Genomic DNA, 67,708 nt, shown 5'->3' with positions numbered 1-67,708 from the left:
CTTGTGCAGCAAATGTAGCAATACCTCAGGCTTACACATCTCAATGACTTACAAAAACAAAGGTTTATTTCTCACTCAAGCTCCACATCCATTGTGGGTTGGTATTATAATCACTCAGGGACCCAGGATGATGGAGCAAAGCCACCTCAAACATTTCCAGTTTCATACCAGAGGAGGAAGAAAGAGGGCTCTGTCGGATTTCATATCCATAATTAAATGCTCTGGACTGAAATGACACCTGTCACTTGCTCACAAACCACTGGCCAGCAACGGTTACATGGTACCACCAGTTCACCAATCCAACAAAGGAAATGGAAATCTACTATGCCCAGAAAACATTTAGTAGCAGGAAGTCAGTTTAGTAGCAAGAAGTCAGTTAAAACATTTAGTAGAAGGAAGTCAGATTACCACAGTTGATAGTGACCACAAGGAGTGTTCTTTTACACCAGAAAGTTAAAATCATTTGCAAAATCATCCCATCAGGTCTCCTAAGGTTCCATTAGCCAAGATTAGGTCCCATGTGCAGACCCAAACCAATCCCTGAGAGAAAAGAGAATTCCCGTGATTGGCTTAAGACAATCAGAATTTGTTTTCTAGGACTGGGGAAGTATAACCCTCTCTGACTACAGAAGTCATTGAAGACAAACAAAATCTGGGCGTTGTACACAGAAGAGACGTAGAAGAGAATGCTTATTTGGGGGGAGTAATTCTATACTATCTAGAAGATCGGAAGAATGCAGTGTAGCTAAAGTGGCAGTCACTCATATGACCTGGGAGAGGGGGAGGGCATTTGGTATTTTGTGGCTTGGACAATGTCCCTGTCATGTCTGTTCAGACATGATTATAGCGTGATCTTGTTCTTGTCTTGGTTCATCACAGTCACAGAGAGGCTTTGTGTGATACTAGTATTCTGTTAGATTGTTTATGTTCAATAGCATACCATGACTTAGCTGTGAGTTACAGGCCACCTCCTAGTGACACCAACACTGTGATTAGTGTCAGGTCAGCTACCAGCTATCAGGGGCTGCTTTTTCTCTTTCTTACAATTTAAGGAACTGCAGTGAAGTCTCTGCCTGCAATGGAGGCCTGATCAAATGGCTTTCTCTTTGTAAACCTGTTTCCTCATTTTCAAACAGGGATTTTAATGGTACTGGCAATAAAGGGCACTTATGAAGATTTGATGAGATGTTGTAAATAAAGTGCTCAGCCACTGCTGTTATTGGGGAATGTGCAACAAGGACTTTGCCCTCTCAATATCAAGGTTCTGTGTTCTGGCTGCAGATTACTGCTTCTGATCACAGAAGTGCAGACACAGAGGCAGGCCACCATTGTTTCGACCCCCGCTGGCTGAAGCAGCTTCCGGGAAATTTAAAAGGGCAGCCTCTGGGCTTTCTCCCCTTTTACCCCTTTGGGAAGCCAGACATTTATGGATTAGGACATTTGCAAGCAACCATACACACAGAATGTAGGGGAATTTAGAAAGTCCTTGCATAAGTCCAGGGGAAAATGCAAACTCAGAAAAGATCTGAGATGACCCTAAACTTACACATTGGGCTGATCCCCGCACAGAGATACCTTAAAACGACAACAACTACCAGCAAGCCCTGGGGAGAGGGGGATATATGATATCCAGAGTTACCACATTCTAAGATTCAAATGGACATTTGAAACAAAAAAAAAAAGTCATAAGGCATTAAAGAAACAGAAAAGTATAGCTTCAAAGAAAAAATTATCCCCAAGGAAGCCCAGGTGGCAGACTACTAGACAAAGACTTAAACAATAGGCTTAAAATGTTAAAAGAGCTGAAGAAGACATGGTGAAAAACAGGACAATGATGTATGAACAAAATGAGAATATCAATAGGGAGATCAAAAATATTAAAAATGGAAATTCTGGAGCAGAAGAATACAATTACTGAGATGAAAAATTCATTCGAGGAGTTCAAAACAGATGTGAGGAGGCAGAAGACAAAATCAGTGAACTTGAAGATAGGACAACTGCCAGTATTGAGTCTGAGGAATAGAAGGGAAGAAGATTGAAGAAGAGTGAAAAGAACCTCAGGGACCTATGAAACACCATCAGGCAGACCAACATACGTATTGTTGGAGTCCCAGAAGAAGACAGAGAGAAAGCTACTACAAAACTACATTTGAAGAAATATTGGCCAGAAACCTCCCAAGTTTTAAGAAAGACATGAATCTATAAGTCAAAGAAGCTCACCAAACTTCAACAGCATTAACCTCAAAAGAGGCACGCCAAGACACATTGTAACCAAACTGGCAAAAGCCAAAGAGAAAGAGACAATCTTGAAAGTAGCAAAAGAGAAGCAACTTGTTACATAAAGTGGTTCCCAGTAAGAGTTTCAGCTGATTTCTTGTCAGAAACCCTGCAGGCCAGAAGGCAATGGGTTGAAATATCCAAAGTTCTGAGAGAAAAGAATTTTTTTTCAACCAGGAATTCTATAAGTAGCAAAATCATCCTTCAACAATGAGACGAAAATTAAAGCATGCCCAGATAAGCAAAAGCTGAGAGATGTTGTTGCCATTAGATCTTCCCTGAAAGAAATGATAAAGGGAGTCCTCCTAATTGAAATGAAAGGATGCTGGACAGTAACCAGAAGCTATAGGAAGAAATAGAGCTCTGCAGCAGAGGTGAATACATGGGCAATTATTAAAGCTAATATTATTATATTAAAATCCACTTTTAATTGTCTACATGACTTAGAAGAAAATCCATAAAAATAATTCTTAATCTTTGCTATTGGGAAAACACTTTATGAAGATGTAATTTGAGACACCAATAACGGAAGGAGGTGATAGAGATGTACAGGAGCCCAGTTTTTATGTGATATTGAAGTTAATTAAGCTTGTATAAATTCAAACTGAAGTGTTATAACTTCAGGAGATTGTATATGTAATGTAATTCCCAGGGTTACCACAAAGAAAATTGCCATAAGATATATATATATATAATTGGAAATGAGAAGGGAGTCAAAACATTTTATTGTAAAAACATGAACTAAACACAGAATAAGGCAGTAATGGAGTAAATGAAAGGCACAAAGAGAAGGCTTTGAGGCATACAGAAAATGAATAGCAAAGTGGCAAAAGTAAGTCCCTCCTCATCAGTAATTACTTTAAGTCAAAAGATGGAGATTGGTGGAATAGATAAAGAAAACATGATCCAACCATAGGCTGTCTCCAAGAGACTCACTTTAGACTCAAAGACACAAACAGGATGAAAGTGAAAGGATAGAAAAGAATATTCCATGCAAATCATAACCAAAAGAGAGCTGGAATGGCTATGTTAATATCAGACAAATTGAAAGTAGGTTTCAAGAGACAAAAAAAGACAGCACCTATTAATAACAGTTTCAGCACAGCAAGAAACCATAACCTATACATTTATGTACCTTAAAATATGAAGCAGATGTGAACAGAACTGCACAGAGAAATGGACAGTTCTACAATAATTGTTGGAGGCTTCAATATTCTGCTTTCAATAATGGATAGAACAAACAAGTAGTAAGTAAGGAATAAAAGACTTGAACAACACAAGAAAACAACTAGCACTGACAGACATATACAGAACACTCTACCCAACAACAAATACAAGTATGCATGAGTCATTTTCCAGGATATACCATGTGTTAGGCCACCAACTAAATCTCAGCAGATTTAAAAAAAAAAAAAATAGGTATCATACAAACCATCTTCTCTGGTCACAGTGAGCTTAAGTAAGAAATCAATAACGGGCGCCTGGGTGGTGCCATCGGTTAAGCCTCCGACTTCAGCCCGGTCACGATCTCGCGGTCCGTGAGTTCGAGCCCCGCGTCGGGCTCTGGGCTGATGGCTCAGAGCCTGGAGCCTGTTTCCAATTCTGTGTCTCCCTCTCTCTCTGCCCCTCGCCCGTTCATGCTCTGTCTCTCTCTGTCCCAAAAATAAATAAACGTTGAAAAAAAAAAAAAAGAAATCAATAACAGAAAGAAAAACAGAAAATTTACAACTGTGGAAAATAAACACTCTAAAACAGTGAGTCAAAAGAAATCACAAGGGAAATTAGAAAATACTTAGAGATAAATTAAAATGCAATATACCAAAACTTAAACTAGTAGAAGGAAGGAAATGATGAAAAGTAGACCAGAATGAAAGAAAAAAGAGAAGTGGGGGGAAGAGAAACAATGAAACCAAAAGGTGTTTTTTTTTTAATATCAACAAAAATGACAAACCTTTGGCTAGACTGATAAAACAAAAGATAGAAGACACAAATAACTAAAATCAGAAATGAAAGTGAGGACACTACTACTGGCCCTACAGAAATAAAAAGAATTACAAGAGAATACTAGGAATAACTATCTGCCAAGAAATTAGATAACCTGGAAGAAACGGACAAATTCCTTGAAACATACATCTACCTAAAGTAACTCAAAAAGAAACAAAATCTCAACAGACCTATAATAAGTAAAGAGACTGAATCAGTGATCTAAAACCTCCCAGCAAAGAAAAGCCAGGGACAGATGATTTCACAGATTAACAAAACATTTAAAGAAGAATTAACATAAATCCTTCTCAAATTCTTCCAAAAAATTGAAGGGGGGGGGGGGACACTTCATAACTCATTCTATGTAGCCAACATTACCCTGATGCCAAAGCCAGACAAAGACATGACAAGAAAAGAAAATTACAGTTCATTGTCCCTTATGAATATAGGTGTAAAAATCACAAGAAAATATTAGCAATGCAAAACCAACAGCATATTAAAAGATACTAACTAGAATTTATCCAAGAATGTAAGGGGGTGGTTCAACATAAGAAAACTAATCAAAGTAATACATCACATTAATAGAATGAAAGGAAAAGAAACACATGATTATCTCGATGGAGAAAAGGCATTTGACAAAATCAAATAAACTCTATTGACAAAAAGCCTCTGAAAACTAAGAATAGAGGGAAAATTCTCAACCTGATAAAGAGCATTATGGAAATCCACAGCTACATCATACTCAACGGTGAAAGGTTGAATATTTTCCCTCTAAGGTCAAGAACAAGACAAGCATGCCTACTTTCACTGCCTCTATTCAATACTAGAAATCCTAACATAGCAATCAGACAAGAAAAAGAAGTAAAAAGCATTCAAATTGGAGAGAGATAAAATTACCCCTACTCACAAATGACATGATCCTGTATAGAAAAAGTCCAAGAGAATGCACAAGAAAGCCACCAGAGTTAATAAATAAATGAATTCAAGAAACTTTCAAGGTATAAGACTAACACAAAAGTCAGTTGTTTCAATACAACAGCATTAAACAACCAAAGAGGAAATAAAAAAACAATTCCATTTAATTTACAGTAGCATCTAAAAGAATTGAATACTTAAGATAAATCTAATCAAGGAAGTGAGAGGTACCTGGATGGCTTACTTAGTTGAGCGTCTGACTCTTGATTTCAGTTCAGGTCATGACCCCAGGGTCATGGGATCGAGCCCCATGTTGGGCTCTGCACCGAACATGGAGCCTGCTTAAGATCCTCTCTCTCTTCTCTCTCTGCTCCTCTCCTCCACTTGTGTGCAGCACACCTGTTCTCTCTATAAAATTAAAAAAACAAAACAAAACAAAAAAAACGAGGTGAAAGACTTGGAAGCTGAAACTATAAAAGACTGTTGAAAGAAGTTAAAGAATATCTAAAGAAATGGAAAGACATTCAGTGTTCATAGATGGGAAGACTTAACATGTCAATACTACCCAGAGTGATCTACAGATTCAATGCAATGCCTATCGAAGTTCCAACAGCCTATTTCAAAGAAATAGAAGCAAATCTTCAAATTCATATGGAATTGCCCTGAACCTGAATAGCCAAAACAACCTTGGGGAGAAAAAGAACAAAGTCAGAGGACTCACACTTCAAATCTTACTACAAAGCTACAGAAATTGAAACAGTATGGTACTGTCATAAGGGCAGATATAGAGACCAATGGAATAGAACAGAGAACCCAGAAATAAACCCTCATATATGTGGTCAATTGAGTTTTGACAAAGGTGCCCAAATCATTCAACGGTTAAAGGACAGTCTTTTCCACAAATGGTGCTGGGAAAACTGGATGACCACATGCAGAAGAATGAAGTTGGGACTCTCACCTTGTACCATGTACAAAAATTAATTCAAAATATATCAAAGATCTAACTTAAGAGCCGACACTATAAAACTCTTAGAAGAAAATATTGGGAAAAATATTCATGACCTTGGATTTGGCAACAATTTCATGGATATGACACCAAAAGCGTAGGCAACAAAAGAAAAAAAAAACAGATAAACAGAACTGCATCAAATTAAGAACCTTTGTTAAGAACTTAATAGTGTCAAAGACCACTGTTTAGAAAGTGAAAAGACAACCTACAGAATGGGGAAAATATTTGCAGATTATATATCTGATGAGGGATTGATATTTAGAATATAGAAAGAATTTCAACTCAACAACAACAACAACAACAACAACAAAACAACCCAATTCAAAAATGGGTAAATATTTGAACAGACATTTCTCCAAAGAAGATGTACAAATGGCCAATAAGTACACGAAAAGGTGCTCACCATCCCTAGTCATTAGGGAAATGGAAAGCAAAACTATGATGAGATGCTACTTCACACCAACTAGTATGGCTATAATCGGGAAGATGGGAAATAATAAATGTCAGTGAGGCCGTGGAGAGGTTGGAACCATCCTGGGTTAGTGGTGGGAATGTAAAAGGTGCAGTGATGTGATCTTGGCAGTTACTCAAGATTAGGAACTACCATATGACCTAGCAATCCTACTCCTGGATATATATCCTAATGAACTGAAAGCAGGTCTCTATACACCAATGTTCACAGCAGCATTAGGTACAATAATCAAAAGGTGGAAAAGAACACAAGGGTCTAACAATAGATAAGTGGACACACAAAATGTGGCATACATTGGATACTTTAAATGGAAGCCATAAAATGGAAGGAAATTTTCGGTGTGATATATCCTACGACATCGACAGACCTTGAAAACATTATGCTTAGTGAATAAGCCAGATATAGAAGGACAAATGTTGTATGATTCCACTTATATGAGTTACTCAGAATAGACGAGTTTGACAAAGAAAGTAGAGAAAAGGTTACCAGGGGTTGGGGGCAGGTAGGAATGGGGAGTTATGGTTGAATTGATAGAGTTTATTGGGGATGATGAAAAAAGGGTATAGATAGTGGCGATGAGAAGGTAACGCTATGAATGTAATTAATGCCACTGAACTGGACACTTACAAATAGGTTGGGGCACCTCGGTGGCTCTTGATTTTGGCTCAGGTCATGGGGTCTCTCCATTGGTGGGATCGAGACCTATGTCAGGCTCCTTGCTGACAGCAAAGGAGCCTGCTTGGGATTCTCTCCCTCTCTCTCTTTCTCAAAATAAACAACTAAACTTTAAAAAATAAATGCAAATGGCTAAAATGGTATGTATATTTTATCACAGATACACAAAAAATAAAGAGGCGAGGGAGGGTTGAAATTTTATAAGAAATGACCTTTCTGTAGAGCCGTAAAGGAGGCGGAAAGTCAAGTGGCCATCTGCAGGAAGGGGGTTCGGCCAGAGGGAGTAGTACAACAGGTCTGAGTGGGAGTGGGAGAGACACATTCCAGTATCGGGCGGGAGCCCGTGTGGCTGGAGTTGAGTGATCCTGGAGGAGAGTGGAAGGAGGGGAGGCCAGAGAGAGCTCAGGCCGCGGTAAGTATTTTGGTTTCTTCTGGGAAGGGGAGCCACAGCAAGTTTTTGAACAGCTGTACGTGATCCGACTTGAATTTTAACAGGATGCAGTGGAACAAAACATCCGAGGCCACTGCACCGGCCACCGGCCAGCCAGTGGCCAGTTCGCTACCTCCAGGGAGTCTGTCGAGTAAGCGCCTAGTGCTCCCCAGGAGGCGCTTCCCCGAGCCGCCTTCGGGGGGCAGAAGAGCCGCGCTGAACGCCTCGCGTTCGGGTGCCTCGACACACCCCACCCTCGGGCGCAGGTGGCCCAGACCCTGGGAATCCTTACGCCGAAACCTATCCGTAGTTGCGCGCTTCCGCTCGGCCCTTTAAGAGCGAGCGTGTCCGGAGGCCTAACCTGGGGCGATGGCTGCCCGGGGACTGAACCGCGACTTGGGAAGGGAGGCGGAGAAAACTTCCCAAAAAGAATTCCAACTTTTCCTGGGCCTGATTCCCCTCGGGCGTCCCTAAGAGCGCAGAGCTTCCTTTCCGGAATCTTCACTCGGTTCTTTCAATTATCTAAGTGGAGGGCACAACAGGCCTGCAACGCCTCCGTTCTCCCTGGACGGGAGCCTCCCCCAGCCCAAAGCTCGCTAAGACTCGCCCCTCCCCGCAGGGTGTACCTAGGCGGGTCCATCGCCAGCCGGGCAGAGGGGTGTGGGCAGAGAGGGAACAGGTGCAGGGAGGGACCCGCCCCCCTCAACAGGTGAATCACCCCAGTTAAGCGTCGGTTCTCGTGAGTTACACTCTGCGCGGCTTCGCCAGGGCAGGAGAGGGCCGGACAGGACCCCCAGTCCGCAGGCGCCCTCCCGGCGGGCTGGTCACTTGGTTCCGACCCTCGGGGCCGGAGCGTACCTGGGTCAGCCCACTTCCGGGGAGGGAGGTGGAGGAGCCCCTCCCCACCGCCCACCCCCTGGCCCAGCCCTCTGCTCTCACCCAGTGTACCTGGGCTGATCCATTCCCCAGAGCGCGCAGGGGGTGGAGTGGCTCGGGGAGCCACAGTGGGTCCGGCGAGTTTCTCCCCGAAAGCTGAAGCGTGCTCCTCATCCACGTTATTTCCGCTAATTAAAGTCCTGGAACAGGGCAGGTTGGGCTTGGAATAGGGACAAGGAACGGAAGCGGGAAGGGGAGGAGCAAGCACCCCTCCCAGGCTTGGTGCGCGCCGCGCCCCCTACCCTCTCGGTACCAAGTAGGGGACGCGCGGGCCAGACGCGCCCAGACGGCGGCGATGGCGCCAGTGGCTCGCGGGCTCTCCTGGGGGATGGGCCCTCACCTAGCCTTTCGGGGCTGGGGCGCGGTCGTCTTCGTGTGGCTTTTTCTCAGCACCTTGGGCACAGGTATGGAGAGCGGGGCCTCTGGTCGGCGGAGCGGCGGGACGGCGCTGTAGAAGGGGGGATGGATGGAGTTCTACACAGCCGAGCGGGCTGGAGAGCTGGGGGAGGGGGAGCGCCGAGACTAGGATCTCTGGATCTCCAGGGTCTCGGGAAATCTGGGTGCCAGGGTGAAGGGAATTCCCCATTCGAGCCAAGGAACGCTCCCCCGCCCTAGTTCAGAGATAGCAGGAAGTGAAACTCCCCGGACCGCGAATCCTGGAGCGGCAAGGAGAAGGGGACCTTTTGTGATGTCGGGGTGAAGGACCACCCGATCACTGGCAAAGGCCGGGATGGGGATTTGGGCGCACCCCAAGATTTCTAAGACTTGGGGTAACGGAGAGCGGACACTCGAGGGCTGGATCAGACGCCGCCTGGAGAAAGAGTTCAAGAAACAGAGCCCAGGCTTTGGGTGGATGTAGGACTAGGGACTCCCCAGGCCCCAGCCCCATCCATGTTGCGAAGTATCTGCTTAAGGGTCTGGTGGGATGGACTCACGGACTTGGTGTGAAACCATCTTCTGCTGGCAAGCTTTCACCTGGATCAGATGTTTGGGTGGGGATGTGGAGGGGACTTTATCTTTACCCAAGCGCTTTTGGTGTGTTCGTTTGAGATGGATTAGGGTCGGGTGAGGTGGGAGGCTGATGGAGACACTATGGGGGCTTTAGCTACTCCATGGCAAAAGAGTTCAGTGAAACAACTCCAAAATTCCACTCCCCTCCCTCGCCCCCCAGTCACAAGACCCCATGGGACTTGGAACCTTTAGTGGTTGTTTTTGCAGTAGGGCCTTGAGTGCAGTGGCCTTGGGGTGGTCTTTGCGCCTTCCTGCTTAGGCCACAGAGAGAGTTCCTTCCCATGAGAGAATGGCTAAGGGAAGAGGGAGCCAAGGCCACACTCTAGGAAGAGGGATGGACAGGACGTTCCAAGAAATCTGGCTGTGTGACCTTGCACTTGCCACTTTAGCCCCACGGGTCTAGGAAATGGGCATGATTATCTGAGCAGCCTCTCCGGTCCCAGGGATTAAGGAACAATGTGTGCTAGGGATTCTGTAAAACCATTACACTTGCAAGTGTCCCACTGGTGACCAGTGATGTTGCTCAGTCCTGAGGCACTTCCCTGAGCTCACAGAAGCCCTTGCTGACTCTCCTCTTGCCCTCAGCTCCTGCCAGCGCCATCCAGGTGACTGTGTCGGACCCCTACCACGTGGTGATCCTCTTCCAGCCCGTGACCCTGCCCTGCACCTACCAAGCCACCACGACTCCCACGGCACCCATTGTGATCTGGAAGTACAAGTCTTTCTGCCGGGACCGCATCGCCGATGCCTTCTCCCCAGCCAGTGTGGACAACCAGCTCAATGCCCAACTGGCAGCCGGTAACCCAGGCTACAATCCCTACGTGGAGTGCCAGGACAGCATGCGCACTGTCAGGGTTGTAGCCACCAAGCAGGGCAATGCCGTGACCCTGGGAGACTACTACCAGGGCCGAAGGATCACCATCACAGGAAGTATGTTGGGCTGGGCAAGGCAGGGGACAGGGCGGGGCTTGCTTGGGTGGCGGTGTTGGCTCCCTTGTGCCCAACCTGGTGTCGCCCCCCCTGGAAGCTCTTGAGCACCAGTGTCTAAAAGGCTTGATGAAGGGAGGGATCCTTCCTTCCATCCATCCATTCATCCGTCTGTGCTTTATTTAACAACAAAGATTTATTGAGCACCTAACGTATACAGGTGCCGTTTGATGCTGGAGGTTCATCAAATCCTTTCCCTTGTGGAGACCACATTCCAGTGAGGGAGACCAATGAGATAACATGTAGTGTCAAGTGCTTGGAACATAAAATTGGGTAATGAAGAGAAGCAGCGGTTCTAGAATGATACTAATACCAGCAACAATATGTAAAAATGTATGTAAACATGTGCCAAGGCCCTCATCTGGGTTTGTATGGATTAACTCATTTAGACCACACAGTAATTGTGTGAGATTCTATTGTCATTGTATAGAGGTCCAGAGAGGTAAAGCAGCTTACACGGGGTCACAGAGCTGCGATTCTAAGGCGGCCACTTTGGGTCTCATCTCCAAGCTTGTAATCCCTTTATTTGCCCAGGGTGGTCAGCAAAGGGCTCACCAAGGTGGTAACATGAGTAAGCTGACGGGGTGAGAGATTTTCATGGATAAAGCCTATGACTTGCCAGGCACCTTACATACTTTCTCCTATGCAGTCCTCGTGACCACATTTTACACTCTTGGCTTTGAGGCTCGGAGAGGTTAGAGTGGCTGTCTAGACACACAGCTAAGAAGGAGTGGGAGCTGGGATTTGAACCCAGGCAGACTTCAGAAGCCTGGTCTTTAACCATAATGCTGCCAGCTAATAGGAAATGCCTTTTGGGACTAAGTAAGGAGCAGGTAGGAAGTCATCCATTCATTCTTTCGGTATTTATCGAGCATCTGCTAAATGTTAGGTGCTGATGTAGGTGCTGTGGATGTAAGTGGCGATCAGGACAGCCAAGGTCTCTGTGCTCAAGGAGGTGACATTCTAGTGGGGTGAGACTGGCAGTAAACAAGCAGAGAAAGAGAATTTCAGGGAGTACTAAGTGCTACAGAGCAAGCCAGCTAGGGCCACCTACTATATGGAATGAGTCAGGGGCGCACCCCTTAAGACGTTTAGTGAGTGTGATTTTCGAAGGACCAGACCCTAGGGGTGCCTGGGTGGCTCAGTCGGTTAAGCGTCCCACTTGGCCAGGTCATGATCTCACAGCTTGTGAGTTGGAGCCCCCCGCGTCAGGCTCTGTGCTGACAGCTTAGAGCCTGGAGCCTGCTTCGCATTCTGTCTCCCTCTCTCTCTGCCCCTCCCCGGCTCGCACTCTGTCTCTGTCTCTCTCTCTCAAAAATAAATAAACATTAAAATAAGAGATAGAAGGACCAGACCCTAAAGAATCTAGGGGAAGGTGATGGGGCTGTAGTGGGCGAGGGATGAATGCTCAACCCATGTAATGGATTTACCCTTTCACTGTCTTAAATAAGGATTAGAGGTTTAATCTTGGGCATGGGGACAGAGCAGGGAAGGGAGCGTCCCTTTGCAGACCCCGAGAGACCAGGCAGGTCGTGGAGTACACTCCCTCGCTCTGTCTAGACCATGGACAGAAGGCAGGGTTCCAGAGACCCAGTCTGTCAGTCGTGCTTGGGGGAGGGACCCGAACAGCTTGCCCTGACTTTTCATGAGCAGCTCACCCCAAAGCATCCTGCTGTTCTTGAGGTCAGAGAGCTTCTTGGGGGTTCAACCTGTACAGGCCCCTCCCCTATAACCCAGGGCCGTCTCTGGCCTGGACCAGGCGTGACTACCCAGCAGCCCTGTCCGGATACCGCCAAACTGAGAGTGTCCTTGAAGGCTGGCTGGAATCACGCCTCCTCTGCTGAGGCTAAAACTCCAGAGTGACCCTCAGGCTCTCCTGGGGTAGACTCTTCTTGTTCCAGAGGCCTAAGGTGCCTTGACGCGGGCGTTTCAAGCTGCCTTGACGCGCTCTGTGTCGTGTTTGATACAGGCAGTAATGTGTAAATATCCATTGTGTGTATGTCCTCTCAGGAAATCTGGGAGCCGCGGGAGCTTCCTCCATTTCAGCTTTGAGGATGGAGAAAAGCAGACCCCCTTTTGGTGTTCCTAGGGCCACCAGCTGTCCAGGTTTTAACTGGAAGTTGTCCTTGGCAAACCATAATGGTGTGTCCCTCAGCTCAGGGTGCCTCTGGCTACCCCTCCATTCCTCCTTGCTTTGGGTGACATGGAGCGCCGGGATGGGAGCCTTGTTTCTACCTCGCCAGGCTGCCTGGGCACGTGTGCCCCCCCCACCCCCACACACACCCAGTAGCACTAGAAAGCCCATGGGACCCCTGGGGTGAGGGCTGCTTCTGCCTGATGCAGATAAGGAACCAGAGGCCCAGAGATGTGGAGGAGGCCCTGCTCTGTTCTCAACTGGAGACCCAGCACCTCCTCCTGGCACCTAAAACAATGAGGGCAATGCCCAGCCCGAGTGATGTCAGGACCACACATAGACCGGGAACAGGGTGCGCCCTGCAGGAAGGAGGTGGGCCCGGGCCTTAGAATTGATCAAAAGCAGCTGGAAAGCCATATCTTGTGTGGGTTTTGAAAACGTTATACAGCCTCAAAGAAAACATTGAGCCTGGGATCCGGCCCAGAGGAGCCAGGGGATTTCAACTCCTGGCCTGTGAACTTTTGCTGTAGCCGGGGGTTCCCATCCATCTCTGCAGCACAGGGTAGGGACCCGCCCCTCAGCTCTGGTTTTGGAGACTTGGTTGGAGTCTGATTTAAGGACACAGGTGGGAAAATGATGGGCCGAGAGGGTGTTCCGGAGAATCAGGAAGATTTGGGAGCACGTAGTTCAGCGTTTTATGAGGATTCAGTGAGAATACATGGAAAGAGGGACCCAGCACAGAGGAAGAGCTCAATAATCAGTGGCTAGATGTGTGATTGTGGAGGGGAGTCGTGTCCTCTACTCACTCACAGCTGCTCGGAAGGTCACCTTACGTGTAAGGCTTCCCTGGCCACCCCTTAAATTTACACAACTCCCACCTCTGGCACTTTCCGTCTGCCTTCTCTGGTCGGGTTTCTCCATACTCCTTATCACCATCTGATACGTGGTAGATTTAAGTTTATTTGTCTTTCTTTCCCAGTTAGGATCTGAGCTCCGTCAGAGCGGGGATTTATATCTGCTGTAGGTAGCAGTGGTTCTCAAACTTGTCGGTTGTAGGGCCTCTCCACTCTTAAATACTTCAGAGAACTTTGTTTTTATGACTAGCAAACAGAGGAGTTTAAAAAATATTTAAAGGGGCGCCTGGGTGGCGCAGTCGGTTAAGCGTCCGACTTCAGCCAGGTCACGATCTCGCGGTCCGTGAGTTCGAGCCCCGCGTCGGGCTCTGGGCTGATGGCTCGGAGCCTGGAGCCTGTTTCCGATTCTGTGTCTCCCTCTCTCTCTGCCCCTCCCCCGTTCATGCTCTGTCTCTCTCTGTCCCAAAAATAAATTAAAAAACGTTGAAAAAAAAAAAGTTTAAAAAAAAATATTTAAAATGACAATAACCAATTTGTTACAGGTTAATATAAATAACGTGCTTTTTTATGGAAAAAGAACCATATTTTCCAAACCCAAGCAAAAAGCTTTAACGAAGAGTATGGCATTGTTTTAGTTTTATATTTTTGCACATCTCCTGCAAGTCTGCCCGAGCAGGAGAAGCTGGCTTCTCAGAGCTGCTGCTGCATTCAGTATACTGTGACAGCACAGGCTTTATAGCCTCTGGAAAACTTCCTGGCAACGCACGAGAGATTGAGTGAGAAAGGCAGATAACACCTTAGTATTATTATGATGATAACTTTGACCTCAAGGACACCTCTGAAAAGATCTGGGGGAACCCCGGGGTCTGTAGATCACACTTGGAGGACTGCCTTTCTAGCACGCCAGTCGCCTCAGGTATGTCCGGAACATAGGGTGCATTTGGTGATTATGTGTTGAATATTGAATGAGTGTATCAAGTGCCTATTTGAATACAGCCATGTGCCCAGAATGCTGGAACAGACAGCAGGTGCTAAGGAAGGTGGACATGAAGAGGGAAGGGGTTCATTTCCCGGTCCTGGCCAAGGCCCCGTGCCAAGCGCTGGGGACTCAGTAGTGGCCGAGACAGGCCGGGTTCTGCCTGCATGGAGCCCACATTCCCTCGGGCATGGGGTCACGGAGGGTCAGCCCCTGAGCTGGCTGATAGAATTCAGCAGTCAGGTGGAGGTTACGCTTGCAGGATGGACCCGGCCCTGTGAGCGTCTGGGAACCCCGTGCCAGGCAGGTATGGGCCCAGCATCTTGGGGGACGGTGAGGAGGCCAGTGTGTCTAGAGTCTAGTGAGCAAAGGAGGACAGTGGGTTTGAGGCTGGTGCGGTAACCAGTGGCCAGATCTTGCCAAGGGCCTTGTGGGCTGGGGGTAAGGTGCTTGGAGGGGCGTAGGAGGACCTCGGCAGGAGGGTTTCCTATAGGCGCGAGGCCTTTTGAAAAAGGAAGAGGGATCAGCTCTTTCATTACTTCATCAGTGGACTGATGCCCTGCTGGGTCCCAGGTGGTGCCGACTGGGGCACACACTTCGTGCCCTCAGGGCCCACATGGGGAAGGGTGTTGGGTGTGCGGGTCAGGGAGGTAGGTAGGTCAGCAGGAGCCAGAGAGCCAGAGCGGCTGCGGAGAAAGCGGCCTGGACTCCTGGGGTGGGAGAGGGAGGTGCTCATTTCTGGCCTGTTCCTGTCTCCCATCCTCCAAGGGCCTCCTGGGGAGTCGCCCGGGGTCCCACCCCATCCCACGTGGGTGAATGGCCGAAGGGGTTTAACTAATTAGGGCCCGAGGAGTAGGGAGGAAACCGGATGTGCTGAAAGACTTTCATTACCACTGTAATTGACAGGCTCCTGGCCGGTGTGAGCGTCCCAAGCCCTGGGCCTGACCTGGAATGTGGGGCTGGTGACTCGGGAACTGGGGGCGGCCCTAGTGTCTCTCACAGCCACTCTTTCCCAGGCCTGGGCGGCTCCCAATTCCTGGAACCTGGCCTATTTCTCTGCCTCGCCACCCCAGCCTCCTGCCCCTGGGTCTATCCCAGGCACTATGGTGGTTCTTGTCGGGGGAGTCCCCTTTGCTGTGAGAGGTGGTAAGACAATGGCTATAAATCTGCTGCAGCCCAGGCTCTGGAGTCAGACCATCCAGCTCCACCGCTGACGACTCTTATGACCTGGGTCAGATTAGGAGATCTCGCCAGACCTCTTTTCTCATCTACCGAACAGGAAAGGTAACAGGACCCACCTCACAGACTAGTTGAAATACCCCGTGTTAAGTAGTTACTACGGAGCCTAAAAAGTAGCACACCCTTGGTACGAGTCATTTACTGTTCCCGTGGTCCGTGTGTAGGCCTGCTCTCTTACCCTCTTCCTGACATGCTCTCGGGGAGGCCCCGATGCCCTCCCGAGGCTCCCTCACCTGTCTCCTGTTGCAGATGCTGACCTGACCTTTGACCAGACGGGTTGGGGGGACAGCGGTGTATATTACTGCTCCGTGGTCTCAGCGCAGGACCTCCAGGGGAACAACGAGGCCTATGCAGAGCTCATCGTTCTGGGTGAGTGGGCTTGGGCCCTGCGGGCCCGGGAAGGGGGTGGGAACCGGGACCGGGGCCCCTTCTTCAGCCACTTGTGTATGTCTGCCGTCTGCCCTCCGCCCTCCAGCTCGCTCTCTGGACTCTGTCGCCTGCTTCGCTCTCCCCTCATGGCACCACCAGTCACTGGGGCTTCTCTTTGCCCTGCACCCCAGGCAGGGACCCCTCCCCCCAACAATTCAGATAAGCCAGAGCCACACTGAGAGTGGAGAGCGCTGGGGATTCTACCTCTTCCTGGTCTCCGTTTTTAAAAATCTCGAAATTCTCAGAGTTAATTGGCAGTGAGTGAGGAGGGAAGGCGGTGTGTCTAACTGAGGGAAGGCTGGATCCTGCTGCCATGCGTGGAAGGGACGCTGCCATTAGCCAGATGCTCTGTTACCGGCCAACACATATAGTCATGTGTGGCGCGTGCTATATGTGAGGCGTGTGCTGTACGTGTGGCGCTGCTGGGCTGGACGTTGCCATCATCACACGTGTGATGCAAGGAAACGCATGTGTGAATGAGCACACACATGATGGGGGACGTGCTCCAGGGTGTTCAGATCACAGCAGAGCTCATGTGTGGGTGACCCAGAGAACGCTGGCCTTTGGTCAAATGCACATTCTACATCAGCATTTCCCAAAATGTAGTGTTAGGACCTGCTTAACGCATTAAACAACTATCGAGGCTCGCAAAGAGTTTTTTGTGGACGGTTTTGTGGAATATTACAAATTGAAAGCAGGAGGTTTTTTTAAGCACGAGGCACGTGGGCACCCGATCCATTATCCTCAAAGCGATGAGGTCATCGCCCGGCACGGAGCCTCTGGAAAACCCCTGCGCACCTGCGGGAGATGGGGTGCAAAAAAGGTGAATGATGGCGTGGTGTCATTCTGAGAGTTGTAGCCTCGTGGGCAGGACCACACTTTGGGAACCGCTGGCTTGCGTGCTAGAACCTCCTCGTCGGGGCAGGTGGCACGGAGTATGTGAGGTCTGTTGGGGAGAGCTTTGTTGACACAGAGCTGGTGTGTGGGTGCCCCGGCGGTACGATGCTAGTGGGACACAGAGCAACCGGTGGCACCAGCTGGGCCATGGAATGTGCGTATGGGACAGAGTGTGAAATGAGATGGAACTCAGGGCCACGCTATGATTTTGATGGCCTGTTGGTACTTTTGCCTTCATGGGCCTCTTCCTTCGTATTTAAAATATGTGTTTTATGATTGCATTGCTGTAAATTCATTATTACATATTCAGTGTTACTATATTTTTTTCTTCAGATTTTAAAATAAAATTAAAACATTTTCATGGGCCCTCAGGCACTGTGCCTCTTCTGCCTGATGGAACAGGACTGTCCCTGTCACATGACATGGAGCCCTTTGGGGCGATAGGACCCGTGTATGTGGAAAAGATGGAGTGCCCACACGGAGGTTGAACCTTCAGAACCACGGGACCCTTTGGGGCAAGAGAATTCCCCATGGCATGAGAGAGTGGGTAAATTATGTGGTGGAAGCCTTCTGGAAAATAGCACTCAACTGGTGGGGGGCGCGTGGCAGGAACTGTGTGCCAGGACCCTCCTGGGCTACCAGCCCGTCTGCTTCAGGACACCTTCACCCTGATGAGCCTGGAGCTTGGCTTCAGGGTAGGGGCGGGCTGGGCTGGCCCCTGCCAGCATAATCTGTCTTTCTTTTGTCCCTCCAGGCAGGACCTCGGGGGTGGCAGAGCTCTTACCTGGTTTTCAGGCGGGGCCCATGGAAGGTACGGGGTGGCGCGCCCCCCCCCCCGCCCCCGACACCACTTACCACTGCTAAGTATTCTCCCCCACCCTAAACACTGCTCTCTGTGGACCCCCACTAACCTCACCTGACTCCAGCTCCGTGGCATCAGGTGACCTGGCCCTGGGATTTGGGGTGGGCTGGGCTGGCTGAGCAGGGGCCTGGGGTGTAGGCAGGGGGCTCCTCTTGACTGGTGCCTGCCTTACTCTTCTAGAGACGAGGATCTGGGCAGCTGGCTCTCTGTCCCTTCTCTGAGGCTCCATCCTGTTCTTGCTCCAGCCAGGTCACCCCTCATTCTCTGCCTTCCCTGATGAGCCCAGTGCAACCTCCCTAAATTCAGGACTGGCCTGGGTCGTAGAGGGCGGGCATCCCTCTGCTGCTGCGCCCGGCGTCTGGCATGGAGAATCCAGCAGGGGGCTGCAATGTCCCCAGCAAGTTTCACAAACAGCTTCGCCCCACCTGTGACTCTGCACTGCCCCGCTGTGCCTGTGTCCGCGTGTCCCCGTGTCCTCCCAGGCCTCCCGCTCACGGCCTTTTCTCCTCCCTCCGCAGACTGGCTATTTGTGGTCGTGGTCTGCTTGGCTGCCTTCCTCGTCTTCCTCCTCCTGGGCATCTGCTGGTGTCAGTGCTGCCCCCACACGTGCTGCTGTTATGTCAGGTGTCCCTGCTGCCCGGAGAAGTGCTGCTGTCCGGAGGCCTGTAAGTGCCCCTCACACGCCCACCCCTGCAGGCCTCTCTCCTGGCTTCCAGGGGAGGAGGTAGCCCTCTGCCCGCTTCCCAGGACACTGTCACTGTTCTGGAGGGTTTGAGCAATCTGGGACAAAGTGGGCCAAGGAGGATCTGCTGTCTTCAATGCTCATTTAGATTTTCACTTATTTGGAGTTGTTTGTTTTGAAAGCATAATTTATGCACATGGTTAAAAAAAAAAAAGGATTCAAATAGTGCAAAATGCCATTCACTGGGAAGAAAAGCTGCCTTGAAAAACAAAATCTGCAATGAAAAAGTAAGACACCAGACAAGGTTTACAGCACTGTATAATTTACAAAATTTTAAAAGCCCACGTCCACAAAAGCACTCTGGGATTGACGCGGATGCCGTGTTTAAGGCCATCTCTAGCACATCAGAGTAGGTATGGCTGGGGACGGAAGGGGAAAGAGCAAACAAAACGGGAAGGGGGAAGCAAAGAGAGGGAGTCTCCCTCTTGCCACTGGCCCAGCTCCTCTCCTCAGAGAAGTGAGCGCTATCAGTTCCTTCTAGAGCGTCCAGGTACGGCGGTGCCCCTCCGCACTTCACGGTGAAGTGGCAGGCGGCTGTTGTGGGCTTAGGCAGGTGGAGATGTAAGGCCTGGCTGGACAGGTCACCCGCTTGGAAGCCTAATGAGCCACCTCCCCATGTGTGTCCGGTACTTAGCGCGGGGCTCAGCCTACAGAAAACGTTCCTCACCCACTAGCTGTCAGACATGTTGCTGTCAGCACTGGTAATGACTAAGGGCCAGGAAGCACCTTGGAGCCCTGGCAGTGACACTGTGTGACCTCACACAAGCAGCACCCACTCTCCCGGATGGTTTCCTTCTTTGCCAGGTCCCTGCAGAAGGTGTTTGAACATGAAGGGAAGAGTGCGTGTGAGCACCCAGCAGAGGGCTGCGCCTCAATCCACACTGGCTAATTTTATGGCATTGAACTCGGCAGTGAGCAGCCCGGTTCCTCAAAGTATTGCTGCCCTGAGGAAAATCCGCTGCTCTCTGGAGGCTGCTGGCCATCCTGTTTCTCTTGTCGTTTTTAGTTGAGAGCTTCGTATGCAGGCAGGGGGTGTTAGCCCACATCACAGGTGATGAGAGATGCCCCCAACCCCCCCTGCCGGGGCCGCATCCAGGTTTGCAATTACCCCACTAACTAAGGCTGGGGCCACAATGGCAAATGCCTGTCCCCAGGCCATGTTCTTTCCATCCTGAGACCCTGATACTCAGAGAACCCATGAAATCACTGCCAGGGGCCCCATTCCTTTGGTCCACAACTCCCAGCTAGTAAGAAGTCGGTCCAGTTCCCACGGTTAGTTAGGGAACTGCCAGATCACCTGAGCTACTGAGGGGCTTCTCCTGGGGGTGCTGAGTGCTGAGTTTTCTGTTTCCAAACTGAATCAGAGGAGGGGGCTTTCTGTGCCTCCCATTTCCCTGTCCCAATCCTAGGGAGGAAGCAGCCTCCTGGGGCCCAGTGACTCTGACACAAGAGCAGCCACCAGAACTCAGCCTCTTGCCTGGGGAGGAAGGCAGCAAAGAGGATGTGCCCTTGAGCTGTCCAGCCTAGAACCAGGCGGGGGTAGGGTGGGAGTGGATGTGGCCCTCGGCCACTGGAGGAGGTACTTGGTTCGCTGCTTGGCTGAGGCAAGTGAACGCTGAGGCTCCCACGCTCTTGCCTCAGACTGATTCCCATTGCATGTGAGCCTGGAGGACCCAGCAGCCATGCGAGGGGAGTGGGCATGGGATTCCTCCCCAGATGATGCATTTTCTGGAATGGTCAAGGGAATACTTGAATCCAGCTAGAGAATCTAGCACATGGGCTTTACCTACAGGGGCTCCTTTGCGCCCTACTGCTCTGTAAGGACACAGGCCCAGGGTGGCCACATCTCCTGACAAGGTGGTTAGAGAGCTGGGATTTTATGTAAAACCTTGTCAAATGTTGGCAAACCATCATACAAACATGGTGGCTTGCTAGATGGGGGCCCCCCCATCTGGTAGCACCTGCTACCAGTGCACACCCCCTGCCCAAAACCTGTGTGAAGAAACACAAAGGTGGTGTGGATTCAACGATGATGTCCTGAGTCTCAGGGACGCTGCAGAAACCAATCCAAGTGCCTAGGGAAGCCCCATGGCTGGGGGATCGGGAAGAAGGTCCAGGCATATGTTCCTCCGGACCCTCTAACACAGCAAAAAGCAGCATGGCTCCTGGCCACCTTCTCATCTTGTGTGTCCTTCCCAGTGTATGCTGCTGGCAAAGCCGCCACCTCAGGCGTCCCAAGCATCTACGCCCCAAGCACCTATGCTCACCTCTCCCCTGCCAAGACCCCGCCCCCACCAGCCATGATTCCCATGGGCCCCATCTACAATGGGTACCCTGGAGACTTCGACAGGAATAGCTCAGGTGAGGCCTGGGGGAGCCAGGGCAAGGGGTAGGCTGGACATTTGGGTCCTAAGGGGTCTGGGGCTGGAAGAAAGAGGGGATTGGAGGCAGGGGAGAGGAGGCTGGGTATGGGTTGCTCCAGGTAGACAGCCACTGACAGTCATCTCCCTCAGTTGGTGGCCACAGCTCCCAGGTACCCCTGCTTCGTGACACAGACAGCAGTGTGACCTCTGGTAAGAACCAACTGTTAAAAGATCGGACATGCCTTTAGGGGAGGGAGCTGGGTCTACATCTGCTCTTCTAAACTGATCACCTCCATCTCCTGCCCTTAGAAGTCCGCAGTGGCTACAGAATTCAGGCCAGCCAGCAGGACGACTCCATGAGGGTCCTGTACTACATGGAAAAAGAGCTGGCCAACTTTGACCCGTCTCGACCTGGTGCCCCCAATGGCCGCGTAGAGCGGGGTGAGTGGGAGCCTTGGGGTTTGAGGGGTTCCTGAGTGGGGAGGGAGAACCAAGTCTCCCTGACACCTGCCCTGTGTATGCTTGTGGCAAATCCTGGGCACAGTCCCTCCTTCCCTGCCACAGCCACAGCCACAGCGAGAAGTGTACGGGACCCTGCATGTCAATACTTAAAAAGATGAGAAGTTTAGGGTCTTCTAGAAAGTGTATGAGCCAAGTGGGTGACGCTGCTGGGCCCTGGAGTTCCTGACCTCCCAGCAGTCAGTGACACACCCCCACCTCCCCTTCCCTACAGCCATGAGTGAAGTCACCTCCCTCCATGAGGACGACTGGAGATCCCGGCCATCCCGGGGTCCTGCCCTTACCCCAATCCGAGATGAAGAATGGAGTCACCACTCCCCTCAGAGTCCCAGGCGGTGGGAGCAAGAGGCCCCCACAGAGCGGCCAGGGAGTGGCTGGGGGGCCGGGCGGCCCCGTGCACGATCTGTGGATGCTCTGGATGACCTTACCCGGCCAAGCTCTGCTGAATCTGGGAGGAGGTCTCCCCCAAGTAGGGGGAGGAGAGGCCAAGCGTATGGACCTCCCAGAAGCCGAAGCCGGGATGATCTCTATGACCAAGATGACCCAAGGGAATTTCCACACTCCCGGGATCCCCACTATGATGACTTCAGGTCTAGAGACCGCCCTTATGCTGACCCTAGGTCCCGCTACCACCGCTCCCGGGACCCTCGGGAAGATAGCTCCAGGTCTGGGGACCCCCAATATGATGGAAGGCTATTGGAAGAGGCCTTGAGGAAAAAGGGGCCAGCTGAGAGGAGGAGACCTTACAGGGAGGAAGATGAGGAGGCCTACTACCCTCCAGCGCCTCCCCCTTACTCTGAGACCGACTCCCAGGCTTCAAGGGAGAGGAGGCTTAAGAAGGTGAGTGAACAGCCCTCCCTGGCTTTAAGACCCTTCCTGGACTTTCCTCCAGAGTCCCCAGCTCACACCCTCTTTTTTTCTCCCTTGCAGAACTTGGCCCTGAGTCGAGAAAGTTTAGTCGTCTGATCTCACGTTTTGTATGTACCTTTTGTACTGTTTTTTTTTTTGTTTTTTGTTTTTTAATTTGAGGGACTATTGATTATCTTGCCCTCCTAAGTCTAATAAAACTTATCATTACAAGGCGTGTGTCTAGAGGGAAGTGTTTGTTTTGCTGCACGAAGTGGGTAGCCGGGGAGCTGCTGCGTCTGTGTGTGCGTGCCTGCGAGTGTGCAAAAGGCCATGTGTCCGGTTTTCTCTCAAGACTTGCCTCCTGGGCCGGGAGGAAAGAACCGGGTCTGCCTTCCTCCCCAGGCCGGGAGTACGTGCCCCACGCAGGCTCCGCCTGGCCTTGCGTGCGCGCCCCGGCCCCGCCCAGACGTGCGCATGCGCCCCAGTCCTCCGCCTTCGCGCACCTCCGCCCGGCCGCCGGGAGCGCGCGCGCGCGCTCCTCTCCCCTTCAACCCCGTTCACCTCCCCGCCCCCCCCGACCTACTTTACTTCTCCAAACCCCGCAGCCTGCCTCGTCCCGGGCGACCAGAGCCCCTCCTCCGGGTCCCCTGGCGTTCCATCTGGGCCCGCGTTCCACCGGGCGGCCTGTCGGCGGGTGCCAGGCGGAGGCGGCGACGGCGACCTCGCGCCCCGCCGAGACCCGGGCCCGCGCGCGCCCGCCCGCCATCCGAGACACACAGCGCGCGCGCTCCCCGGGGGCTGCCCTCCCCCCGCGCGCGTCGGCCCCGGGCTCGCGCCGCCGCCGCCGCCGCCGCTGCCGCCGCCGCCGCGCGCGCGCAGCTCAAGTAAAGGAGGAAAAAAAGGGGGAAAAAATAGAAAGCAGCGGCGGCTGCAGCAGCGATCCGCCGCCGGACTGGGCCAGGCCGGGCGGCGGACGCGCGAGCCGGCGATCCAGGGGAGAGGCGGCAGCCATCCAGGGCGGGCCGGGTTAAAAAAAAAAGTCGCGGCGGCGGCGGCTGCTCAGGGAAGGAGGCCTGAGGGCCGCGTGCAGCGGGCGGGGGGCGGCCGCGCTGCGTCCCGGAGCCGGGAGCCGCCGGGAGCCGGAGGGCGGGCGGGCGGAGGCGGCGGCGGCGGCTGCAGGAGCGGCGGCGGCGGCGGCGGCGGCGGCATCTCCTCCTCACATGACCCCACTGTTTGTCCCCGTGATCAGCGCGAGCGGCTCCCGTGTCTCCTCCGTCCCCTCCTGCCGCGCGGCGTGAGCGCCGGGCTCGGGGCCCCCCCGGCCGCCCGCCCCCTCCCCTCCCTCCCCTCCCCTCCCCTCCCCCCCCCGGGCCCCGCGCCCCCCCCGCCCCCACCCCCCCCATGGACATGCTGGACCCGGGTCTGGATCCCGCTGCCTCGGCCACCGCTGCTGCCGCCGCCAGGTAAGAATGCAGGACCGGTCCGTGCCCCCGCGCGCCCCGGTCCCGGCCCTTCGGCCTGGCGACCGGGCCGCCATGATCCCGAGCGGCCGCCGGGCCCAGCTCAAAATGGAGGCCGCGAGGGAGGGGGGCCCCGCGCTAATACCCTGGGTCCCGGGTCCTAGCGGTATCCCAGCTCCAGACCGGGCTGGGCGGGACGGGGGCCGTGCACCTGGGCAAAGGGGCGGGGGCGGCCCTGACCCCCTCTCCTTCCCGTCCTCCTCGCAGTCACGACAAGGGACCCGAGGCAGAGGAGGGCGTCGAGCTGCAGGAAGGTGAGTACTCGAGGGGCCCACCGGGTCTGCGGCCGGAGCCCGGGGAGGGGACTGGGGGCGCCTAGGCCGCGTGACCACTGACCATCACCCCCCCCCCCCCCGACCGCAGGCGGGGACGGCCCTGGGGCGGAGGAGCAGACGGCGGTGGCCATCGCCAGCGTCCAGCAGGCGGCGTTTGGCGACCACAACATCCAGTACCAGTTCCGCACAGAGAATAATGGAGGACAGGTGAGGCTCCGGGCCGGGAGCCCGCGGGCAAGTGGAGTGTTGAGCTGAGGGTCCAGAGGGCGAGCTGGGAGGGGCGCGGACCTGGCCCCTGCCGGGACCCTAGAACCCATCTCGCCGCTTTGCTGCCCCCTGCAGGTGACGTACCGCGTAGTCCAGGTGACTGATGGTCAGCTGGATGGCCAGGGCGACACGGCTGGCGCCGTCAGCGTTGTGTCTACGGCTGCCTTCGCTGGGGGTCAGCAGGCTGTGACCCAGGTGGGTGTGGATGGGGCAGCCCAACGTCCTGGCCCCACTGCTGCATCTGTGCCCCCAGGTCCCGCAGCACCCTTCCCACTGGTAGGTGCCCACAACCCCTGGGGGGATGGAGAGGGGACAGTAACTCTCTTCTTGGGGATCCCCAGGGAGTGGGGCAGGTGGGACACAGATGCTGCCTTTAGACCCATCGCGTTGTGTGGGTCATATCCCTGTTCTGCAAGGTGAAATTTGGGTCAGGAGTTTTGAAATGTCATTTTTTTGTTGTTGTTTTCTGTAAAAGGGGATGAGAGTAACAGGAAAGACTCTTAGAGGTAAAAATGAATCAACCCATCAGGTGATCACTGAGTATCTGCTGAGTTCCGGGGCTAGGACACAGAGTGGAGTGGCACACAGGGGTTTTCCGTTCGCCATAGAATGCAGTGAATGTCAGACACAGCAACACGGGAGCGGGTTGGGGAACAAAGATGGCTAAGGGTGGCCTCTGTGTCCTCCTACTCCCCAGGCCGTAATCCAAAATCCCTTCAGCAATGGCGGCAGCCCTGCAGCCGAGGCTGTCAGTGGGGAGGCACGCTTTGCCTATTTCCCAGCATCCAGTGTGGGAGATACCACAGCTGTATCCGTACAGACCACAGACCAGAGCTTGCAGGCCGGAGGTAAAGGGAGGAAGGGGCCAGGGCGGAAGGCAGGGGAGGCAGCAGGCCTAGCAGGGAGGGAAGCCCCCTAACCAGTTCTCACTGCCCCCCAGTTTTTGCACTAACCCCTGCTTTCGCTGCAGGCCAGTTCTATGTCATGATGACGCCACAGGACGTGCTTCAGACAGGAACACAGAGGACAATTGCACCTCGGACACACCCGTACTCCCCGTACGTGCAGGAGACCTGTTCCCAGGAGCAGGGGACCCTGGGAGGGCCTGGTGTGAGAGGGCCAAAGGAAGGGAAGGTTTTCTGGAATGGGAGCCAGGCAGTTGAGCACACCGCAGGCAGTCAGTATGTGTTTTTGGTCTGTTTCTGCTTCTTGAGTGTAAGGGAATTACCGTTTTTTTATTTCTGCATAAGAGTTTATGTTACACAGCTGATTCTCAAGTCTGACTCTTTAGTAGATGTTTAGGCAAACGGTACCTGAGATAATACGTGTCCGTCTTTTTCCTTTTCTAGGAAAATTGACGGAACCAGAACACCACGGGATGAAAGAAGGAGGGCCCAGCACAACGAAGGTAAGGCCGGGGTGGAGTTTCTGGGTCTCACAGGCACGGCCAGGCCTGGTGCTTGGTGTCACAGATCAGCGACGTGCTAGAAGTGCACAAAAGGTGTTCGGTGAATGCCGGAAGAGTAGAAACGGGTGGAAGTTCGTTGTCAGGAGCAGACAGGCAGGAGGTGTGAATTGGAATGTGTTTTGTCATCTTGGTTAGTGATCTCGAATTAACAGTCAGCATCTGAAATGGCGTGTTTCACATTCACATACGGATTTCCTGCCTGTTGAAAACTCGAGTTGATTTGATGCCCCTAGAACTATCTTTCCATTGGTGACTGTCATTGACCTCAAGTCCCTCATTCCCCTGCCTACCTGACTTCCAGAAGCTGTGCCTCTGGCTGGCCAAGGCTGGGGCATCGTGCCTTTTGTAAACACCAAAGCCCACCCTACGGTCATTTTGGCCCTTCATGATGTCCCCTAGTTCCCCACCCCGAGCCCTGCCTGCCCCCAGTCCGTAGCCACTGTCGTGGACGTGATCACATGCAAGTCCAAGGGAACATTTATGTCTTGACGGTTGTCTCTCAGCAAATGTTTCCTGAAGGTGGATTCTGGGCTGGGTGGCAAGCACGTCCCCGCCCCCCACCCCGTGCCAGGTCTGGAGCCCGGTCTGCAGTGTCAAGGAGGCTGGATGGAGTTCAGGCTGGTTTTCTTCCCCAGAGAGATGGCCTTTAGGAGTGCGTGTCAGGCAGAGGGGAACGCAGGCTGGAGGGCAGGCAGAGTGGCCTGCGGCTGCTTCGGGGAGTGCTGGTGTGGTCATAGCAGAGGTTCCATGCGGAGTGCTTGGGGGCGGGGGACCGGGGAGGACTAAGGAGGGCCTTGAATGTCAGGCGAGGCCCTGAGACTCCCCACGGTGTTCCAGCTGGGTTTGGGCCTTTGTACCTGTGATCGGAGCAGCTCATTGAGCTTGGCGTTGAGCATATCTGTACCACGTATATGCCTGTGTTTTAGGCCCTCGGGTACAGTGGATGATAGAAGAGATGAGGTCTTGGCTCTCCCGGTGTCCGTTCTGGTGGGAGAGACAGAAGTCACCCAAAGCTGCGGTGTGCCGTGAGGTAGCGTAAATCACGACTAGGAACATAAAGCTGCGTGGGAGGTTGGAGGGTAACGGAGACAGCGTGCTCCTTAGGCCCCTCTGAGAGGTGACATTTGAGCAGAGGCCTGAATGGGCCGGCCAGGTGCCTGAAGATGCTTAAGTGCAGACGCCCAGGCCGAAGCCAGAACAGACTTGGTGTCTTTGAAGAAGAGCAGGAGTCCGAGAAGGAAAGAGGAAGTTGGAGTTTCAGGAGGGCTGTCCGGGACCGGGGTCACGCAGGGCCTTGTAAGAGGCCCTCCCAGCATCCCTGCTCCCGGGTTTTTATTCCAGCCAGCAGAGGGGTTTGTGTATGGACGCTGGATGGCAAGGGTGATGGGACACCGGGGGCTGGGAGCATAGGAGGTAATTGCAGATGTTGGCTCGGGATAGGACAGGGCATGAGGTAGGGGAGCGCGTCGGGGAGATGATTCCAAGGCTGGAGAGTCAGGGCTTCACGATGGCATCAGGTCGCTTTGTAGGGAACGGGCAGGTCTGAGCTTGGTTTGGGCTGCGGTGTGTCTGAGGGGCCTCCAGTAGGATCCCAGGCAGTCGTGGCCCTGCTGCTTACTGGCTGTGTGACGCGAGGCTGCTTCTCAGTGTCTGTGCCTGTTCGGTGTTGTGTAGAATAGTGCCCGCGCGGCTCCCCCGGACACTCATGGTGACTTCAGCCAGTACAGACACACGAGCCCCCCCAGCAGTGTGGTGTGCCGCCTGGTAAGGCTGCACCAGTGACTCGGGGATACCATCCAGCCACCCTCCACCGCACTCGTCACTCTCTGCCTCTCACTAGGTTGGTCTAGCTGCAAAGTCGTGAATCTTTCTCGTCCTACGAAAAACCGTCTCTCTCATAACCCTGTCTTTCTCCAGCTGCATCCTGTTCTCTCCTGACCTGCACAGTATTTGACCCACCCTCTGCCCATCCTCCCTGTACCCTTGGCAGTCTGGCTCATTTCTCTACCAAAAGACGTCCATCTAAGGTCACTCAGGATGACCTCATTGCCAAATCCACTGGCTTCCTTTCCTGTCTGTGCTCCAAGCATCTGACCCTGCCTGTTCTCCTTCTTTCGGGAATGTTCCCTTCTGCTCTACCCGCTCTGGTTTTTCTGCACTCTCTGCTTTTCCTTCCCAGCCTGTTCCTCAGAGCATAGCATCCCAGTAGCTCCGGGAAGCATGTTAACGGTCTCTATCTCCAGGGCTGTCCTCTCAAGGTTCTGAACAAGTGGGTCAGAGGGAGGCCCAGGAGTCTGTATTTCAACAAGTTACCCAGGTGATTCTTCCCATTGGGCAGGGGTGGGAAACTGCTCTGACTGATGGTTTCCGTTGAGGTCTCGCCCCTCCTCCGTTGGCCTCAGGAGAGTTGAAACATTAGGCCCAGGGATGGTCAATATCCCCAAAGCCTTATCCCCTATTGCAGGTGTCGATCGTTTCTCCAGAAAAGAGTATGTGACTTGGACAAGATGAGAACCAGTCTTCAGTGTCCTCCCAGCCCCCCCAACACGCCCCCGCCAACGCCCCGGCCCTGGCTGTGTGCCAAGCTGTCTCTATTCCATTCTTCTCTCTTGATCTCCAGACCCATAGTTTGAGCTGCCCATTCAAAATCTTCATTTCTGGATGTCCTAGAGACCCCTTCGTACTCAACTTGTCCAAAACAGAGCCTGCCGTCTCCCCTCCCCAAAGGCTCCCAGGCAACATTTCTCTTTCCAGAGCGGCATAAGGCTCCTCTGTGGTAATTACCCAAGCTGGAACCGAATGCCAGGGCCACTGTCCACTCTGCCCCCTTCTCCTTCCCTCTGCGAACCCTGAGATCCTGTGCCAAAGCGGACTTCAAATCAGATTCTCTTTCTCCTTTTTCTCTCTTTTCCCCCGTTTCTTGGAACCACAGGAGCCTGTCTCCAGGCCCCACGGGAAACTGGGTCCTGCGGGTCCTGCCTGAGGGTGGCCCGTGCAGCGCCAGCCCACTGCAGCCATGTCAGACTTTGGGTCCCCTGTTGCCCGGATCCTCTGAGGAGCCAGAAATCCAGATCTCTGTGTGAAATCTGGTTTTTAAATGCCGGATGGGATGGCTTTTTTTTATTTCATTAGTTCCTACTCTTAATGTTGTTAATTCGTTCCATCTATTTACTTTGGATTTAATTTGTTTGGGGGTTTTTCCCTAGCCTTTTAAGATGATTTAAACCTTTCTTTTTTCTAGCACAGGCCCTTCTGGTTGCAAATTTCACTCCACTCCTGCTTCGGCTGCATCCCATTTGGATACATTGGTTTTCATTAGCGTTCAGTTTAAAATATTTTCCGGTTTTCCTTACGATTTCTTCTTCCAATCGTGTGGGTTTTCTGGGTAATTTTTTTGTTTCTGATTTCTAGTTTAGTTCTGTTCTCATTAGAAACATACTCTTATTATACAATTTCAGTGCCCTGAAATTTGTCGAGCCTTACACTATGGTCCTGAACGTGGTCTGTCTTGTGAAAGTTTGCATGTGCACTTGAAGAGAATGTATCTGCTGCTGTTGTGCGGAGCGAGGTCAAGTTGGCTGACACTGCTCAGGTTTTCTGTGCTGACTTTTTTGTCTACTTGTTCTATCAGTTACTGAGAGAGGAGTGTTAGCGTCTCCAATTGTATCTGTGAATTTGCCCATTTCTCCCCCCAGTCCTGGCAGGTTTTTCTCCTGAATTGTTTTCAACGTTGTATGGGCGTAACTTCCGTAGAACGGATGTGGCCTTGGTCTTAACGGTCTTCCACCATTTTAAATGTGCCAAGATGGTCTTCCTGAGCCACAGGCCTGACCACCTCACCACCTGCTTGATGAAGGGGCCTACACTCAAGGGCCTGGGCCCATAAACAGGGCATTCAAGGCCTTACAACCTGGCCTTTCCTACACCCTGCCCCACCGTATCTGCCCGCCCCCCCCCCCCCCAAGTATTGCCATGTCGCCATTTCTGAATTTTTCACACCTGTCTGCCTAATGCCCCTGTCCTCAGAAACCAGCCCAAATGTTCCCTCTCCGAGTCTTTTCTCTAAAGGTCCACCACGCCCCACCCCCATGCAGAGATCGTTGCCTCACGCTGGCATTCCCCAGGCCCTCGGTACGATCCTCGATGCCAGCACATCCACGGTGTCAGTACCCCCCGTTGACGCACATCTCAGGGATGCTGTGGGCACCAGCAGGGCAGAGATGGAGTCCACCGTAGACTCTGGCCTCGCGGGGCACCCTGCACCCGGTAGGGCAAGCAGGACGATTTAAAGAAGGAAACCCAAACTGGAAAAGCTGTGCCCGGCCCCCCAGCCCTGCCCCCTGGTGGCTGGAAGGGAGGAGTCCACGTGAGGTAGGGCCGCGGCACGGTGCCCAGGCTCGAGCTCGCTAGGCTGCGCGAGGGGAGACCAGGAAGCGGAGGAGCCCCCTGCTGTGGAGTGGGGGGCCGGGGGGCGGGGGGCGGCGCCACCAGGCCTGGGCTGGACTCTGGGCTCCGCTGTGGTCTTTTGGCCACGGAGTTCCCAGACCATAGGACACGGCCGTCCTCCGTGGGGAGGTGCGGGTCTCTCCCTGGGACCCAGGTATTGTGCACTCACGCCAGAGCCGGGGTGGGGCAGAGTGCGGTGCCGGGCAGGTTCTCAGCAAGGCGTTGGGGAACTCTTGTGGAAAGACGGGAGAGTCCATGTAGGAGGGCGTCCTCACCCAGGCTACGGTGGGGAGCACTCGGACGTGGAGAAAGGCTGGTTGGCAGTGAGCAGACAAAGCCAAGAGCCGGCGGTGGGATTTGCCTGTTCGTGGCCGGGCGTGTTCTTTGAGAGAACAGCAGGGTCAAGGGGAGGAACCAGCCTCAGAGGCTGTGAGGAGTAAGGGGCGTGATTCCGGCCCACCCTCCTTTCTCACTCCCCCCCCCCCCCCCCCGTAAACGCCTGTCAGCACCGCCCAGCCTGGAGACCATACTCCTTTGCCTTCCTCTCCAAATCCCTCCTCCAGGCTTCATCTCCTCAGCAAACACCGACGGCTTTTGTCTGTGGTCTGTCCTGGCAGGAGGGATGAGGGTGTGTGATAGTTGTGGGTTGACGGAGGCTTTCTTGTGTGTCCACACCAGTGCTAGTATTGTGCTCGGAAGGTAAGGAAGATTCTGGCACAGCTTTGCCTCGGGAGGCCCTGAAGTGGGCTCTCGGGCTTCAGCGCAGGCCGCCCCCGGGCAGCTGTTAGAAGGCCCTGAAGTGAGCCAGAGGGAGGAACTGGAGAGAAGGCGCGGGCCCCAGCTGAATGGGGTAGCTGCCACTCAAGTCAGCTGACAGCTTGGGTGAGGTTGCCCAGTTTTATAGAGTAAAAATCACGAATCTGGAATTTTTCAGGTGAAACCTTCATTAGTTTGCCAGCCCTGGCCTTCGAGGTAGGGTTCACATCCTTTGCAGGCCCCTGCGAGCCGCTCATGCCAGCTGGGGGGGCTTGGGACTCGCTGCCAGGGCTCTGGAGAAGGATTTTAGCCGGGGGTGGGATATGGTCGGACTGATTGTAGAGATGAAGAGAAAACAAAATTACGGAGCCCAAAGCTCTAGGGAGTATGGAAAAATCAAACGCCCCTGCTCTGGGGGACCCGCGAGGGGTACTTGGGTCCCGTGTAAAGGAGCTCTGGCCCATTCTTGCCTCCCAGGCACACAAGCCACAACTCCATTTCTCAAGATGCCAACTATTACGTGAAATTTCTTAATTTGAATCTTGGCTCAGATTTTTAGAATCTGCCGGGCGGGGGGCGGTGGGGGGGTAGAGGGGAGACTCTGTTCCTCTTGAGAAGCGGGGCGCGGGTGCCTGCGTTCGGGTCTCGGAACATCAGCGTCAGGGAGTGAGCCGCCCTAAGCTCCGCTGGCACGGCCGTGGACACTGCTGTTGCTCTTACAGTGGAGCGGAGGCGGAGGGACAAGATCAACAACTGGATCGTCCAGCTTTCAAAAATCATTCCAGATTGTAATGCGGACAACAGCAAGACGGGAGCGGTGAGTTCCCCCCGGCCCTCCAGCTCCCCGCGCTGCCGTGGGCCAGGCCCCCAGCCCCTGCGACGAAGTCTGCCTGACCTGGCCCCCGGGCACGGGCCCTGTCCCGGGTGAGCCGGGGGGCGGCGCTCACCGGCGCTCTCGCCCACCCCCCAGAGTAAAGGAGGGATCCTGTCAAAGGCCTGTGACTACATCCGGGAGCTGCGCCAGACCAACCAGCGCATGCAGGAGACCTTCAAGGAGGCCGAGAGGCTGCAGATGGACAATGAGCTCCTGAGGCAACAGGTGAGGGCCGGGCCGGGCGGGGCAGGGGACGGGGGTGGGGGAGCCGGGGCAGGGGCGGGGAGCCAGCCCCTGGCTCCTCGTGCCCTGTCGTGTGTGCCAGATCGAGGAGCTGAAGAACGAGAACGCCGTGCTTCGTGCCCAGCTGCAGCAGCACAACCTGGAGATGGTGGGCGAGAGCACGCGGCAGTGACACCCGCCCCGCCGCGCGGCGGGGGCTCCTCCGGCCGCCGCCGCCCCTTCCCCAGCCCTTAGCACAGAGAGGGACAGACGCCCCTCCCCCAGCTGCGTTTTTTTATAGTAGATTTTTAACAAAACGGGGAGAAATAATGCATTTCTGTGGATAAGCGCCCACCGCTCTCCTCAACTTGGGAAATGATCTCCTCCCTCCCCCTCCTGTCTGTCTCCCTCCTCCGGCCCCCACGGAGCCCCAGCACTTCTAGTGGTCTCGCCTGGAGGCAAGAGGGAGGAGGACGGAGCCCTGCCATATCCCGCTGCCTCCTTGGTCTCTAGAGGTACTGAGACAGGGTGCTTTCGGGAAGGAGGGGAGACTGTAGGGGGGCCAGCCCCGGGGCCTGGACCTAAGCAGGGAGGCCATGTCCCACCCCACCTCTTGTTTCTGGATCCCTGCTCCCCTTCGAGTGTGTGTGTGTGTTTTAATTTTCTTTATGGAAAAGTGGACAAAAAAATAGAGAGAGAGAGAGAGAGAGGTATTTAACTGCAATAAACTGGCCCCATGTGGCCCCGCCTTGTCTGTTTGTGTATCTGTCCATCTCGGGTTTGGGGAGGGGGGCCTGGGGTCTGCAGAACTCCATGTTGTGTTCGTGGCTGTGTGCCCATCCCTGCCATCCTGTACCCCCTGGTACCCAGTCTGTCGGCTGGATGGTGGAGAAATTAAGGAACGGATATCCTCTTTGAGGCCCCAGGTGTGCATATGTGGTGTGAAGGCAGGAGGTGCCAGGGTCAAGGACACGTCCCATGTTTTTGGAGGAGAGGCTGGGGTCTCTCCTGTCATCCGTTCTAAAAATAGGACTGGCTCCTGACCCTGCCCTTAGGGGTTGAAGCCCTCCCCTCTGCACCAGCCAATGGTGGGGCCTGGCCTTGAGCCCCCCACCCCCAGGAAGGGCAGATGGCCAGGAAGCCAGGCTTGGCCCGTCAGCCTGTCGCCTCACACTGTGGCTCTGGCGCCTGTACTGTGACCCCTGCCCCGGCTGATGACGAAACCTGGCCTGAGCGGAGACGCGGCGATGCCTGGCGGTGCCGGGGGACGCTGCCATGTCTCCCTGTGGGTGGCCGCACAGCCCTTGCCTCCGCTTCGGCCCCACCCCCCACGCCGCTCCAGGGAGCCGGGCCTGCCAGCCTCGTCACCTCACCGAGCTCTCCGGTCCCATCCTGAATGTTCCTACCTGGTGTTCCCTCTGACAGGGTTCCCTCTGACAGCCCCGTCCCCTCCGCCAAGTGAAGGCGTGTGGGGCAGGAAGAGCCTAACGTGGACCGAATCGGGGGGCAGGTGGCAGGGAGCAGCCTTGACCTCCCGGCCCCCACACGCCCCACTTTTGTGGTTTTGAGTGGGCCTCAGCGGCAGCTCAGACCCAGAAAGGGTGTCCGTTCCTTGGCAGCGTCGTCTGTAGGCTCTTCTGCCGGAGTTGACCCTGAACGGTCCTAGAGTGAGTAAGGGAGGCGGCATGGCTAAAGGCCTGCCTGTCGAGTCAAGGTTGGTAGTTCCCAGGGCCGTATGCCCGCAAAGACGGCCCAAGTGAGTAGGAGGGAGGTGGCCCCAGGCAGGCAGCCCAGGCTCATCTCCATCCGGTGACATGCTGGAGGACCGGCTCCCCCAAAAAAGGCCCAGCTGTGCAGCGTCGGCCACCGTCTGTGGTTTGGCTGCTCCCACCGCGGCCGGTTTCAAGGTGCCAGCGGGATGTCCCGCAGCAGAGCTGGGATGAGATGCGAACCCTTCGCTCCGTGGAGCCGGTGTGAGCCGGATCTAGCACGTCCCACCGTGGCCTGTGCTCGTGGGGAGGCAGGAAGGCCAAATGGTGAGAGCACGGGCCCCAGGGTCCAGCCGCTCAGGCCGGCCTAGCTCTTCTGACCAGGTGCGCTTGGGCACTGCCCCGAGTCCGCCCTCGGTTCCCCCTACAGAATGAAGAAAAGCAGCCTTGGGGTGGCCGTGGGCTCCTAGGAGGGAGCAGGGCCTGGGAAGCTAGGCCGCCGGGACCGGTGGCTAAGAAGGCAACGAGGGCCCCAAAGCACAGAGCAGAGCCCGACATGGGGCAGGCGGGAGCCGCGGGGGGCGGGCGGCAGAGGCCGAATGCAAAAGTGGGTCAGTACATCTGCCGGCGCATTGGATGCAGGCGTCTGATGGCAGCCGTTACTATCACTGCTGTCTCGAGGCCCAAAATTCTCGGGGACGTTCTGCAGATACATTTCCCAAGATTCAGAAAACCACATGCCTGCTGGGGGCTGGAGCCGACACAGATTCCTGCATCTGGCCACCCCAGCGTTTCCTGCCAGAACCCGTGCACGTGTGAAGACCGCCTGAAGTGGTAGGAATTCTGCTGGACGCCCGAGAGGACCATAGTGACAGCCGGCCTCCCTGTGGATGAGGATATCGGGAAAGGGTGGAGAATAAGAGGTCACCTTCCTCCTACTCATCAAACTGTTCAACTTTGGGGGCAAAAGGAATTTTTTCTGAAGTCAACAGGGTGATGATGCTGTGTCAGGGAAAGTGTCTCCCAGGTGGCTGGCTAGAGGCGTGGGTCTGTGGCCCCATCTGCCCCACCCCCTGGACACACCTCCGCTGGCTCAGGGTGACATAACACTGTTCCCTGTTGCTCTGTTCCCGCTTATCTCCCGTCTTGTCGGCGCCACCACCTTCTTGGAAATGAGTTGGGACAAAGGGGAGGGGGCTTAGTACCCCCGCCTCCCCCAGAAGGGCCCATAAAAGCAGCTGAAACGGGACCCCAGACACCACAGCAAGTCCCAAACCTGACAGCGGGACACAGCCAGACAACACGATGGCACTGAGCACACAGGTCCAGGCCGCCTGCCTCCTGCTCCTCCTCCTGGCCAGCCTGGCCAGTGGCTCAGCTCTCCGGCAAGAGGTGAGAGCCCAGGGGGCCTGGGCCCGGCACGGTGGCCGGGACCGGAGAGCCAGGCCCTGGGTGGTGGTGGTGGGGGTACTGCTGAGGGCAGCTGGTCCCCTTAGCACCGGGCAGAGCTCAGGGCAGGGACCGGGGTGGGGATGGCCGGCCACCTGAAGTACAGAGATCGTGGCCTGAGGATCGGACTGGGGGCCCAAACTAGTTCCACAGTTACAGAGCACCTGCTCTGTGACAAGTCCTTTTCTCGTCAGTGGGGATCACGCAGCGAACAAGGTAGATGAAAAGAGTTTTGCTCTCGTGGAGCTTACGTCCCGGCCGGGGAATTCATCTGTGAACAGTTAAAACATAATCAGGATAACTGTCTCGTCAATGGGATCCTGAATAACAAGATGGTGATGGCAGCAGAGTGGCCACGAGGGGTGTGGGGAGGACTTCCGACGGACCAGGGGCTGGGAGTCGAGCGGGATGGTTTGTGAGAAATGAAATTCGACCTGGGACTGGGTGACCTGGACCCTAAGAGAAGGGGGCGGTAAGCGAAGCCCCGGGCAGAGGGCAGACGGGTGTCCGAGGATCGGAGGCTGTAGTAAGTGGAGAGGACGCTGCTTGGAGAGGAGACTGAGGGGCGGACTCCAAGTACTGACTTTCCTCCGCCTGTGAGCGCAGCTCTGCAGGCTAGTTTCTTTTAGCACACGCGCAGGCACTGGGGAGAGGGGCGGAGGGAGAGACTCTCGAGCGGGCGCCACGCTTTTAGTCCGACCGATAAGGCGTGAGGAACGAACGGGATGGACGGGGCGAGACGCAGGGAGACTTGCTACAGGCGGGGGTGGCATCCAGGCCAGGGAGGGTGATGTCCCCAAGAAGAGAGAAAGGGAGACGGATCCGGGATGTCTGCAGGAAGAGCTGCCCGCGGCGGGGGGGGGGGGGTGGGGGGGGGGGAGAAAAGGCCAGACAGCAAGGCCACTCCTGGGATACCAGCTGAGCCCCAGGACACTGACCACGCGGGGAGAAGCTGGTCTTTGGGGGCGAGTCTGAGAGCTCCACGTCCCCACCACCCTCACCACCCCTTCTGCTCTCACAGACAGGACAGCTCACGGACCTCCGACCCCAGGACACAGCGGCAGCCGAGGCGGGCTTGAAGGTGAGAGCACCTGCGAGTCCCTTCTGAGCCTCCCCGTCCCTTCCCTGCGCCCAAGCCCCGCTCACTCTCCCTTCCTCCCCGCAGCCCGTGCTCCAGAGGCTAAGGAGGCGAGACACCCACTTCCCCATCTGCATGTTCTGCTGCGGCTGCTGTAAAAAAGCAAAGTGTGGGATGTGCTGCAAGACGTAGAGCCTCCCCAGCCTGCCCCCGGACCTCCCTCCCCTCCGTATTTATTCCTGCTGCCCCCTGACTCTCAGTGAATGGACTCGGAATAAAATGGCTCGTTCTGTCTGTTGTTTTCCATCCCAGAGTGTCTGTTGCCCTTTCTCCCTGCCCCAGGCCCAGGCCAGAGGCTGGTTCTGGCCGCTGTCTTGTAAGGGCCGGTACTCCGCGGGGTGTACTGGGTTTGGCAAGGAGGCTTGGTGAAGGAAGTTTCTTCCCTGTTCTTCCCTCCCTTCCCCTCTTCAGAGGACCTAGAATTTACGTTGCTACAGCAGGGGCTGGAAGTTAAGCCAAGTTCTTCTCCTTGAAGTCTTCTTGAAACAGGGGTTACAACTTCAGATTCCCCACAAGGGTTCTCAAAGCGAGGTCTGGGGACTCCTCGCAGGGCTCCACAAGGTGGAAACTACGAAAACATCACTTGTTTTTTCCTTTCACCTTCTTTGCGTCCCGGGCGTACAAGCTCTGTGACACGGGATGACCCCATGGCTCTGACGGTAATGAGCCGTGCGCTCGTGTGCCCCCGTGCTTTAAAAGCGCCCCAGCCTCGATTTCTCATACATTGAGCAGCCATAGATACCACCCATGTAAACAAGAGTTGTTTTGGAGTCCTCGAAGATTTTGCAGAGTAGAAAGGGATTCTGACACCAAAGGGTTTGAGAAAAACCGACGACCTTCCGGACAGGCACGGCGAACGAGTGAGGGGTGGTGGGTTTGTCTCAGAGGAGCACGTGGGAGGCCCTGTGATCTCAGTAAGGACACACGGCGCGTGACCCACGTGGGAGAACGCCGTCCACCTCCATGAGGAACTGAGTTCCCTCCCGTTGTTCTTGGGACCATATCCCCCTCGCTTTATCCCATTTCCCCACTGGTAGAAACAGAGAAGATGCATTTCACTATCTTCCCAGCCTCTAAGAAAACATCAGCGCTAGCATGGTGATAAGGGGCCTTGGCCATTTGGGCCCAATGTTTCGTATCCATGGGGAGGCCCGGGTATCCAACGGGGGACGGGGAGATGGCTGTTGTGCCCAAAGATGGGCCAAACATGGCGAAATCTTCTTTTCGAGGGAAGGTGGCCATGCTTATTTTTATGTGAAATTTCCTGATTTTTTAAATATTGGCAGCTGATGAAGGGGATTTTATTTTTTGTAAACAACACTCTGTGAGCCCAACTAAACCCAGCCAGGGAGCCAGATCGGTCCTGTACATCGCCACCCTCTACCTTCTGCCTTGGAAGCCATGAGAGGCTCGCCCTCTGGGAGTGATTTCCCTGAATGGAGACCGAAGGGTGGGAAGAGGAAGGTGAGGTAGACAGCTTGGTCTCCCATTAGCTGCAGGATCTCGCAGGCGTCTTCTCTCCACGGAAACCCCGCCTCCTCATCTGAAAAAGGAGAAGCATCTCTAGGCTTCGGTTCATCGGGTGATTTAGCTGCTCACGAGTTATGAGTTGAACTGTGTCCACCCCCCGCCACATTTAATTTTTTTTTAATGTTTATTTATTTTTGAGAGAGAGAGAGAGAGAAACTGAGCTCAAGCATGGGAGGGGCAGAGAGAGAGGGAGACAGAGAATCCAAAGCAGGCTCCAGGTTCTGAGCTGTCAGCACAGAGCCCGACTCAGGGCTCCAACTCACGAATCACGAGATGATGACCTGAGCCGAAGTGGGACGCTTAACCGACTGAGCCACCCAGGCACCACCCACCCCCACCCCCACATTTAAACGTTGAAGTCCTAAGTCCCAGGATTGTGACCCGATTTGGAAATAGGGTCTTTTTAGAGATAATCAAGTTAAAATGAGGTCAGTAGGGTGGACCCTAATCCAATAGGGCTAGTGTCCTTATGAAAAGCAGGGATTTGGACACAGAGGCCCGTATACGGGAAGAACGCCATGCGAACATGAAGACCGTCACCTAGGAGCCAAGGAGAGAAGCCTGGAGCAGATCCTTCCCCCCAGCGCCCAGGGTCGAGCCTGCCAACATCTTGACGTCAGACTACAGCCTCCAGCCCCAGGAGACAATCAATTTCTGTTTTTTGAGCCACCCGGCATGCGGTGCTCTGTCACAGTAGCCTTACCACACCTGCCTGGTTTGGAAGGCTCGGCCGGACCAGAGCAGCGGCTCCCCCTTTAGACACTCTCAGGCTCCCCAGCGCCCCACCCTCCTGTGGCCTGGGGACCCAGGACTGCAGATCTCAGCCTAGTGGCCAGGGCTCTCTGTGGAGGCACCTGCCTGTGCATCCTACCCGCCCCATGAGACAGCCTCCGGTGCACGCCTAAAGAGGAGCTGAACCCCCAAACGGCACAGGCACGTGACCCCAACGGGGTTGGTGTTGAGGCTGAAGGCTGTGACATATGAGTAGCCCAGGATCTCAGTGTCCTCCTCCGAAGCCCAGGCACCGGGCCCCTCTCTTCTCCGGGACCCAGGCGTTCAAGCCCCACCCCACTCTCAATGGGCCTTTGTCCCTGCCTGGGAAAGGCACGGGCAGAGTCTGACATCATGAAGCCTGAGGTGGGGGTGGGACTCCCCCTCCCCCTCTATCCAGCTTTCTCTGACTCCACACGCCTGGGTCTGAGGGATTTCCCTGCCCCTCACCCTCCCCACCCTGGCCGAGTTCTCCCTTGGGAGAAAGGACCTCCCCTCTCCCCACAAACTGCTCTGGCCTGAATGAGGACTGAGGATGCACCAGTGTGACTGAACAGCTCCTGGTCAAACCATCACTACGCTTAATCGCGGCATCACCAGCTCCCTCCGCCCGTCCCTCCCCGTACAAGCACCTGGCAGAGGTCATGACCAAAGAGGAGGATCGCTGTGGAATCTGGAATCGGCACACAGAGGGTCCTCACCCAGCTCATAGAGTAAACAGAGCCCCCGATAAGCCCCTCTGTGCACCAGGTGCTGTTCTATGGGACAGAGGATGAACTAGACAGACAGGTAGAAACCCTGCCCTCTGGGAGCTCTGCGCCGGCGCGGAAGGAATGCACCCAGAGCGCGGCGGGCAAGTGTGTGGAGGGCTCTGGAAGGACAGGGCAGCGTTTGAATGGAGGGGCCCGGCTTGGTGAGACGGGCAGGGCAGGCTTCCAGAGGAAGTGGTGTCCGAGCTGGGAGCCAACAGAGTGCATAGGCTGTGGCCAGTGGCAGAGTGGGGAGCGGGATGGGGTAGGGAGACCTGTCCGGGAGGAAGGAACAGGTAAGTGCAAAGGTCTCCAGGCAGAAGGTGCCACTGGGTATTTGAGCAACACATTCGTGCACCCGCTCTGTGGTTAGGAAGCTTAACTCTGTGCCAGGAGCCATTCTACAAACAGGACAGACGGAATAAGCAGGCAAAGCCCTCGTCGTTCTGGAGGCCAAGTTCTCATGAGAGGAGACAGTCAAACCATACGGTCACTTGTGATAGCAAGAAGAGCCTGGAAGATAGACCAGGATGTGGGCACCCAACCTGACCCTGGGAAGTGATTCAAGAGAGAGTGGAGGTGACGCTGAAGCCAAGAGCGGGCAGGTCCCACCTGCTCCTGCTCACACCCTCTGTGGCCTCTTGGGACTGAGGTTATACCTGTTCTTGCCACTGACGTTCCCTAGACACTGAGGACAAGGCCTCCTGTTAGCCTGAGACTTCCAGGGATATCAGAAGGCCCTCTCAGGGACCCAGAACCAGGGTGATGGAGGAGGGGGGACAAGTGAGGCCGCTTCCCCCCCCGCCCCGTCCCCTCCAGGAAGGAGCTAGTAGAACCCAGGCGTCAGGCTGCCCAGTTCCAGCGGTGGTGACAAGGGCCCCTTTGTGCCCCCCTCCCTCGGGGGCAGGGAGGAGCTGGGCCCTGGAGGCAGGCGGCCCCTGGCACCCGGGGGGAGGGGACGGGCTGGCAAGTGGGGGCCCGGACCCTGGGAGGCCAGGGGACTGTGAGCTGGGCCGGTGGAGCAGAGGGCGCAGAAGCAAGAGCATCCAAGTGAGTACCGCCGCCAAGAGGGGCCAGCGATGAGGTGGAGGGCAGAGGACCGGGACTGAGGGGGCGGCGAGGGGCGCCCAGAAGCACGCGCCAAGGCCAGGTGCTCCGGGCCGTGGATGGTCACCGGCAACTGCCACCAGTTTAGGTTGGAGCAGGGTGCGGGTCAGAACTGCTTTGGGGAGGGGCTGGGACCGCAGCAGGGACAGTGACCGAGCTTAGGGAAGAAACCAGAGAGAAAGAACAAAGGGCCCCCTCAGCATCCCCACGGTGGAAGTTGTGCAGGAACGGCCGCCCGACGGCTCCTAAGGTGCGGTGGGAGTGTCTGGGGCTGGATGAGGAACAGAAGGACGGGCAGGAGATCAGACACCTGCATCCCGCTGTCTGTGAGGGCGTGAGGGCGGTGGGCCGTGAGCAAGCAAGTTCTAGCACCCGGCACCTGACAGGTGCATGTGTGTGTGTGTGTGTGTGTGTGTGTGTGTGCACGTGCACGCACACACACGCTGCCCCTGGGTCCGCCTGGATCTGCATCAGCGTTCCTCAGCCTTGTTTTCGTTACACCCCACTAAGGAAAAATTGTAGACCTGGTTCTCTTAATCCCACTCCCACCAAGCAGATATACCATATGCATGTTTATGCCCCGCGGCCCTTTCGAGACTCACACTGCATTGGAACCTCTAAGACTTTTCTGGCCCACCCCCCAGGAACCAAGTTTACCCCCCGTGAAAAACAGGTGGCCTACAAGCTTGTTTCACAAGTCGGCCCGGGTCCTGGGGCTGGGCCTCACCTGTGTCTATCTCCTGTGCCTTCCTGTCGCATGTGCAACGGTGGCATCAGCCACGTGGCCATCAGCGCGCGTCTGGGCGGGTCTGTCCTCAGCCACACCTCATCGTGTGCGCAGGTCTGTGGGTCTTTGTGAGCCTGGCCCGCAGGCGGGTCCACGCGCGTGCCTGAATGCCGTGCCCACGCCAGCCCAGGTGGACACGTGCAGCGGACACGAGGCGGGGCAATGCAGCATGCTTCTGTGACTGTGTGTGTGCCGGCACGTTCTCCGGGCGCGGGGGTCTCGGTGCCTGTCTGCGGGTGCAGGGCCCTGACCGGGGTGCGCCCGAGTCCCCGCTGTGTGAGCCTGCTCCTTCTGGTCGGGTCTGGATCTGTCACTTTTCATACCGGCCTTTGCATGTGTCTGACTGTGCATGCGTCTGTGTCCGTGGGAAGAAGGGCGGCGGAGGCCAGGAAAGGCAGCCACTTGGAAACCTTGGCTTCGACCCTGAGGCAACCCACAGAGCCGCCGGGTGCCAGGGACTCACTGACTCCCAACCCCTGGTCCCGCCTGGTCCTGCTCAGAGCCCAGCCAGGAGTGCCGGACTCTTCTCCCATCCCACCTACCCGAGAAGCCCCCCGGGATGAGGCACCCTCACCCTGAGCGAACAGGGCTCTTTTGTAACCGGTCCTGGCCTCTGTTGAGGGTGGGGGACACCAGGGGCCGTCTGTGGGGTGGGAGAGGGCGGCAGGAATTCCCGCGGCATGCCGGGAATGCTGATGCCGTGAAACCCAGTCATTGATGGGCCAGGTCCCTGCCTGCCACCCCCAGGCCTCAGCCGTGGGACATCTGCTCCCTCACCCTACTCACCACCCTGCCTGCCTCCCCCCCCACCCCAATGCTCTGCCGCTCCCCCTTTCCTCCCCAGAGTTCTTTGCCATCACAGCTTGGGGTGGGCCGTGGCCACAGAGTAGCTGCCGGGCCGTGTGGGAGGGTCCCAAGCATCCACAGGCCGCAGAGCCCACACGGGCAGCCTTACGGCGGGTCGCCACTCAGAGCGGACCCTGAAAGAGGGCGGCAGGGGGACACTTGTCTGACTCTCGTTCCAGGTTGGCTGGCTGACCGCTTCAAGTGAGACCCGAAGACATTCCCAACTCAGGGAGACGGAGGTGAGGGGCGGGGTTCCAACTTCTCTTTCCCCCTGGCTTCCCCCGCTTCCCGCTGCTGGCCCAGCCCTGGCTCTGTCCTTACTTTCTCGAGGTGCCCAGGGGCACGAGGACCAGGAGGCTAATTATCAGGGCGGTTCGGTGGTGAAGTCTGCAGACCCAGAGCTAGGCAGACAGGGCTTGAATCCTAACTCTGCCACTTGCGGGCTGTGTGGCCTTGGGCAGGTTACTTAACCTCTCTGGACCTCAGTATAAAGTGTGGGTTATAACTGCACCTACCTCAAAGAGATCACATGAATTAATACCATGGAGTAAAGCGCTGAAGCCTTGTACGCGGTCAATGCCATAGAAATGTTTGCAGCTACAGACCATAATAATACCAGCAGCAGCTAACATCTGAACAGGCCCCCTTCCTGGAGCCTTCATAGAAGCAACCCTCACCACCACCTCCCCTTTCCAGCTGTTGCTCGCTTGCTGTACAAAATGATATTCCTCACGACACTGCCTCTGTTTTGGATTATGATTTCAGGTACGAGGTCCTGGGGCCCTGAGCAGGCTGGGGTGGTCTCTGTGGGCCCCTGGAGCCCTCAGGGCGGTGGGAGGGCGGGGGCGGGGGGTCAGGGAGGACGTGTCCCTCCGCCTCAGTGGTCCCGCTTGCCTGCAGCCTCCCGAGGGGGTCACTGGGGTGCCTGGATGCCCTCGTCCATCTCTGCCTTCGAGGGCACGTGCGTCTCCATCCCCTGCCGCTTCGACTTCCCCGACGAGCTGCGGCCGGCGGTCGTGCATGGCGTCTGGTACTTCAACAGCCCCTACCCGAAAAACTACCCCCCCGTGGTCTTCAAGTCTCGAACCCAAGTCGTGCACGAGAGCTTCCAGGGCCGCAGCCGCCTCCTGGGGGACCTGGGCATGCGCAACTGCACCCTGCTGCTCAGCAGCCTCAGCCCGGAGCTGGGCGGCAAGTACTACTTCCGCGGGGACCTCGGGGGCTACAACCAGTACACCTTCTCTGAGCACAGTGTTCTGGACATCATCAGTGAGTCCCCAGAGGGTGCGCGGGTGCTGCGGGCTGGGGCGGTGCACAAAGTCTTCCCCGGGACCTCTCCAGGGAGGTCCGGGCTGGCAGGTCCAGGGACTTCTCGGTCTGGCTGGGGGGAGGGGTGCAAACCCCAACGCCCACACGGACCAGGCGGACGACAGCAGACTAAGGCCCCGGATAGTCTTATTGCCCTCAGAGGAATATGAGCACTCTTCCTCTTCTAGAAACAACTCGGAGAAAAGCAGCGGGGCCCAGGGGTTCGGGGTGAGGCCTCTGGATGGATCCCTGTGTCAGCTGGGTGACTGGGGGCAAATTACTTAACTTCTCTGGGCTGTGCTTTCCTCTTCTGTAAGGCGGGGATGGGAAGAGCACTTAGAGCTCAACGAGTGAAGAGTTACGAGTGCCCAGAGCAGCGCCTGGCACAGGGGACCCTGCTCTGGGTAGCTGGTGATCCGGGAGAATGCACAGATACCGCTCCCAGATGATCTGAATTTTTAAGAGAAACCAGAACTGTGTGTTTTTTCCGTGTAATCTCCCAATTCCTAAACATTGGCTGCTGATTCAGATTTTTTTTTTTTTAATCCTAAATTTAGGCCAAATAAAATGCAGTTCTGGGCCAGATTTGGCAATCAGAGTAGGGCACGCTGCCTAATGTCTGAGAGGCCCTGTAGCATGGAGCCCTTAGATTCGGATTTCCCATCAGCACGGAGCTAAATGAGCCAGATCACAGCCGTGATGCAGAAAGAGACCCCACTGGCACAGCCAGACACGGACACACACACGGAAGATAAACCAAACACGGGAAAGGAGAGAAGGGTTTTGTTTTTTTTTAATGTTTATTGTTTATTTTTGAGAGAGAGACAGAGTGTGAGTGGGAGAGGGTCAGAGAGAGGGAGACAGAATCCCAAGCAGGCTCCAGGCTCTGAGCTGTCAACACAGAGCCCGACGCAGGGCTGGAACCCACGAACTGTGAGATCATGACCTGAGCTGAAGTCAGATGCTTAACGGACTGAGCCACCCAGAGAGAAGTTTCTTAGGGGATATAATGTCATAGCCAGAGCACAGATTATGAAGCCAGAGTGACAGGGTTTGAAGTTCAGTTTTACTCCGCACTAGCTGTGGTCTCAGTAGAATTCCTCACCTCAAAAATGAGCAAACTAATATTACCCACTTAACTAGCATGGCTGGGAGGACTGGCAAGTCAAACTGGTGTCATGTACTCAGGGCATTATAGCATTATTTTCATTATTGCACACCTGTGGTTGATTGTGGAGGACCTCTGGGTGACAGGTAACCGGGAGGAGAGAGGGTCGCAGGGAATTCTGTCTCCAAGGATGGGGAGGCAACCAGGGACCGAGAATGAAGTAGGACAAGGTAGAGGTGGCCCGTGGCCCGATGCTGCTTCCTCAGCCCTCCCCCCTCCCCCGGCCCCCACCACCCCTGTCTCATCTAGACACCCCCAACATCGTGGTCCCCCCGGAGGTGGTGGCAGGCACGGAAGTCGAGGTCAGCTGCATGGTGCCTGACAACTGCCCAGAGCTGCGCCCGGAGCTGAGCTGGCTGGGCCACGAAGGGCTGGGGGAGCCCACCGTGCTGGGTCGGCTGCGCGAGGACGAGGGCACGTGGGTGCAGGTGTCGCTGCTACACTTCGTGCCCACTAGGGAGGCCAACGGCCACCGGCTGGGCTGCCAGGCCTCCTTCCCCAACACTACTCTGCAGTTCGAGGGCTACGCCAGCCTGGACGTCAAGTGTGAGCCTGGGGGCGGGGCTGGGGTGGGGGGAGTGGGGGGGTGGGGGGGTGGGGGGGCCGTGGTCAGGGCCGGGGGCGGGGCCTGCGGCCCCAGCCCCCTGACCCCACACTGTGTCCCCGGCCTCAGACCCCCCGGTGATCGTGGAGATGAATGCCTCGGTGGAGGCCATCGAGGGCTCGCATGTCAGCCTGCTCTGTGGGGCTGACAGCAACCCGCTGCCGCTGCTGACGTGGATGCGGGACGGCACGGTGCTCCGGGAGGCCGTGGCCGAGAGCCTGTTCCTGGATCTGGAAGAGGTGACCCCCGCGGAGGACGGCGTCTACGCCTGCCTGGCAGAGAACGCCTATGGCCAGGAGAACCGCACCGTGGGACTCAGCGTCATGTGTGAGTCTCCAGCACGCCCCAGCACCGGCCCCGGGGCAGAGAGGTTAGGGGAAACCGGCCTCACGCAGGGCTGCTGGAGTCGGGCCCGGCCCCCTCCAGGCCATAAACAAGGTGGAGGTGGAGATGGAGAGGAGGGCGTCAGGTGGAGGCGTTCCGCCTGCTTCCCAAAGTATCTGGCGAACACCTACTGTGACCACTCTCATCCCTGGGGCAAGGTGGGGGACAGATGGAGCCCCGCCCCCCAGGGAAGCCTGTTAAACTCGGCTTCCTGCCCACAGCCTTGGCTGCTCTGGGAGTAGATCTTGGCCCTGGAAATCTGCATTTCAAGATGAGCCCCGTTGCAGTTCTAGTGGGAGGGATGAAGGGACCCCGGACCTCACCCGGCTCCTTGCCTACACCGTGTGTATTGTGGAGTCCATGGGGAGGGGCTGGTCAGATGAGGTTCTTTGTTAGGAACCAAGGAGAGGTCATTCATTCATTCACAAATATTTATTGAGGCAAAATGCCCAGGGCTGTGGATAATAATAATGACAGCTACAGCCAAGATTTACTCAGAGTGCTTTACACAAATACTCTGCCCCCAGGCATCCCCACGGCTGGCTCTGACCCACCTCTTCTAGACCCAGGGAGGCCCTCCCTCACCATCCCAGTTAAAACTGTAACTCCCTGATTTCCCATTACATTAATTTTTCTCCAAAGCAGTTATCCCCGTCTTGCCTCCTATATGTTTATTTACTTACATAGGGTCTACTCACGTGGTTGGAAATCTTCATTTTCCCTTGTTCAGGTTACAGGAGTGCCTGCCACTTAGGTTCCCAGTGGCTCCTGTGAGGTTGGGACTCTGATTAAGCTCCTTTTCCAGAGGCTTGGAGACGTTAGGAGATGGGTCCACTCACAGCTGGGAAGGGGCAGAGCTGAGGTTCAAACACAAGTACTCTGGCTGCAGAGCCCGTGTTGATGTAAACAGGATAAACCAGGACAGGGGTCACCCGAGCCACCCTGAGCTGGTGCGCTCAGGTCAGGGTGGATGGGGTCACGTTGGGGCTGGGAGTTGGCTGGCAGAAGAGGCACCCTTGGCTTCTGACCATCGGCCCCCTGTCCTGCCCCCCAGATGCACCCCGGAAGCCGATGGTGAACGGGACAATGGTGGCCGTGGAGGGGGAGACGGTCTCCATCTTGTGCTCCACACAGAGCAACCCGGATCCTATTCTCACCATCTTCAAGGAGAAGCAGATTCTGGCCACGGTCATCTACGAGAGCGAGCTGCAGCTGGAACTACCTGCCATCACGCCTGAGGATGACGGAGAGTACTGGTGTGTGGCTGAGAACCAGTACGGCCAGAGGGCCACCACCTTCAACCTATCCGTGGAGTGTGAGTACCCGCCCCCCCCTTCCCCTGCTGACTTGATCTTGACTTCCGGCTGGACTTGACCTCCTTCACCTTCCCTGCCTTGGTGGATGGTTCGGTGGGGGTACCTGGATTACTGGAAAGCATCCGTGCCTCCCAACCCGGGGTCAGCTTTGCACCAGCAGGTGAGAATGGGGAAGGTAGGGAAGCCGAATCCACAGCAAGAAATTAAAAGTCCCCCCTGAGAGTACTGTGTTCTCACATCCTGGGGCGTGCTGGTCACCAAAGAGATTTCTGGATCGTGTGGCCTTTTGCGTTCAACAGTAATCACGACCTCTGACCCCTGTGTTGCATTGCTGGGTACCAGGAGTTGCTGGAAGCTCTGTACAGGGATCCGCTCGTTTCGTCCACCTGACATTCCCATGAGGGAGGTTCTAGTCCTGTCTCCAGTTTCCGGAGAAGCAAACTGAAGCCCAGAGAGGTTATGCCACTTCCCCAAAGTCACACAGCCAGAAAACGGTTCAGATCCAGGCAGACTGGCTCCACTTTTCCGTACTGCCACAGTTGACTTCATCCTCTGTTATTACATCAGAATACATTGATCAGACACTTGTGCTGTGCAAAGGGCAGTGTGGCTCTGTGGGATGTGGGGGAGGGGACCAAGAGGGCACCAAGCTTTATTATCAGATACAGTGTAGCCAGAGAGGTGGGGTGGATGCACATAGAAAGCTAACTGTCTTCGAAATGGAGCTCCTCATTCCACTGGCAAGCAGCACCTCTCCCGACATCACCACCAACAGCCCCACCCCCACCCTGGCTCGGGGCCGCCGTTCAGGGCCGCGGCTCCCAAGTCAACGTTTCCGCTCCCTCTCCTGCCGCGACTACCTCTGGAGTGTCCTCTCCATATTTCCATCTGCTTCGTTTTTAGCTCCGGCCTGGCCCTCCGACACTAGTCTCCAGACTTTTCCGCTCCTGGCCTCCGTGACTCCCCCTACCGTGGTCCCCGCCCCACCGGTTTGCCGGAAGGCACTGAGCACAATCCATACTCAATACCGTGTATGTGGCGATAATCAGTACGTGGTAGATACAGATTATTTCTGGAGGGCCACCTTCTGTGGCAGAGGGGTGGCCACACAGGCTCGGCTGGCCTTTCACCTCTGCGCACGTTCTCTGCCCGCAGCGTCCGAGGTGGTCGCGCGTTGTGGGGTCCTCTGCTTTCTCCGTGCTTGCCCTCCTGGGCCCAGCTTCCTCCTGCTGCTACGCCCCCTTTCCCTGTCACACCCCAAGCCAGCGGATCTTGGGTTTTAGAGGCGGAGAGCCCCCTGAGAATCTGATGGAAGCCGCGGAACGTGCACACCACCCCATCTCACATACGTTTGTAGTCACAGACCCCCGTGCAGTAAGAGTGGCCAGCGGTCATGAGCGGTCTGCTCTGGGCAGGATTCTAACTTCCGCGGTGTTACTCTGCTGAGCCTTTGTGGCCACCCTGTGGAGCACGTATGTGCTATCATCATCTCCTCTTTGAGCGAGGAGAAAACCAAGGTCAGGATCCCCCAAGACCATGCAGCTAGGAAGGTTGTGTAGAGCCAGGATCCTTCTGGACTCTCGTCTGCCTCTGCTCTCAAACCCGTGGTGGCTTCGCGTCCCCACAGCCCTGGGGACCCAAGGACTTGCTTAATCTGGCTCGTTCTGATAACAAACACATGGGGAGTGGAAGGCCTTCAATCTGCTGGAGTTGAGAAGCAGCTGTGCCCCTCCCCCACCCGCCCCCACCACACCTGCTGAGCCCTGTAGGCTTCCCCGAGGCCCCTTTCTGTTCCCGAAGGCTTTGTCCTGTAGCACCAGGGGTTTCGTGCTCACTGACAACAGCGGGTGCTCCTAGTGCGGGGTTTCCTGGGGTTTCCCGCTGGCCTGCTGATCCCAGGGCCAGCTCGGCGGCGTGGGACACGCAGGCGGTGCTCGCCTCCCCTGAGTGTTTGTGGGCGGGGACCAGTCTGAGCCGGTCGGCACACATTGACCTATTTTGGTGTCACAACAACACGTGATGGTGAGGGACTGTTCCTCACCCCGGTTTAACAGAAGGAGACTGAAGTGTGAGCTGGTCAGCATCCCAGCTCTGTCCCCACCTTGCTGCATGGTCCCGGCCAAGGGACTCCACCTTTGCTGCGCCCCTCCGCTGAAAACTGGGTATGAGGGCAGTAGCTGAGCCCAGAGAAGGTTGTGAAGACTGTGGAGGTTAGTGAGCCCCCCACAGTGCCTCGCCTGACATGTCCTATGTGCTCCGGAAGGCCGAGGCATCGCTTCCGGCTAATCTCTCCCTCGGACTCCAGGCTGGATGCCCGCCTGGCCTTTCCTGCCGCCGAGGCTTTGCTCATACGCTCCCTCTGCCGGGATGGTTCTGTTGATCTCCTCCTAAATCCTCGGGAGCATCGCGCTTGTGAGCCCGCCTTCAGAGTTCACGTAGCTCCTTTCGAGGAAGGACCAATACTCTGTTTGCACAGATGAAAACTCCATCCTGGAGACCCAGGGAGGCTGAATGGCCTGATCGGGGCAGAGCTGGGCTTCCGGCTGGGCTTCCAGAACTACTCCCCGCTCTTTGTGGAACTTGGGGTCTGCGTAAGGTCAGTCAGGGTTTCCTAGGCGTCCCGGGCTGCCCGCAAAGCTGCGGAGACGCTGAGCACGTACGGGCAGAGTGGCGGGAGGCTGGCGTCGAGCACAGCGGCGCGGTCGTGCATGAAAAGTTTTTTTAAAAAATGTGATAGTTCAGGTTTGTCATTGTTAATGTACCCTGTGGTGTATTAACTCGTTACCACTACGGCAAGCACAGTGCCTGTCTGCCTGGGCAAAATTTGGGCCATACGTGTTTAATTTACTAGATTTAGATGCATGAACGCATTGAGGTTCCAGCTGGAATCATCTCTAGTTTGAATCCGGTCACGTGACACCTGGTCCATCACTGTGACTTGCTTTTTTTTTTTTTTTTTTTCTGGAAATTGAAAATAAGTGGGGGAATTGATGGCCTGAGAGTCTTTTGCCCACGTGTAAGTGGGTTTTGGTCAGGACTGAGACCCAGAGCTCAGTCTAGAGTGAGCGGACTCTAGTGCTGGATTCTTCAGGAGGGAAAAAGAACTTGGCAACATGCAGGGGCGCCTGGGTGGCTCAGTCAGTTAAGCATCCGACTTCGGCTCCGGTCATGGTCTCACGGTTTGTGAGTTCAAGCCCCGTGTCGGGCTCTGGGCTGTCAATGCAGAGCCTGCTTCAGATCCTCTGTCTCCCTCTCTCTACTCCTCCTCCAGCCTCTCTCTCCCTCTCTCCCTCTGTCTCTCAAAAATAAATAAACATAAAAAAAATAAAATAAAAAGCAACATTCAAGTTAACTAACTTGGATTTAAATTTTAAAAAAGCAACATTTGAGATCCTATTATAAGATCATATTTTGGAAAATGTAAGAAACAACAACAAAAAAACCGGACCAGTCCCATTTTTGTAATACAAATGGCAGCAGAGGGAGGCTCAACACAATGATCTTGGGGGGAGGGCGGGGGCCGGTGCCAGTGGCAGGGGGGGGCCCCCAAGGGAGGGACGGTCAGGATGCAAGGGGGTTCTAGCGATCAGCAGGGGCATCTATAGTTCCTGCCAGTGTTCACAGAGCTCGGCTGCGTGAAAGGCGCGGTCTAAGTGTGGGGACAGAGTGGAGGCCGAGCGAGAGCCTGTCCTGATGGAAGAGACCAGCCAAATCGATCATCTAACATGGGTAGGGGTAGGTGCCGGGGAGCAGACCCAAACTTGCCGGCAATGCATAGTCAGGGAAGCGAGGTGCGGTTTCCGTGAGTGGTAGGAGAGAGAGGCGTCATCTGAGCAGAGCAGGGGACTGAGTTCAGCCGATGTCAGGGAAGTGTTCCAGGCTGAGGGGGAAACGCAAAGACCCTGAGGTGGGAAAAAGCTCCATGAACTTTAAAAAACAGCGAGGAGGCCGGTGCGACTGGGAAGGAGCCATGGCGAGAGAAGATTAGTGCGGCTGGGTCCTGCGGGGGCCTTGCAAGACCCGGAAATGAATTTGGATGTCACTGTAAGTGACATGGGGGAGGGGGGTTCATCACGATCTCATTTGTGTTTTGCAAGGTGAACGAAGAGAGGGTGCAAGAGGTTCTGCAAAAGGGGGAAATACAGCTCATCTCTGACGCGGCCGCCGCTATCCTTGGCCCTCAGCCTCTGGGGGGCCTCTGGTCCCCTGAGTCCTGGTCTTTCTTGCCCCCGCAGTCGCCCCTGTGATCCTGCTGGAGTCCCACTGTGCAGCGGCCCGGGACACAGTGCAGTGCCTGTGCGTGGTGAAATCCAACCCCGAGCCGTCCGTGGCCTTCGAGCTGCCCTCACGCAACGTGACCGTGAACGAGACCGAGCGAGAGTTCGTGTACTCGGAGCGCAGCGGCCTCCTGCTCACCAGCATCCTCACGCTGCGGGGACAGGCCCAGGCCCCGCCCCGGGTCATCTGCACCTCCCGCAACCTCTACGGCACCAAGAGCCTGGAGCTGCCCTTCCAGGGAGCCCGTGAGTGGTGCGGGCCGGGGCCGGGAGCCACGGGGGTGGAGGGGGCTCCTCTTGGATCCACACTGCCCTCCCCAAGGCCAGCCGAGCACGCGGCTTGATCAGGTGGTAAGGGTGCCCTTCCCGCGTGATACGGAGGGGCTGTCCTGAGTCTGCCTGTGCTCTCCCGGGTCCGCTCCTGGGCCCTCCGGCAGCTAAGCCCTCCAGGCCAGTCAGGGCGAGGACACCCCAGCTGTGTAAATGTTTTCACTGTCACCTCTGCCCCAGCCTGGCTCCTAAGAACCCGGGTGTCCTCACTACCACCAGCAACCCTGAGGGGGCCTGGGTCTTCTGTCCTCAGACCGCCTGATGTGGGCCAAGATCGGCCCCGTGGGAGCCGTGGTCGCCTTTGCCATCCTAATTGCCATCGTCTGCTACATCACCCAGACGCGGAGAAAGTGAGTGGCCTGCCGGGGCTCATCTGGGCGTGGGGAGTCTTCCCGGGCTAGGGAGGCGGGGAGGTCAGTTAGAGGCTGCGGCCGATGAGGGGAGGCGAGGGAGGCCTCCCTGTCTGTGTGTGGGAGGGCAGTTCTGCTCTGAGAATGTTCCGAAGGATGGAGGAGAGAGACTCCCACCAGCACGAGCCACCACCATTCAGGGCGCGCCGGTGCCTGGGAGGGCACTTTCCCCTGATGCGTCCCTGTCCCCTGCGTTCTCTGCTATGGCCTCCTGCCCTCTAGGAGCCCTCCTCCTGAGCAGGCCGCAGCGTGATGGGGGAATGCCAGCTACCCCTGGCTCGCAACCATGGGGTCAGCCCCAGGTGGTTCCAGGGCCCTGGTGATCCCACACCTCATTTCTGGCAACAGAAACACTCCCGGCCCCAAACCACGCCCCCCTGCCACAACGGTGCTGTTTCTCTGCCTTGTGGCACACGCACGTCAGCTCCCCCGAGAGCGGACTAATCTTTCTGCACCACATCCTGGCAGCAAGAGGGTGTGACGGGGCCAGGGAAGAACCCCTAGAGGCCAGACCGGGGTCCTGAAAAGTGGCAGGGACCAGGTGGAGGGTTGGGCAGTGGGGGACAGGAAGAGGCTGGTCATTCTGAAGAGGCCGTCTGCCCCATCTTAGAGAGAAGGCTGGAAACCACTCTGGGGTCCCCTGAGTGAAACTCCTAAGGTGGATGGGGTGCAGAAATGGAAGGGAGAGGGAGGCCTGGGACTCCCCCTGGGGCTGACATGTCCTGCCCTGCAGAAAGAACGTGACAGAGAGCCCCAGCTTCTCGGCGGGGGACAACCCCCCGGTCCTGTTCAGCAGCGACTTCCGCATCTCTGGGGCGCCAGAGAAGTATGAGGTGAGGGCCTGTGGCTCCAGCTTAGCTGGAGTACCTGGGTGCCAGGGACACGGAGGGTCTGGGAGAGCCTGGGGGGCCAAGGGGCAGCAGGGAGGCTGGCCCCTCAGAAGGGGCAGGGAGGAAGTGCGGAGGGCTGGCTGCACCTGGGCTGGGCAGGGCGCTCGGGCTGAGGCCGTGAAGGGGGCCGAGGGGCTCCGCTGAGGGCAGCCCCCATCCTCCCCACCCGGGTCTGTGACTGCATTTCCTTCTCCAATAGTCCAGAGAGGTCTCTACCCTGGAATGAGCGCCCCAGGAGGTAGGTTCCGGGGGCCTCAGTGTGCCCGCCTCTGGGCCCTTGTCGGGCCGTGGGGTTGGCGTGCATGTGTGTGCGTTCTCGTCAGGCATCCAGGACGGCTCCTGGTCAAGTCCGGCCCTGCCCGGCACTCCTGGCCTTGTCTATTCTGTCCTGTTGCTGCTCCCTTCTGTCTGTGGCCGCTGCCCCGTGTCTGTGTCCAACGGGTGGGGGCGGGGATGGGGCACATGACAGGGAAGCCGAAGTCACACCTGCAGGATCTCGCAGACTGCGGAGGGGAGCCTCACCAGACCCAAACATAGGGAAGGACGCACTGAGCCAGGCATTTGCAAATATTTGGAAAGGTGGGATCCCGACCAGGTGGCTTTAATCTGGGAAGATGCTATGGGTTGACTTGCATGCCCCTCAAATCCCTACGTTGAAGAGGGCTTCCCGGAGACATTGAATTTGTAGGTGACTTTCGGGCTCAGCAAGGAGGAGGTGGTTGCGCGTCGGGGCACCCGTGGGGGCAGAGGCCCCAGGGTGGGACCTGGGGACTGAGAAAGGAGGTTCACGTGGGGCTTTGGGACTCAACTCTGGGGCCGTGCAGGCGCAAGTAACCGCAGCCTCTGGAAAAGGTGGAAGGAACGAGGGCCTCCTAACGGGCTGGTTCTGTTCCTAGAGCGAGAGGCGACTGGGATCTGAGAGGAGGCTGCTGGGCCTTCGGGGGGAACCCCCAGAGCTGGACCTGAGCTATTCTCACTCGGACCTGGGAAAACGGCCCACCAAGGACAGCTACACCCTGACGGAGGAGCTGGCCGAGTATGCTGAAATCCGTGTCAAGTGAGGGGGTGGGGGCAGCCCGTGTGGCCACCCCTCCCTCGGGACCCTCACCGGCCCCTACTGGCTATGGGCTCCCTTGCTCCCCGGAGCGGTGAGGGCTGGGGCAGGAAAGGGATGGGGCAGGTGACGGTGAGGTCCTGGGGGCCCGGCCTCCCCTCCTTCCCAGCTGCCCCCACCCTGCCAGCACCCACCCCGCACTGTGGCTCCTCTCTAACCTCCTTTAACCTCATCTGTCCAGAGGGGAGCTCCGTCTGTCTGTCCGTGTTATTTATTGCTGCCCCCTGCCTGGTCTCCTGCCCCCACACCCGGCCCCAGGGCCTGTACAGAGGGACATGAAATAAATGCCCTGAAGCCAAATACCTATCTAGATACTGATGACTCTTTTTAAAATTTCTTTTTAAAGTTTATTTATTTATTTTGAGAGAGAGAGAGACATTGTGAGTGGGGGAGGGGTGGGGGGGGGGAGAGAGAGAATCCCAAGCAGGCACTGCACTGTCAGCACAGAGCCCCACACGGGGCTCGAACTCACAGAACTGCGATATGGTGCCCTGAACAGAAACCGAGGTTTGGACACTTAACCGACTGAGCCACCCGGGCGCCCGATCCTGATGATTTCTGATCCATCCTAGGCGAACCTACCATCGCCCTCCTTGCCCTCTGCAAGGCCCCGTGTGGCGACGTGAGCCCAGGAATTCTAGCCCTGAGCCCAGGCCAACTGCCCTGAAGCCGCTCCCACTCGGGGCTGGCAGCTGTGAGCTAAGTCTGGCCCCTTCACTCACTCCCATTCCCTCCTGCGCTCTGCTGGGCGGGGTGACTGCAGGTCGGGGTGGCCACAGATCTTACCGTCTCATAAGCCTGTGTTGGTTTGACTGCCTTCCCCCCACGTTCGTGCCACAGTCTGTAGCTTCAGCCTCTCCCACCTCACTCATTTGGTTCAAGAAACATTAATTAGGCACCAGCTGTGTACCAAGCCCTGTCAAGAAGCTCAGGCTATCGTGGGAAGGGATAGGACAACCCTGTGAAGGTAAGAACGCTGCGGCTCCGAGAAGCCAGGTGATTTCCCCAGGGCCCCAGGGCTAGGAAATGGAGTGGCCAGACCCTGGACTCAGTTCTTCGTTTTCCATAACCCCTGTTGGGAACGTGAAGAGGTTAATCAATCTCCAGTTACCTTCCCTAACAAGTAGGACAGTGGCTCTCACAATGGTCCCTGTACCAGCGGCATAAGCGTCCCCTGGGAACCTGTCAGAAAGGCACATTCTCAAGGCCCCTTGTCAGTCTGCAGGAACTAAAAGCTGGGGGGGTGGGGGGGGGAGGGGCAGTCTGTGTTTTGACGAGTCCTCCGGGTGATTCTGAGGCATCGATGTTTGGGAACCTAGGGGAGCCGAGGCACAAAGGTTAAATCACATCCTTGAGGTCCCCCAGCTGGTGACTGCACAGCCCCAACCTGAGCCCAGAGCCGGGCTCCCGCCACTGTGCGCTCCGCCATCTTGAAGCAACGGGGGCTCACGGGACGGAAGGTGCTGAGGGAGCGGGGAGGACAGGGCCGCAATTGGGCCGCGGGCCCTGGGCCGGGCTGTTCTCCCTGCTCTTTGAAGAAGGCAGAGGATACCACAGAGGCCAAAGTCAAGGCTGAGAGGCGGGACTAACCAAACCGTGTCGGGAGGGAAAGTGATGAGGCCGCCTCCGGCTAGGATGGCGAGTCCACTTGCGGGAGCAAGAAGGGGCTGTGGGTGGTCGCGGGGCTGTGAGCAGTGGGGAGGGGACCGACCCCAGGCCTAGCCCGAGCCCCTTCCTCCCGGAGCCCTCTTGGTCCGGTAGAGAGAAGGACGTTGAACAAAGGACCTCACACGTGATGCCCGACTGCCACCGATGACACCTGCTCCCAAGGGAAGTGCAAGGGGGGCTTTTAGAGCCCGGGACGGAAGTGTGCCTCGGGGTCTCAGGGGTCGGGGGAAGCGTCCCGATGACAGGAAAGTCTCACGGCGTGTGAAGGCCCCCCAAGTGGGCACATATTTGGCAAGATCCCGGGAGCCGAGAGGAAGGACGGAGAGTGGCGGAGGATGAGGCAGAGAATCGTGGGGACTTCACAGGAGCCACGGGGGAAGTTCCGAGCTGATCTCCTGCGCAACGCAGGGACCCCACCCTGACGCACCTGTCCTCTGACGACAGACTCTGGCTCCGGCAGGTCTGGGCTGATAGGAAGGCCCCTAAGGACTTCGGCCCGAGGAGCAGAGCAGTGTCAATAATGAGGGACTCCGGTAACCCTGTGCTGCCCAAAGGGCTGCCCGAGTGCCATGCTGGAGAGCAACTTCTACATTAATACTGATGTTTCATTCGGCATGGATCGGAACAAAAGGAAAGCGACATGCCAAACTGGTGATTGGGTTGTTTTTTTGTTTTTTGTTTTTTAACAAAAGCTTAGGATGAGGCTGTTTAAAAAATAATCAGTCAAGTGGGGGTGCCCGGGTCAATTTAAGCATCCAACTCTTTCTTGATTTTGGTTCAGGTCATGATCTCACAGTTTCGTGAGATCAAGTCCCGCATCAGGCTCTGTGCTGAGGGTGGAGCCTGCTTAAGATTCTCTCTCTTTCTCTCTCTCTCTCTCTCTCTCTCCCCCTCTTCTTCTCTCCCCCACTCATGCTGCTCCTTCTCTCTCTCTCTAAAATAACTTAAAACAGTCAAGCGAATTGATTTAAAGAGATGTATGAAATAAAGGACAGACAGAACAAAAGTCCTGAAGGTCATAGGCAGACCTCTAAAGTTTACGGAAAACAAAGTGATCTGATACAAAGACCGTCTCTTAGGAGGGACTTACATTCAGTGATGACACACAAGGAGGATCGGAATTCGGGATATCACACTCCACCCCTCTCCTAGACTCCCCCCAGAATTCATCTCTTCCATTGACACGTGGTTCCTGAGCACCTATTATGTGCCTACTAAGCATCTACTGAGCACCTATGCTGGGCTCCAGGGATATCACAGTGACCAAGAAGAAACTCTCTCCGACCTCATGAGGCTGACACTCTGTGGAAGAGACAGATGACAATCAGTCAAACAAACCAGTGCTGGTTGGGGAGTGGGTGTGCTAAGAAGGAAAGTGAGCACGATTGGACAGAATGTGCTGTGTAGGGCTGCCATCTTGGAAAGAGGCCATTTGAGTAGAGAGAAGGAAGTGAGGGAGGGGATTCTGGTCATTTGTGGAGGATGTGGATCCAGGGAAAAGCCAAGATCGGGTGCAAAGGCTCAGGGTGGGAATGTACGTGTTATGTTTAGGAACCAGAAGGAAACCAGCATGCCTGGGGCGGGGGGTGGGGGGGGGGGTGGTGGTGAGCCGGAACAGTTCCCCAAGGAAGCCTGATCACAAGCCTTATAGGATGGCTAGGACTTGGTCTTTTACTCAGAGTGATCTGGGTTGTCACTGGAGGATTATACACAGAAGCATATTAAGGAGGGGCTGAGGTTTCTAAGACCCCACTGTGGGAACAATGAACCCAGCTGATGGGCAGCTGTGGGCAGAGGGCTCAGGAGGCCAAGAGAGAGGAAGTGGAGACAGTGAGAGGGGACAGGTCAGGACCTTTGTTGTAAAAGGAAATGATGGAGCTTGCTAGTGCTGGAGGAGAGGGAGAGAGAGGGGTTCCAGACAGCCTCTTCCTCAGCCGCTGAAGACGGTGGAAGGAACAAGCTTGTGGAGAACACAAGTGTGCCTTACTCCAGCCGCATCAATAGGAAAGGCTGACGGCAGCCCTCCCTTGGGAAATTACAAGCTGAGGAAGAGTCAGAACCTATGACATGGTGACTTAGAGACATGGGGACAGAGGCACAGGATGACGTCTGGCTAGGCCAGTGTAGAGGTGAGCAGGTCTCATGTTGGCAGGGACAGCCACCGCGTGTAGGAAGGAAGACGCCCAGGCACCAGGCCAGGGTCATGACAACAGGCATCTCCTTTTCCTCTTCTGCCAACTCCCAGGTTCCTCCTGGCTGAGAACAACCCATCCCTGGCAGCCCCCAGTCCTATCCTGAGGACAGTGCCTGTGGCAGGCAGCTTGTCATCCTCATCAGTGAAAGGGCTCCAGGCCAGAGCCTCCTTCCCTGGGTTTTCTTCCCCACCCTCCTCGCTGTCAACTCCAGCCTGTTCCCCGGACAGAAGGAGACAACCTCGGTCTCACAGGCCTCCCGGGCAGGGCAGCAGAAGACCCACCCCCAGAGTCTGGTCTGCCTGGAGTAGCTCCCCTGGGGAATGGGAGGAAAAAAATAGTTTGGTCTCAAAGTGTCTCTCTGTCAAGCCCCAACTCCAGGTCACCCATGGAATGTTGGTCAAGCAGAGCGAGTGACAATATCCATAATAATAACAGCTCACTTTTACAGCACATTCATTTCGTGACAGCCACTGTGTGAAGCACTATATGTGCCTGTGATTTCTCACAGAACACCCATGAGGTCAGTTCTGCCAATATCATCGTCTCCTTTAGAAGGGAAAGTGAGGGATGTCACAACTGATAATTGACAGCACTTGGATTTGAAACCAGGTCTGTTTACCACATGCTTGTCATAAGGCGCTCACACAGCTGAGTCCATCACATGGGTGACCTCACTAAACCTGTGAGGAAGGCGCGATCACTATCCTCATCTTATGGTCCTGGGGAGGGGGCTCCGAGGGGGCACATGGCCAGGTGGGGAGTGGTAGCCCAGGGCTCACGGTAGCACCTAGTTGCCTGGCTCCACTGCTTTCCCAGAGGGGATGTGACCCAAAGTGCTGGCCATCCACCATAAAAGGAGAGGCACATCACCCAATGTCAATTACAGGAAGAATTGTCAATTACAAGCCCCATTGGAAGAATCATCAACAGGAAGGAATCACTGATAAATACAGAAAGTATTTAGAACACTTGGCCACCCAAAATGGAGACTATCTACCTCTTTGGAAGGAAAGTTGGAAAGAAGAGTAAAGGCACCAAAGTCATAGAGTTCTGCTTCCACCCTGGCCTTCTCCATAAGCCTTTGGTCTCCAGAAACCGAGGCACATCTGTGAGTCTACTGCCCAGTTTCTTCCTGTTACACGACTGTGAGCGATGCCTGGAGTTAGGCCTGCAGAGGTCTCAGGCACTCCTTCTTTCTAGGTGATGATTAGGGATTTAAGTCCCCAGTGGGTCCCCTGCCAGAGACCTTTGGGACCCTGTTCCCCAGCTGGAGCCCCCATTGAGATTGCTGGGGACTTTAATTTTTATTCTGAAATAATTATAGAATCACAGGAAGTTGCAAAAATAGAACTTTTTATTTTGAAATAATTATAGATTCACAGGAAGTTGCACAGATAAAACAGAGGTCTTGTGTGCCCATATTTTACACAATTATGGTACAGTATCAAAACCAAGAGTGTGACATTAGTAGAGTGTGTGTATACAGTTCCGAGTCCTTTTATCACATGTCTAGATGTATGTGGCTATCGCTGCAATCAAGATCCAGAATTACTCCCTTACCACAAGGCTTTCCCTTGTAGTCATGCCCGCTTCCCTTTGGCCCTGGCAACCAGTAATCTGTTTTCCATCTCTATCATTTTGTCATTTTATTTGGTCTGTTACATAAAAGGAATCATATGGTACATGACCTGTTGAGGTTGATGTTTCCTTTTCTTCTTAGTACGATGTCCTTCAGAATCATCCAAGCTGCGTGTGTCAATACCTTGTTCTCTGCTATTACTACTCCATGGTATGGATGGATCACAATTTAAGCATTCACCTACATGACATGCTGGTTCTTGCCAGTTTTTGGCTATTACAAATAAAGCTGCCATGAACAACTGTGTTAAGGTTTTTGTGTGGACGTAAGTTTTCATTTCTTGGGGATAAACACCTAGGAATGCAATTGCTAAGTCATATGGTGGTGCGTTTTGTTCATTTTTCCAAGAAACTCACCATCTATTTCCCAGAGTGGCTTCACCATTTTACATTCCCACCAGCAATGTCCAGTTTCACTGTATCATCACCTGCACATGGTATTGTTATTATTTTTTATTTTGGCTGTTCTAATAGGTATGTAGTGATATCTTACCAGGGTCTTGATTTACATTTCACCGATGGCCAGTGATGTTGAACATCTTTTTATGCGCTTATTTGCCATCTGTGAAACGTTTCCCTTCGGTGAAACATCTCTTCATGACTTTTGCCCGTTTTCTAGTTGCCTGTTCGATCCACTTACTTAAAGTGTATACTTCAGTGGTTTTATGCATATTCACAGAGGTGTGCAACCTTCACCACAATCAATTTTAAAATGTTTTATTTTAAGTAAACTCCACACCACATGTGGGGCTCAAACTCATGACCCAGATATCAAGAGTTGTATGCTCTACCGACTGAGCCAACCAGGCACCCCCAACCACAATCAATATTAGAACATTTCATCAACCCCCAAATAAACCCATGTCTATTAGCTGTCACCCCCCATTTCCTCTCAGCCCTAGGCAATCAGTAAATAGTTTACGTCTCTATAGATTTTCCTTTTCTAGACACTCCATATAAATGGAATCATACAACATGTGGTCTTTTGTGATCAGCTTTTTTCACTTAATGTTTCCATCTTCACCCATGTGGTAGCATCTATCAGTACTTTATTTCTTTTTATTGCCAAATATTTCATTGTATGGATATACCATATTTTCTTTATCCATTCATCACTTGATGGACACCTGGGTTGTTCCTACTTTTTGGCTCTGATGAATAATGTCACTACAAATATTTGTGTTCAAATTTCTGGACGGATATGTTTTACTCTTGGGTATACACCCAGGAGTAGAAGTGCAGAGAGCTATAGTAATTCTATGTTTAACCTGAGGAACTGTTTTGAGATTGTTTTCCAAAGTGGCTGGACAATTTTATACTCCTACTAGAAATATATAAAAGATTCAGTTACTGCACATACTTTCTAGCATTTGATATTGCCTCTATGTTTAATTTCAGCTAAGAGACATCTGGTAGTATTACCTCATTGTGATCTTAATTTGCATTTCTCTAAAGGTCAGTGATTGCTGACCATTTTTTATATGATTGTCTTTGGTGAAATGTCTCCTCATGTCTTTTGCCTGTTGTGAAAATTAATAGAAGGAAGCCTCACTAAAATGGAGCAGGCTAGAAAGGGGAGCCATACCACTCAATGCCAATTACAGGAAGAACTGTCAATTACAGACCCCAAAAGAAGAATCATCCACAGGAAAGAATCCTCAATTACAGGGCCCAACAGGGGAAAGAAGCACATTGCATCTCCTACAAGAAATCAATCACCCCTGCAACTCAGCCAGTGAGAAACTGTCATCACCCTGGACTTGGGCTTTTCTCCAATGGACTTTCATTCCAAACAACACCTTTTAACTTACTCCTTGTCCATAAAATAATGTTCCTTTCCTTTGTTGGACTTGCCTATACAATTGCATGTCCCAAATTGCAATTTTCTGTTATTCCTGAATAAACTAATATTTGCTGGTAAAATAACTTCCTGGTTTATTTTTAGGATTAACACCATCTTCTAATTTGATTTTTTTTTGATTGAGTTTTTTAATGTTGAGCTTTTATATATGTGTGTGTGTATGTATGTATGTATGTGTGTATGTGTGTAATTATATACATACATATATATATTCTAGATATGCAAATATTTTCTTCTAGTCTGTAGTTGGTCTTTTCCTTGTCTTAACAAGGTCTTTCACAGAGCAAAACAAAAGCAAAAACAAACACAAATTTTTTAATTTTGATGAAATCCAATTTATAGATCATGACCTGAGCTGAAATCGAGAGTCAGATACCTGGGCGGTTCAGTTGGTTAAGCGTTCAACTTTGGCACAGGTCATGATGTCATGGCTCATGTGTTTGAGCCCCGGGTTGGGCTCTGTGATCACAGCTCAGAGCCTGGAGCCTGCTTTGGATTCTGTGTCTCCCTCTATCAGCCCCTCCCCTGCATGCTTGCTCTCTCTCTCTCTCTCTCACTCAAAAATAAACATTAAAAAAAAAAAAAAGTCAGACGCTTAACCAAATGAGCCACTCAGGTGCCCCTCCATGTTACCTGCTAAAAGTGTTTTAGTTTTATGTTTCACATACAAATCTATAATCCACTGTAATTTTTGTACAAAGTGTGAAGTTTGGGTTGAGGTTCATGTTTTGCTTATGGATGTAACCAATCTCTCCACCAACATTTGTTGAAAAACTGTTTCTTCCATTGGATTGCTTTTGCTCCTTTATAAAAAAATTAGTTGGCCATCCTTGTTTGGGGTCATTTCCGGGTTCTTTAGTCCATTTATCTATGTATTTATTCCCCCCACCAATACCACACAGTTTTGATTACTGCACATTACTTTATAATAAGCTTTGAAATCGGGGTAGAGTGACCGCCCCTTTATTCTTCTTTTTCAGAAATGTTTCCTATTCTAGTTCTCTGTCTTTCTACGTAAACTTTAGAATAATCTTGTCTAGGAGCACCTGGGTGGCTCAGTCGGTCAAGTGTCCAACTCTTGATTTTGGCTCAGGTCATGATCTCACGGTTTGTGAGATCGAACACTGCATTGGCTCTGCACTGACAGCACGGAGCCTGCTTGGGATTCTCTCCCTCTCTCTCTGTTCCCCTACCCTGCTCATGCTTTCTCTCTCTCTCTCAAAATAAATAAACATTAGAAAAAAGAATAATTTTGTCTATAGCTACAAAAATTTTTTCTGGGATTTTGAAAGTAATTGCATTGAATCTGTTTAATCAATATGAGGAGAATTGACATCTTTATCATGTTTAATCTTCTGATTCATGAATATAGTATTTAATTTGGTCTTCTTTTGTTTTTTTCAGCAGTGTTTTGTCATTTTCAGTATACAAGTCTTATATATGTCTTGTTAGATTTATTACATCTAGTTATGTCTTTTTAAAATGCCATTATAAATGGAATTGTATTTTACATTTCAGTTTCCACATGATTATTGTCAGTATTAAAAAAGTGAGTAAATGACTAATATTTGTGTTAATTTTGTATTCTGCAACCTTGCTGAATTTCCAGTACAGTAGAGTGGTGATTGTAGACACCTTAGGGTGGAAATATTCAGTCTTATAGTGTTGATAGGCCAATTTTAGTTTTTTTAAGTTAGTTGCAGATTATCAAGTGGAGGAATTTCCTGTCTATTCCTAGTTCTCAGAGAGTTTTTATTGTGAATGGGTGTTGGATTTTGTCAAAATTTTCCGCAACAATTTATATGATCATGTGATTTTTCTTCTTTATCCTATTAATATAAGATTACATTGTTTGATTCTCAAATACTGAACCAGCCTTGCATCCCTCAGATAATCTCCATTTGGTCATAGTATATAGTTCTTTTTACATATTGCTGAATTCTATCTGCTAATATTCTGATAAATTTTTTTGCCTCTATATTCATGAGGAATATTGGTCTGTAGTTTTTCTTTGCATTGTCTTTGTCTTTTTGTTTGTTTGTTTCAGGGTAATACTGGCTTCTCAGAATAAGCTGAGAAGTGTTCCCTCTACTGTTTTCTGGATGATATTATGTAGAATTGGTGTTACTTCCTTACACATTGGGTAGAATTCTCCAGTAAAGCCATATGTGCCTGGAGATTTCTTTTTCATGTTTTAAATTATCTCAGTAGTTATAGGGCTCTACAAATTACCTAACTGACATCTGGAGGGGTGTGGTAGTTTTTACTTTTTGAGGAATTGATCCACTTAATCTAAGTTTTGAAATTTATGTGCATAGAGTTGTTCATACTATTCTCTTATTACCTTTTTGATGTCTGCAGGACCTGTAGTGGTATCCCATTTCATTATTTTTTTTTAAGTTTATTTCTTTATATTTAGAGAGAGAGAGAGAGAGAGAGAGAGAGAGAGAGAGAGCTTGTGTGAGCACTTAAGCAAGGTAGGGACACAGAGAGGAAGAGAGAATCCCAAGCAACCCAGGGCTTGATCCCATGAACCATGATATCATGACCTGAGCCAAAATCAAGATTCAGCCACTTAACCGACTGAGCCACCCAGGTGCCCCCATGCCCCATTCATTCTTAATGTTAGCAATTTGTCGTCTCTCTCTTTTTTTGTCAGCCTTGCTAGAGATTTGTCAATTTTATTGGTCTTTTCAGTGAAACAGATATTTAATTTTCTCTATTATTTCTGTGTTTTCAGTCTCATTGATTTCTGCCTTTATGTATAGTATTTCCTTCCTTATGCTTGCTTTGGGTTTATTTTTCTCTTATTTTCTAGCTTCTGGAGATGGAGACTTTTATTCCTGATTTGAGACTTTTCTTCTTTTAATGTAACCCTTTAGTTCTATAAATTTACCTCCTGTGCTTAGCTGTGTACCACAAAATTTGATAAGTTTTATTTTCATTTTCTTTCAGTTCAATGTATTTTTTATATTTCCCTTGAGATTTCCTCCTTGACACATATATTATTTAGAAGTGTGCTGTTTAGTTTCCAAGTCTTCAGAGATTTTTCTGTTATTAATTTCTAGTTTGATTCTATTATGGTTAGAGAATGTACTCTACAAGATTTCAATTATTTCAAAGTTTCTAAGTCTTGTTGTATAGCCCTAAATTTAGTTTATCTTGGCATACGTTCCATGGGTTCTTGAAAAGAATGTGTATTACATCATTTGAGCATAAACTAGATCCTGTTGGTTGATGGTGTTCTTGAGTTCTTATATATCCTTGCTGATTCTAATGTCTAGTTGCTCTATCATTTGTTGAGGGAGGGATGCTAAAGTTTCTAACTATAACTGTGGCTTTGTCTATTTCTCCTTTCATTTCTATTGGTTTTTGTCTCATGTATTTTTTAGCTGTGTTGTTTGGTACACACACATTTAGCATTGCTATGTCTTCTTGGTGGATTGACCCTTTCCTTATAACATCCCTCCCTAGCTTTGGTCATTTTCTTTGTTCTGAAGTCTACTTTTCTTAAATTAAGATATAACTGACATACAACATTAGTTTCAAGTGTACAAGATGATTTAATATTTATATATAAATAACTTTGGGTCATTTTGTTTGTTTTTTAGATTCCACATATAAGGGAGTTAAGGCAGTGTTTGTCTTTCTGTTTGACTTATTTCACTTAGCATAGTGCCCTTAAGGTCCATCCATGTTGTCACAAATGGCAAAATTTCCTTCTTTCTTATGGCCGAGTAATATTCCATTGTATATACACACATCACATTTTCCTTATCCATTCATTCACTGATGCACACTTAGGAGGCTTCTATGTCTTAGGTATTGTAAATAATACTGCAGTGAACTTGGAGGTGCCATATCTTTTTGAATTAGTGTTTTCATTTCCTTCAGATAAATACCCCAGAAGTGGAATTGCTCATACATAATGGTAGTTCTATTTTTAATTGTTTTGAAGAACTCTACTTTCTTTTGATTATTTTACATCATTTTATTTTCAACTTGCCTGTCTAATTACATTTGAAGTTATTTTCTTATGACAGCATATAGTTGGGTCATTTTTTTAACTCACTCTGTCAATCTCTGTCTTCATTTGCGTATTTACACCACTTACATTTAATGTAATTACTTACATGGTAAGGCCTAAGCCTGTCATTTTATTTTTATTTTATTTTTGTTCTCTCAATTTTTAATTTCTTTGTTTTCTTTTTTCCTACCTTCATGTAGGTCTCTTGAACAATTTTTAAAATTCCATTTTGATTTATCTATAGTGTTTTTTAATATATCACTTTGTATAGTGTTTTAGTGGTTGATCTAAGCATTACATTATATAGAACTTATCAAAGTCTACTGGTTTCAAGATTTTACCAGCTCAAGTGAAGTATAGAAACTTTACCTCCTTTACATCCTTTTACCTTCTCCCATTTATAATTATCTTAAATATTTCTTCTACAGACACTGAGAACGGCATTACACAGTGTTATAGATTTTGCTTTGCCAGACATAATTTAGAAAACTCAAGAAGAGAAGGAAAGTCCTTTGTATTTACCCAGAGGTTTGCTGTTTCCATTTTCTTTCCTCCTTTCTGGTGTTCCAAAATTTCTTTAAAAAAAAATTCATTTTCTTTCAAGGGCTCCTGGGTGGCTCAGTCGGTTGAGCGCCCAACTTTGGCTCAGGTCATGATCTCATGGCTCATGAGTTTGAGCCCCACGTTGGTCTCTGGAACCTGCTTCAGATTCTGTGTCTCCCCATCTCTGCCTCTTCCCTGTTCGCACTCTGTCTCTCTCTCTCTCTCTCTCAAAAAAAAAAAATTAAAAAAATGTTTAAATAATTTTCTTTCTGTTTTCCCTTATAGCCACTCTTCTAGGGTCTCTGTTGGTTAAAAATTGTTAGTTTTCCTTCATCTGAGAATGTCTTGATTTCCCCTTCATTCCTGAAGGATAGATATACATTTCTGGGTTGATAGTTCTTTTCTTTCAGTATCTAAGAGATGCTGTTTCACTTTCATAACACCTTTCTTATCACCTTATCACCTTTTTTGATACAAAATCTACTGTCATTTGAATGGGTTTTCTCCCTGTAGGTAATGCATCATTTCTCTGTGGTTGCTTTCAAGATTTTTTCTTTGTCTAATTTTTATAAGTTTGACTAGTATGTGTCTTGACATGGATTTCTTTGGGTTAATCTTGTTTGGGATTCACTCAGCTTCTTGAATCTGTAGATAATATGGTTTTTTGTTTGTTTTGTCAAATTAGGAACATTTCAGCCATTATTTCTTCAAATATTTTCTCAGGCTCACCCTTTTTCTCCTCTCCTGAAACTACAATGACATGAATGTTAGATCTTTTGTTATACTAGCTACACATGTCCTTGAGGCTCTGTTCTTCTTCTTCTTCTTTTTTTTTTCTTCAGTTTGTTCTATCTGTTTTTCAAATTGGGTAATTTCTAATGTTCCATGTTCCATTGTGATGTTGAGCTCATTCATTAGGGCTTTTAATTTCAGTTATTGTATTTTTTAGTTCTAAAATTTCCTTTTGATTCTTTATTATTTGTTTGCTGACACTCTATTTTTTTCAATAGGTTTGCTCACTGAAGCATTTTTATGATGGCTGTTTTAAAATCCTTGTTAGATAATTCCAACATCTGTGTCATCTTGGTGTTTGTGTCTGTTGATTATCTTTTTGCATTCAGTTTGAGAACTTCCTGGTTCTTAGTAGGCTGAGTGATTTTCAAATGAAACCAGGACATTTTGGGTATTATTTATGGGACTGGATCTTATTTAAATCAGTGTTTTAGCAAGCTTCCCCTGACACTGTTCCAGTAAAATGAACAGGGGCACTGCCTCATTATTGCCAAATGGGGGTAGAAGTTCAGGTTCTCCACTCAGCCTCTCTTGACAGCTGGTGTGTGTGTGTGTGTGTGTGTGAAGTTTTCTCATTGCTGGGCAGGGGTGAAAGATCAGGTTCCCCATTATGTATCCATTAATACCATCTTGACTGGGACAGGGAGGGGGTACATCATTATTGCTCTCCACATGGCTTTCATGCAGATTCCACAGAAGTTGGGCTTATG

At 53.1% G+C, this 67,708-nt stretch overlaps 4 protein-coding genes across 8 annotated transcripts; all 4 read left to right on the top strand.

Annotated features, from left to right (window-relative positions):
* The first annotated feature begins 8,926 nt into the window (after positions 1-8,926).
* LSR (lipolysis stimulated lipoprotein receptor) lies at positions 8,927-22,792 on the top strand. 2 transcript variants are annotated; one of them, XM_043600692.1, is made up of 10 exons: positions 8,927-9,101; positions 10,294-10,638; positions 16,148-16,267; positions 17,979-18,035; positions 18,605-18,751; positions 21,028-21,189; positions 21,342-21,401; positions 21,501-21,632; positions 21,925-22,550; positions 22,641-22,792. In XM_043600692.1, exons 1-10 carry the CDS (start codon positions 8,993-8,995, stop codon positions 22,674-22,676), a joined length of 1,794 nt encoding a protein of 597 aa, XP_043456627.1. In that variant the 5' UTR covers positions 8,927-8,992; the 3' UTR covers positions 22,677-22,792. The 2 variants fall into 2 exon arrangements, with proteins under 2 accessions (XP_043456627.1, XP_043456628.1); XM_043600693.1 differs by lacking the exon at positions 17,979-18,035 and having other exon boundaries at positions 8,930-9,101.
* A 1,047-nt stretch (positions 22,793-23,839) lies between these two features.
* Positions 23,840-33,141, top strand: USF2 (upstream transcription factor 2, c-fos interacting). 2 transcript variants are annotated; one of them, XM_043600716.1, is made up of 10 exons: positions 23,840-24,022; positions 24,287-24,333; positions 24,443-24,561; positions 24,697-24,897; positions 25,319-25,469; positions 25,592-25,679; positions 25,971-26,029; positions 32,014-32,108; positions 32,262-32,390; positions 32,491-33,141. In XM_043600716.1, the coding sequence occupies exons 1-10, from the start codon at positions 23,961-23,963 to the stop codon at positions 32,578-32,580; spliced, it is 1,041 nt and encodes a 346-aa protein (XP_043456651.1). In that variant the 5' UTR covers positions 23,840-23,960; the 3' UTR covers positions 32,581-33,141. The 2 variants fall into 2 exon arrangements, with proteins under 2 accessions (XP_043456651.1, XP_043456652.1); XM_043600717.1 differs by having other exon boundaries at positions 23,862-24,022; positions 24,697-24,816.
* A 2,078-nt stretch (positions 33,142-35,219) lies between these two features.
* On the top strand, positions 35,220-36,929 carry LOC122495062 (hepcidin antimicrobial peptide). The gene is made up of 3 exons (XM_043600780.1): positions 35,220-35,488; positions 36,567-36,626; positions 36,711-36,929. Exons 1-3 carry the CDS (start codon positions 35,402-35,404, stop codon positions 36,813-36,815), a joined length of 252 nt encoding a protein of 83 aa, XP_043456715.1. The 5' UTR covers positions 35,220-35,401; the 3' UTR covers positions 36,816-36,929.
* A 3,740-nt stretch (positions 36,930-40,669) lies between these two features.
* Positions 40,670-54,574, top strand: MAG (myelin associated glycoprotein). Of its 3 annotated transcripts, XM_043600636.1 has the most exons (12): positions 40,670-40,783; positions 42,653-42,712; positions 43,170-43,238; positions 43,374-43,742; positions 45,199-45,495; positions 45,623-45,880; positions 46,992-47,252; positions 51,489-51,776; positions 52,114-52,210; positions 53,004-53,103; positions 53,360-53,398; positions 54,057-54,168. In XM_043600636.1, the coding sequence occupies exons 3-11, from the start codon at positions 43,193-43,195 to the stop codon at positions 53,384-53,386; spliced, it is 1,743 nt and encodes a 580-aa protein (XP_043456571.1). In that variant the 5' UTR covers positions 40,670-40,783; positions 42,653-42,712; positions 43,170-43,192; the 3' UTR covers positions 53,387-53,398; positions 54,057-54,168. The 3 variants fall into 3 exon arrangements, with proteins under 3 accessions (XP_043456571.1, XP_043456569.1, XP_043456570.1); XM_043600634.1 differs by lacking the exon at positions 53,360-53,398 and having other exon boundaries at positions 54,057-54,574; XM_043600635.1 differs by lacking the exons at positions 40,670-40,783; positions 53,360-53,398 and adding an exon at positions 40,823-40,928 and having other exon boundaries at positions 54,057-54,574.
* The last annotated feature ends 13,134 nt before the right edge of the window (positions 54,575-67,708 follow it).

Source organism: Prionailurus bengalensis, chromosome E2, assembly GCF_016509475.1.
Source record: "Prionailurus bengalensis isolate Pbe53 chromosome E2, Fcat_Pben_1.1_paternal_pri, whole genome shotgun sequence".
Classification (NCBI taxonomy): Eukaryota; Metazoa; Chordata; class Mammalia; order Carnivora; family Felidae; genus Prionailurus; species Prionailurus bengalensis.
This window is presented reverse-complemented; position numbering and strand designations above follow the sequence as displayed.

What these genes read in the sequence shown, in the direction of transcription:
- LSR (XM_043600692.1), top strand. Translation starts at nt 8,993, where the DNA reads ATGGCGCCAGTGGCTCGCGGGCTCTCCTGGGGGATGGGCCCTCACCTA. An exon ending in AAGGATCACCATCACAGGAA is followed by an intron (nt 10,639 to 16,147) that starts GTATGTTGGGCT and finishes CTCCTGTTGCAG; the next exon opens with ATGCTGACCTGACCTTTGAC. An exon ending in CTTCGACAGGAATAGCTCAG is followed by an intron (nt 21,190 to 21,341) that starts GTGAGGCCTGGG and finishes CATCTCCCTCAG; the next exon opens with TTGGTGGCCACAGCTCCCAG.
- USF2 (XM_043600716.1), top strand. Translation starts at nt 23,961, where the DNA reads ATGGACATGCTGGACCCGGGTCTGGATCCCGCTGCCTCGGCCACCGCT. An exon ending in CCGCAGCACCCTTCCCACTG is followed by an intron (nt 24,898 to 25,318) that starts GTAGGTGCCCAC and finishes CCTACTCCCCAG; the next exon opens with GCCGTAATCCAAAATCCCTT. An exon ending in GAGGGCCCAGCACAACGAAG is followed by an intron (nt 26,030 to 32,013) that starts GTAAGGCCGGGG and finishes TTGCTCTTACAG; the next exon opens with TGGAGCGGAGGCGGAGGGAC.
- LOC122495062 (XM_043600780.1), top strand. Translation starts at nt 35,402, where the DNA reads ATGGCACTGAGCACACAGGTCCAGGCCGCCTGCCTCCTGCTCCTCCTC. An exon ending in GCTCAGCTCTCCGGCAAGAG is followed by an intron (nt 35,489 to 36,566) that starts GTGAGAGCCCAG and finishes CTGCTCTCACAG; the next exon opens with ACAGGACAGCTCACGGACCT. An exon ending in CAGCCGAGGCGGGCTTGAAG is followed by an intron (nt 36,627 to 36,710) that starts GTGAGAGCACCT and finishes TCCTCCCCGCAG; the next exon opens with CCCGTGCTCCAGAGGCTAAG.
- MAG (XM_043600634.1), top strand. Translation starts at nt 43,193, where the DNA reads ATGATATTCCTCACGACACTGCCTCTGTTTTGGATTATGATTTCAG. An exon ending in GCTGCCCTTCCAGGGAGCCC is followed by an intron (nt 51,777 to 52,113) that starts GTGAGTGGTGCG and finishes TTCTGTCCTCAG; the next exon opens with ACCGCCTGATGTGGGCCAAG. An exon ending in ATCACCCAGACGCGGAGAAA is followed by an intron (nt 52,211 to 53,003) that starts GTGAGTGGCCTG and finishes CCTGCCCTGCAG; the next exon opens with AAAGAACGTGACAGAGAGCC.